This window comes from Moschus berezovskii, chromosome Y (assembly GCF_049115385.1).
Source record: "Moschus berezovskii isolate FMDL1 chromosome Y, NW_MosBer_1.0, whole genome shotgun sequence".
Taxonomy (NCBI): Eukaryota; Metazoa; Chordata; class Mammalia; order Artiodactyla; family Moschidae; genus Moschus; species Moschus berezovskii.
This window is the reverse complement of record NC_142489.1, coordinates 41,189,080-41,261,168: the sequence shown is the minus strand read 5'-3', so window position 1 is coordinate 41,261,168 and position 72,089 is coordinate 41,189,080. Positions and strand designations below refer to the sequence as shown.

At 39.9% G+C, this 72,089-nt stretch overlaps 1 protein-coding gene across 1 annotated transcript; it reads right to left on the bottom strand.

Annotated features, from left to right (window-relative positions):
* Positions 1–25,908: 25,908 nt before the first annotated feature.
* On the bottom strand, positions 25,909–49,048 carry LOC129557955 (uncharacterized). Its single transcript, XM_088834507.1, has 17 exons — positions 48,991–49,048; positions 48,468–48,630; positions 47,887–48,134; positions 47,337–47,473; positions 43,235–45,052; positions 39,671–43,174; positions 37,105–37,309; positions 35,292–35,904; positions 33,265–35,225; positions 32,593–32,761; positions 31,796–32,055; positions 31,500–31,633; positions 31,103–31,391; positions 29,487–29,622; positions 28,883–29,130; positions 26,717–26,850; positions 25,909–26,181 (listed from the first exon to the last, which is right to left on the bottom strand). The coding sequence occupies exons 1-17, from the start codon at positions 49,046–49,048 to the stop codon at positions 25,909–25,911; spliced, it is 10,350 nt and encodes a 3,449-aa protein (XP_088690633.1).
* Positions 49,049–72,089: the final 23,041 nt, after the last annotated feature.

The window sequence follows — 72,089 nt, the reverse complement described above, 5'->3', positions numbered from 1 at the left end:
TGACCTATGTTCTTATATGCAATATAGGGAATTAAATATTTCATATAAAAACCTGCACCATGCACATATGGCATATAGAGAATTCCAAATTTCTTGTAGGAAAACATGGGCACAAAATATCAAAAGTAAAATATCAAGCGTTATGTATCTCAGGTGGCACTAGGTGTAAAGAACCCACTTGCCAATGCAGGTTAGACATAAGAGATGTTGGTTCTATCCCTGGGTCATGGAGATTCCCTGGATGAGTGGATAGCAACCTATTTCAATAGTTTTACCTGAAGAATCCCACATACAGAGGAGACTGTCTGTTTTTAGTCCATGGGTTTGCACAGAGCTGGACATGACTGAAGGAAGTTAGCACACATCATGTCTCATGCAGGAATATCTATGCTTAGATTTTCATATAAAAAATATAAAAATTCCAATTTCATATTTGAATACTGCATACAAATATTCATATGCAAAATATTGAGAAGTCTATATTTCTTGTTGGAAAATTTAGTCCCTGATTTTCAAATGTGAAATATAGAGTATCGAATATATCGTATAATAATTTCAGGTCAGTTCAGTTCAGTCACTCAGTCGTGTTTGATTTTTTTCGACCCCATGAACCACAGCACTCCAGGCCTCCCTGTCAATCACCAGCTCCCAGAGTTTACCCAAACTCATGTCCATTCAGTCAGTGATGCCATCCAACCATTTCATCCTCTGTCGTCCCTTTCTCCTCCCACCTTCAATCTTTTCCAGCATCACATTCTTCTCAAATTAGTCGGCTCTTTTCATCATGTGACCAAAGTATTGGAGTTTCAGCTTCAAAATCAGTCATTCCAGTGAATGCAGACACCCAGATTTTCATATGTGAACTATAGGAAATTCCACACATATGGAATAATTGTTGGTCAGATGTTTATATGTGAAATATAGATAGTTAAATGTTTCATATAAAAATAATCTGAGACATTGTGCACATATGTGAAATAGATAAGATCCTAATTTCACGTGGGCATATTTACACTGAGATTTACAAAAATGACATATAGAGAATTCCATATTGAATATAGGAAAATCTGTGTCCAGATTTACATGTTTGAATAATTGAAAATTCTATATTTCATGTAGGAAAATCTGAATCCAGAATTCCAGAAAAATACTGAGAATTTCACATTTCACTTGGAAAGTCAGTACTCAAATTTTCTTATGTGAAATGTAGGGAATTTGTATTTCATGTAGGAAAATCAACACCCAGATTTTCATATGTGAAATACAGTAAATTCCAAATGTTAATGTTTGAAAATCTATGACCAGATTTTCTTCTATGAAATATGGATAATATAAAAGTTCATGATGATAATTCTGTGCTCGTGTGTTTATAAAACATAATAATCCCATCAGTTCAGTTCAGTTCAGTCGCTCAGTCATGTCCGACTCTTTGCGACCCCATGAATCACAGCACGCCAGTCCTCCCTGTCCATCACCAACCCCCCGAGTTCACTCAAACTCATGTCCATAGAGTCGGCGATGCCATCCAGCCATCTCATTCTCGGTCGTCCCCTTCTCCTCCTGCCCCCAATCCCTCCCAGCATCAGACTCTTTTCCAGTGAGTCAACTCTTTGCATCAGGTGGCCAAAGTGTTGGAGTTTCAGCTTTAGCATCAGTCCTTCCAATGAACACCCAGGATTGATCTCCTTTAGAATTGACTGGTTGGATCTCCTTGCCGTCCAAGGGACTCTCAAGAGTCTTCTCCAACACCACAGTTCAAAAGCATCAATTCTTCAGCCATCAGCTTTCTTCACAACCCAACTCTCACATCTATACAAGATCACTGGGAAAATCATAGACTTGACCAAATGGACCTTTGTTGGCAAAGTAATGTTTAATGTAAAAATTCTGCACCATGTTCTCCACATGTGAAATATTTAAATTCATATTTCAGACAGAAAGATCTCTTCCCTAATTTTCATATATGAAATAAGAATTTTATCATTCGAGTCATAGAACCTGCACCCATATAATCACTTGTGAACAATGTATATTTCCACATTTCATTTTAGACAATCTGCATCTGAGATTTCACATGTGAAATATAGAGAATTTCACATGTGAAATGTTGTGTACGAAAATTTGTGCTCAAACATTTTAGGTTAAACAAAGAGAATTCCATACTATATAACAGAAGCTATGCCTAGGTTTTCATAAGTGAAATATAGATAATTGCAGAGTTTATGTCAAAAAGTTTGTATCCAGATTTGAACATGAAAGTATACAAAATTTAGATCTCATAATGGGAAATCTGCATTAGATTTTCACATGTGAAACACCGAGGATTCTATCCAAATTTCATGTAGGAAAATTCACCTAGATTTCAATTTGTGAATTATAAAGAATTCTATAGTTCACAGTGAAAAATCTCCAGCCAGGTTTTTTAAATGAAAATTTTAAAAAAGATTATATCTAACTTAAGTTAACCTATACCCTGATAATCATATATGAGTTACAGAATACTTCACTTTTCAGGTATGAAAATATGCTACCAGCTTTTCGTATTCTACATATAGGAAAATCCATATTGCTTGCATGAAAATCTCCTTCAAAATATTCATATATGATATGGAAAATTCCACATTTCACATGAGAAAACCAGTGCACATATACTCATGTATGAAAAATAGTAAATTACATATTTCACATCGGAAAATCTGTACCCATGTGCACATATATGAAATATAGGGAAATCCAAATCTCATATAGGAAATACTATATGCAGATTTTGCAAATGATATATAGAGAAATGGACATTTCATGTAGTATAATCTAGGCGCAGGTAATCAAATGTAAAATATAGAGTCTCCATATTTCAGCTAGGAACATTTGTGTCAGATTATCATATACAAAATAGAGAATACTGTATTTCAAGTTTGAAATATGCACTGAAATAGACATCTATAAAATATTGAGAATTCCAACTAACATATATGAAAATCTGCTCCCAATTTTTCATATGTGATATATAGTGTATTTGTAATATTTCATATAGAAAAATATACATCAAGATTTTAAATATATAAGCATAGAAAAATCTGTGCTTCATTTTGGAATATCGGTGCCCATAATTTACTACAGGAAAGGCAGAAAATTCATTATTTCTTATTCATAATTAATAAATTTATTTTAATTAGGGAAAAGGAGTACGTCAAGGCTGTATATTGTCACCTTGCTTATTTAACTTATATGCAGAGAACATCATGAGGAACGCTAGGCTGGAAGAAGCACAAGCTGGAATCAAGAAAGTGGGAGAAATATCAATAACCTCAGATATGCAGATGACACTACCCTTATGGCAGAAAGTGAAGAGGAACTCAAAAGCCTCTTGATGAAAGTGAAAGAGGAGAGTGAAAAGGTTGGCTTGAAGCTCAACATTCAGAAAACAAAGATCATGGCATCTGGTCCCATCACTTCATGGGAAATAGATGGAAAAACAGTGGAAACAGTGTCAGACTTTATTTTGGGGGGCTCCAAAATCACTGCAGATGCTGATTGCAGCCATGAAATTAAAAAATGCTTACTCCTTGGAAGGAAAGTTATGACCAAGCTTGATAGTATATTAAAAAGCAGAGACATTACTTTGCCAACAAAGGTCCGTCTAGTCAAGGCTATGGTTTTTCCCGTGGTCATGTATGGATGTGAGTGTTGGACTGTGAAGAAAGATGATCGCCGAAGAATAGTTGCTTTTGACCTGTGGTGTTGGAGAAGACTTTTGAGAGTCCCTTGTACCACAAGGAGATCCAACCAGTTCATTCTAAGGGAGATCGATCCTGGGTGTTAATTGGAAGGACTGATGCTAAAGCTGAAACTCCAATACTTTGGCCACCTCATGCGACGAGTTGACTCACCGGAAAAGACTCTGAAGCTGGGAAAGGTTGGGGGCAGGAGGAGAAGGGGACGACAGAGAATGAGATGGCTGGATGGCATCACCGACTCTGTGGACATGAGTTTGAGTGACCTCCGGGAGTTGGTGATGGACAGGGAGGCCTGGCGTGCTGTGATTCATGGGGTCGCAAAGAGTCGGACAGGACTGAGCGACTGAACTGAACTGAACTGAACTGAATTAGAGAATATTGCTTCACAAATTGGATGGGTTTTGCCATACATAAATATGAATTTGCCACGGGTGTATAAATGTCCCACCCTATACTGAGACCCCCTCCCTTCCCACCCTGTCCGCCTGGATTGTCCCTGAGCACTGGCATTATGTGCCCTGCTTCATGCTTCAAACATTCACTTGTCATTTACTCTACATACCTTTTTTCATCTCTATTTCATTGGTTTCACTGATGTTTCATCAGTTCCTTGCATCTTCACCTCCTCCTGCTGAGTCCAAAAGTTTTTCTTTAAATTTCTTTCTCCTTTGCTGCTGTGTATGTCGGATTGTTGGTGCAGTCTTTCTGAATTTCATATGTGTGCATTAATATACAGTATTTGTCTTTCTCTTTCTTAATACTTTACTCAGTAAGATAGGCTCCAATTTCATCCACCTCAATAGTGAAAGTCACTCAATTGTGTATGACTCTTTGTGTTCCCATGGGCTTTATAGGCCTGGAATTCTCCAGGCCAGATTACAGGAGAGTGTAGCCATTCCCTTCTCTAGGGGTTTGCCCAACCCGATGATTGAAACAGGTCTCCTGCACTGCAGGTGGATTCTTTACCAGCTGAGTCACCAGGGAAGCCGAAGGGACTAAAATGCATTCCTTTTTATAGCTGAGTAATATACTGTTGTGTTTATGTACCACAACTTCTTTTATCCATTAATCTGCTATTGGGCATCTATGTTGCTTCCATATCCTAGCTATTGGTAACAGTATGGCAATGAACACTGGGGTAGAAGTGTCTCTTTAAATACTTTCCTTGGAGTGTATTCACAGCACTGGGATTCCTCATCATATGACAGTCCTATTCCCAGTTTTTAAAGAAATCTCCACATTGTTCTCCATTGTGACTGCACCAATTTGCATTCCAACAAACAGCATAGAAGCATTCCCTCTTCTCCACGCCCTCTCCATCATTTATTGCTTTAGACTTTTCGAGGAATGCCATTCTTACTGGTGTGAGATAATTCCACACTGTGCTTTTGATTTGCATTTCTTTATATACAGAGTACATCATGAGGAACGCTGGGCTGGAAGAAGCACAAGTTGGAATCAAGATTGCCAGGAGAAATATCAACAACGTCAGATATGCAGATGACACCATACTTATGGCAGAAAGTGAAGAGGAACTAAAATGTTTCTGGATAAAATTGAAAGAAGAGAGTGAGAAAGTTGGCTTGAAGCTCAACATTCAGAAAACGAAGATCATGGTATCTGGTTCCATCACTTGATGGCAAATAGATGGGGAAACAGTGGAAACAGTGTAAGATTTTATTTTTGGGGGCTCCAAAATCACTGCAGATGGTAATTGCGGCCATGAAATTAAAAGACGTTTACTCCTTGGAAGGAAAGTTATGACCAACCTAGATAGCATATTAAAAAGCAGAGACATTACTTTACCAACAAAGGTCCATCTAGTCAAGGCTATGGTTTTTCCCGTGGTCATGTATGGATGTGAGAGTTGGAATGTGAAGATGTGTGATCACCGAAGAATTGATACTTTTGAACTGTGGTGTTGGAGAAGACTCTTGAGAGCCCCTTGGACTGCGAGGGGATCCAAGCAGTCCATTCTAAAGGAGATCAGTCCTGGGTGTTTATTGGAAGGATTGATGTTAAAGCTGAAACTCCAATACTTTGGACACCTCATGTGAAGAGCTGACGCATTGGAAAAGACACTGATGCTGAGAGGGTTTGGGGCAGGAGAAGAAGGGGATGACAGAGAATGAGATAGCTGGATGGTATCACTGACTCATCATTGGATGGCATCACTGGATGGACATGAGTTTGAGTGAACTCCGGGAGTTTGTGATTGACAGGGAGGCCTGGCATGCTGCGATTCATGGGGTCGCAAAGAGTCGGACACGTCTGAATGACTGAACTAGACTGAACTGAATAATGAGTGATGTTCATCATGTTTTCATGTGTTTGTTAGTCATCTGTATGTTTTCTTTGCAGACATGCCTGTTTAGATTTTTGCCCAAATTTTGACTGGGATGGTCGTTTTTCTAATATTGAGCTGCATGAGCTGATTTATATTTTGGAGAATATTTGTCAGTTGGTTCATTTGTGTCTTTTTTCTCTCATTCTGAGGGCTATTTTTTTCACCTTCTTAAAATTTCCTTCATTGTATATAATTGTTTAAGTTTAATTAGGTCTAATTGGCCCAGTATTTCTTCTCTTATTTCCAGTTCTCTGGGAAGTAGTTCATAGAGAATATTGCTGTGGTTTATGTCGGAGTGTGTTTTGCCCAAATTTTCCTCCAAGTGTTTTATAGTTTTGGTGTTACATTTAGGTCTTTAACCCATTTTGAGTTTATTTTTGGATATAGTGTTGGAGGGTGTTCCAGTTTCATTCTTTCACCCATAGTTGACCAATTTTCCCAGCACCTCTTTTTGAAGAGACTATCTTTTCTCTGTTGCATGTTTGCCTACTTTGTCAATGATAAGGTGCCTATAGGTGTGTGGATATATCTTTGGACTTTCTATTTTGTTCCATTGATCTACATTTCTGTATTTGTACAAGTGCCATGCCTGACTCTGTGTTTTGATGACTTGATGACTATGTCTTGACTACAGATTTGTAATACAGACTGAGATAGGAACTTGATTCTTACAGTTCCGTTTTTCTTTCTCGTGATTTCTTTTTCTATTCAGAGTCTTTTGTGTTTCTACATGAATTGTGAAATTATTTATTCTAGCTCTGTGAAAAGTACAGTTGGCAATTTGATAGGGATTATGTTGAATCTGATGCTAGGAGGGATTGGGGGTGGGAGGAGATGGGGAAGACAGAGAATGAGATGGCTGGATGTCATCACTGACTCGATGGACATGAGTCTGACTGAACTCTGGGAGTTGGTGATGGACAGGGAGGCCTGGCGTGCTGCGATTCATGGGGTCGCAAAGAGTCAGACATGACTGAGCGACTGAACTGAACTGAACTGAATGCTGAATCTATTGGAGAAGGAAATGGCGACCCACTCCAGTGTTCTCGCCTGGAGAATCCCAGGGACAGGGGAGCTTGGTGGGCTGCTGTCTATGGGGTCGCACAGAGTCGGACATGACTGAGATGACTTAGAAGCAGCAGCAACATCAGTATGTTGAATCTATAGATTGCTTTGGGTAGTTTTCCCATTTTAACCATATTGATGTTTTCAAGCCAACAGCATGGTATATTTCTCCATGTTTTTGTTTCATCTTTGATATCTTTCATCACTCTTTCATAGTTCTCTATATATAGGTCTTTTGTTTCTTTAGGTAAATTTATTCTTAAGTATTTTATAATTTTCATTGCAATGGTGTATGGTATTATTTCCTTAATTTCTCTTTTTTTTCCTTGTTAGCATATAGAAATACATGGCATTTCTATGTGTTAATTTTATATCCTTCAAATTTACTGTCTTAATTGAGCAACTCTAGTAATATCGGTGGCTTCTTTAGAGTTCCATATATAAAGAGTCACGTCATTTGCAAACACTGAGAGTTTACCTTCTTCTTTTCCAATCTCGATCTCTTATATTTCATATCTATTTGATATGGATAGGACTTCCAAAACTATGTTGATTAGCAGTGGTGAAAGTGGGCGCCCTTGTCTTGTTCATGGTTTTAAAGAAATGCTCTCAATAGTTTTCCATTGAGGATAATAATTGCTGTGTATGTGGCACACATGATTTTTATATGTTGAGGTACATTCCTTCTATGACTGCTTTCTGAAGAGTTTTTTTTTTTTTTCTTTATCATAAGTGTGTGCTGAATTTTGTCCCTCTGCGTTTTTTGAAATAGTCATATGGCTTTTATTTTTTGTTACTGTGGTGTATCACACTGATTTGCAAATAATGAAAAATCCTTACATCCCTGGAAAGAGGCCAACTTGATCATGATGTATGATCTTTTTATCATATTGTTGGATTCTGTTTGCTAGAATTTTGTAGAAGATTCTTGCATTGGAGAAGGAAATGGCAACCCAACCAAGTGTTCTTGCCTGGAGAATTCCAGGAACGGGGGAGCCTGGTAGGCTTCTGTCTATGGGGTCACACAGAGTCGGACACGACTGAAGTGACAGCAGCAGCAACAGCAGCAGCAGCAGTGATTTTGGCCTGCAGTTTTCTTTTTTTGTGGCATCCTTGTCTGATTTTGGTGTCAGGATAATTGGGACCTTATACAATGAGTTTTGGAGTTTCGCTTCCTCTGCAATTTTCTAGAAGAGTTTGCATAGGATATTGGCTAGCTCTTCTCTGAATTTTTTAGTAGAAGTCTGTGAAGCCATCTATCTTATCCTGGGCTTTGGTTTGTTGGAAGATTTTTTAATCACAATTTCAATTTTCTTGTTTGTGATTGTTATGTTCAAATTTTCTACTTTTTCTGGTTCACTTTTGGAAGATTACACTTTTGTAAGAATTTGTGCATTTCTTCCAAGTTGTCCATTTTATTTGCAGGGATAGAGGAGGCTGGTGGGCTGCCATCTATGGGGTTGCACGGAGTCAGACACGACTGAAGTGACTTAGCAGCAGTAGCAGCAGTTACTCATAGTTGTCTCTTATGATCATCTGGACTTTTCTATTGTCATGATTTAACCATTTCCATTTCTGATTTTATAGATTTGAGACTTTTTTCTCAATGTGTCTGGCTAAAGGTTTGTTGTTTTGTTTCTCTTCTCAATGAACGAGTTTTCAGTTTTAGTGATCTTTGCTACAGTCTTCTTCCTTCTTTTTATTTCTGTTCCAAGTTTATGATTTATTTCCTTCTAACTTTCATTTTTGTTGTTTTTGTTCTTGTTCTTCCTTTTTCTAGTAGCTTTAGGTCTAAACACGTTGTTTGATGTTTCTTTTCTCTTTTTTTATTTAATTAATTTATTTATTAATTTTTATTGGAGGCTAATTATTTTACAATATTATATTGGTTGGCTTTGCCATACATTGACATGAATCCGCCCCAGGTGTATATGAGTTCCCCCTCCCGAACCCCCCTCCCACATCCCTCCTCACCTTATCCTCTCTCTGGGTCATCCCCGAATAAAATGAGCTTGTATCTCTATAGTCTTCTCTCTTAATGTTGCTTTTACTGAATCTCATAGGTATTGGGCTGATGTGTTTTCATTATCATTTTTTCTATGCATATTTTAATTTCCTTTTTTATTTCTTCACTGACCTCTTTGTAGTTGAGAAGTTTGTTGTTCAGCCTCCAAACATTTCTGTTTTTTTTTTTTTTTTTTACTATTTTTTTTGCTGTAGTTGATATGTAATCTTACTGCATTTATAGCAGAAAAGACACTTGAGATGATTTTCATTTTTTAAAATTTACCAAAGCTAGGTCTGTGGTTCAGAAATGTGATCTATCCTGAAGAATGTTCCATGTGCCTTTGAAAAAAAAAAAAATGAAATCCATTGTTTTGGGGTCAAATGCCCTGTAGATATTAATTATGTCTCGTTTGTCCAATGTATCACTTAAAACTTCTGTTTCCTTTTTAATTTTCTGTCTGGTTGATCTGTTCATTGGTGTAAGTGGAGTATTAAATTCTCCAACGTTACTCTGTTACTGTCAAATTCCTCTTCAACAGTTGTTAGCATTCTTATGCATTGAGGCCCTCCTATGTTGGGTGCATATACATTCATAATTGTTGCATTTTCTTGGATTGGTTCCTTGATTGTTATGCAGTGTCCTTCTTTGTCTTTTATGACAGTCTTTAAAGTCTATTTTATCTGATATGAGTAGCTATTCCTTTTTTCCTTTTGGTATCTATTTCCATGGAATATCTTTCTTGAGCCCCTTATTTTCAGTTTGTGTGTGTCCCTAGATTTGAGGCAGATCTCTTGTAGACAGGATATAGAGGGGTCTTATTTTTACATCCATTTGGCTTGTATTTGTCTTTTTTTCATTTCACATATGATATTTTACATGTTTCAATGCCATTCTCCCACATCATCCCACCCTCGCCCTCTCCCACAGAGTCCAAAAGACTGTTCAATACATTTGTGTCTCTTTTGTACTTGTCTTTGGATTGGACTATTTTGCCCATTTACGTTTAAGGTAATTACTGAAAAGTACAATCCTGCTACTATCTGCTATATTGTTTAGGATTTGTTATTACAAAACTTTTCTGTTTCCTCTCTATAAATGTTCCTTTAGCATACTGAAGTGCTGGTTTGCTGATACTGAAAGCTCTTGATTTCACCTTGAAATACAAATAAAACCTTGTTGTTTGGAGTAATCTTGGATATAGGTTTTTTCATCACCTGAAGTATATCCTGCCATTCCCTCTGGCTACAGAGTTTCTGATGAAAAGCCAGTGGTTTTCGTTTGGGGGATCTACTTGTATGTTATTTGTTGGTTTTTCACTGGTGTTTTTAATATTTGTGTTAAATTTTTGTTAGGTTGATAATTGAATCTTGAGGTGATTCAACTTACAGTTATACTGTATGGGACTATCTGTACTTCTTGGAGTTGTGTGGATTTTTCTTTCCTCAATTTAGGGAACTTTTTGGCTATTGTATCCTCAAATATTTTTTCATGCTCTGTCCTTTTTTTATCTTCTTCTGAAATACCTATGATTTGAATGTTGAGATGTTTAACATGGTCTCAGAGGTCTACGAGGTTGCTCTCTCTTATTTCTTTTTATTATTTCTTCTGCTCTGCTTTATTTATTTATACTATTCCATCTTCCAGGTCACATCATTTATTCTGCCTCAGTTACTCTACTGTTGGTTCCCTCTAGAGTGTTTTCGATCTCAGTTCTTGATTGCTTATTATTTTGACTGTTATTTATTTATTCTGGCTTCTTGTTATTTATTTATTCTGGCTTCTTCTTTGCTTACAACTTCTCAATCTGTGTCTCTAACATGCTTCTGGAACTCCACTTGGTTTTCAAGATTTTGGATCATCTTTACTATCATTTTTCTGAAATCATTTTCAGGAAGACTCCCTATCTCCTCTCTTTTGTCTAACTTGGTGGGTTTTTATTATGTTCCTTCACCTGCTGGATATTTCTATGTCTTCTCATTTTGTTTAACCTGCTGTGTTTGAGATCTCCTTTCTGCAAGCTGAAGGGGGTATATTATCTTCTATTTGTGGATACGGTTGGATCTATTTTATTGGACATTTTATTTGTGGTGGGTTTGAATCGGTTGTTTCTGAAAATCTCCTGCTTGGGGAAACATGTATCTGTGTACTGGTGGATGGACCTGGATCTCGAGAGTGTCTCTGAAGGGTAATGCATTTTCCAGTAGTGAGTTTGGGTGTGTCTAGGGGTTTGGTATGGATTTGGGGTACCTGCCTTTTAATTTTCATGGTAGTGTTCCTGTTTTGCTGGAGGATTAATGTGAGGTGTCTTTTACTGGAATTTTCTGGGTCTTGGGTAGAGTTTGGTCTCAGTGTAGATATGGAGGCTTTAATGTGGGCTCTCATCTATTAATGTTTCTAGGGACCGGGTTTCTATGATGGTCTAAAACTGTAGAGATGAGCTTCCTGCCTCTGGGTTTTGGTCCCTCTCTTACAGTAACACCAAGATTTCCCCATCCACAGAGCACAAAATACAGAACCCTGAGGTTAATGGTGAAACGAGTCTACACAGCCAGGGAGAGATTCATAGAGTTACATAGAAAAGAGGAGGAAGAAGTGGTTTGATGTTACCCGGAAGAGAAAGGGGGGAAGAGGTCCATTAAGCCACTAATCAAATCTCTAAGTGAAAATGGATAGTAAAAATTAGATTCTTCAAAGGTACAGATTTAGAAACATATAATAAAAAGCAAAAAGTGATGCCCTAAAGTAAATATTAGAGTCTCAAAAGTATAATATTTTAAAAAATGAACCCCAAAATTAAAATATTGTAGTGTCAGTCCTGTGTCATTAATCCTTTGTTCTGGCTTTCACTTGTACTCAGTCTACCGTTGCTCCCTTCAAATCTGCAGTCTCAGCTTAACTGTAGGATTTTAATCTGTTGCACCTGCCACATCTAGGGTGGTCTCCCTGACAATTTTTTTTCTTTTCTTAGGCTGGCCTTTGCTTTCAAACCTCTTCTGTGTCTAATACCACCATAACAGGAGGGGGCAAAATTGGCCCCTTCACTTATATTGACTCACTTCTTCAGTTGGGCTGTGGAGAGGGAGGCACACTGCAAATGAACCCTGCTGGCATATATGGGGAGCGCTCACAGTTGATGGACTATATGAGGTTTGGCACAGCCCAAGGTGGTGTGGGCTTCAAAGTTCAAAGTCACTCAGGATCCTCTGTGTGCTGTGAACATGAGGTCCCAGATGGGAGATATTTCTCATGCCCCTCCCAGATGTAAGCCACTCCGATTCTTGGATGTGTCATAAGGCACAGACCCAGATGGGCCATTCAGCTCCTCAGGGGATCTGGTCTCAGGTTGTGGCCCTCCTGACAGATATGAACCATCCAGTATCCCAGGAAGATGTAGTAGTAACTGGTTTATTGCTTGGTGGGAGATGCAGTGTCTGGAGCTGAGAATTCATTGGCTCCTAGCCTTCTGCCTGTGATTGTGGTGCCCCTGTTTCTTTTCCTCTAAGGAAAGCACCTTAAATGGCAGCTTGCTTGCTCTTCTTTAGTGCTAAGGAAGGCACTAGTGTGGTGGCTGCACTGAAGCAGTGGCTATGTGGTTTTGGAGCAATTTTGAGGATATTTCCAATGCTTAAGGGCAAATGAAAAGCCCCAGAAAGATGGTAGGTGGGGACATATCACATTTATAATCGAACCCAATACCCGCCAGAGATGCCAGAGGGCTCAAATATAACTTGTGCTCACCAGGACACACAGACCCCTTAGAGACTGAGACAGAACTGCTCTTGGGTGACTCCTGAGGAGATATAGGTAAGCAGTGGACTGCTGCAGAGGCAGAGGCTCTGGGTGCAGTAGACCTGGGTGTGACAAACCCTCTTGGGGGAGGTCGCCATTAACGCCCCACTGAACTTACATGGCAACCCATTCCAGTATTCTTGCGTGGAGAATCCCAGAGGTGGAGGAGCCTGGTGGCTGCCATCTATGGGGACGCACAAAATTGGACATGACTGATGCGAGTTAACAGCAGCCAAACTTACACAGATCTGGGGAAACAAACTCTGGGAGGGCACAAACAGAACCTTGCGTGCACCAGGACCCAGAAGAAAGGAGCAGTGACCGTATAAGACACTGACCCAAATTTGCCCATGAGTGTCCAGGAGTCTCTGGCGGAGGCATGGGATGGTGATGGCCTGCTGCAGGATTGAGGGCGCTGAGTGTAGCAGTGCCTCCACGGAACCATTTGAAGGAGGTCTCCATTCACTGCATTACCTCCACCGTAGTTTGGCACAGATCAAATAACTGGGAGGGAACACAGCCTCACCCTCCAACAACTGTCACTGCTGCTGACACTAAGTCGCTTCAGTGCTGTCTGGCTCTGTGCAACTCCATAAATGGCACCCTACCAGGCTCCTCCACCCCTGGGATTCTCCAGGTAAGAACACTGGAGTGGGTTGCCATTTCCTTCTCCAAAGCATGAAAGTGAAAGTGAAGCTCAGTCGTGTCCTACTCTTCCTGAAATCAAGAACTGCAGCCTACCAGGCTCCTCTGTCCATGGGATTTTACAGGTAAGAGTACTGGACTGGGGTGCCATTGCCTTATCCAACCCTTCAACAGAAAATTGGATTAAAGATATACTGAGCATGGCCCGGTCCATCAGAAGAAGGCCCAGTTTCCCCCTAAGTGAATGTTTACCATCAGGAAGCTTCCATAAGCCTCTTACCTTTCTCCATCAGAGGGCAGACAGACTGAAAGTCACAAACACAGAAAAGGAACCCATCTGATAACATGGACCACAGCCTTATCTAACTCAGCAAAACTATGAGCTGTCCTGTGTATGGCCCTCCAAGATGTATGGGTCATAGTTGAGAATTCTGACAAAATCTGGTCTAATGGAGAAGGGAATGGCAAAAGAGTTCAGTATTCTTGCCTTGAGAAACTCATGAAAAGTATGAAAAGGCAAAAAATACGACTGAAAGATGAACTCCCAGGTTGGTAAGTGCCCAATATGCTACTGGAGATATCAGTGGACTACTAAAAACAGAATGAAGAGACGGAGAAAAAGCAAAAACTACATCCAGTTATGGATGTGACTGGTGATGGGAGTAATGTCTGATAATGTAAAGAGCAATACTTCATAGGAACCTAGAATGTTAGGTCCAAGAATCAAGGCAAATTCAGTTCAGTTCAGTCACTCAGTCGTGTCCAACTCTCCGCGACCCCATGAATCACAGCACGCCAGGCCTCCCTTTCTGTCACCAACTCCTGGAGTTCACTCAAACTCATGTCCACAGAGTCGGTGATGCCATCCAGCCATCTTATTTTCTGTCCTCTCCTTCTCCTCCTGCCCCCAACCTTTCCCAGCATCAGAGTCTTTTCCACTGAGTCAACTCATCTCATGATGTGGCAAAAGTATTGGAGTTTCAGCTTTAGCATCAGTCCTTCCAATGAACACCCAGGATTGATCTCCTTTAGAATGGACTGGTTGGATCTCCTTGCAGTACAAGGGGCTCTCAAGAGTCTTCTCCAGCACCACAGTTCAAAAGCATCAATTCTTCGGCGATCAGCTTTCTTCACAGTCCAACTCTCATATCCATACATGATCATGGGAAAAATCATAGCCTTGACTAGACGGATCTTTTTTGGCAAAGTAATGTCTCTGCTTTTTAATATACTATCTAGGTTGCAATCAGCATCTGCAGTGATTTAGAAGAGGTCAAACAGGAGATGACAAGAGTGAATGTAGACATTCTAGGAATGAATTAACTAAAATGGACTGGAATGGGTGAATTTAACTCAGATGACCATTGTATCTTCTACTGTGGGCAGGAATCCCTTAGAAGAAATGGAGTAGCCATCATGGTCAACAAAAGAGTCTGAAAGGCAGAACTTAGATGCAATCTTAAAAACGACAGAATGATCTCTGTTCGTTTCCAAGGCAAACCATTCAATATTACAATAATCCAAGCCTATGCCCCAACCAGTAACACTGAAGAAGCCGAAGTTGAATGATTCTATGAAGACGTACAAGACATTTCCGAACGAACACTCACAAAAGATGTCCTTTTCATTATAGGGGACTGGAATGAAAAAGTAGGAAGTCAAGAAACACCTGGAGTAACAGGCAAATTTGGCCTTGGAGCACGGAATGAAGCAGGGCAAAGGCTAATAGAGTTTTGCCAAGAGAACGCACTGGTCACAGCAAACACCCTTTTTCAACAATACAAGGAAGACTCTACACATGTACATCACCAGATGGTCAACACCAAAATCAGATTGATTATATTCTTTGTAGCTAAAGACGAGGAAGCTCTACACAGTTAGCAAAAACAGACCAGGAGCTGACTGTGGCTCAGATCATGAACTCCTCATTGCCAAATTCAGAATGAAATTGAAGAAAGTAGGGAAAACCACTAGACCATTCAGATACAACCTGGATCAAATCCCTTATGATTGCACAGTGGAAGTGAGAAATAGATTTAAGGGACTAGATCTGATTTAAAGAATGGCTGATGAACTATGGACAGAGGTTCGTGACATTGTACAGGAGACGGGGATCAAGACCATCCCCATGGAAAAGAAATGCAAAAAAGTAAATGGCTGTCTGAGCAGACCTTACAAATAGCTGAGAAAAGAAGAGAAGTGAAAAGAAACGGAAAAAAAGGATAGATACCAGAATCTGAATGCAGAGTTCCAAAGAATAGCAAGGAGAGATAAGAAAGCCTTCCTCAGTGATCAATGCAAAGAAATAGAGGAAAACAAGAGAATAGGAAAGACAAGAAATCTCTTCAAGAAAATTAGAGATACCAAGGGAAAATTTCATGAAAAGATTGGTTCGATAAAGGACAGAAATGGTATGGACCTAACAGAAGCAGAAGATATTAAGAAGAGGTGGCAAGAAAGCACACAAGAACTGTACAAAAAAGATCTTCATGACACGGATAATCACAACGGTGTGATCACTCACCTAGAGCCAGACATTTTCTAATGTAAAGTCAATTGCGCCTTAGAAAGAATCACTACGAACAAAGCTAGTGGAGGTGATGGAATTCCACTTGAGCTGTTTCAAATCCGGAAAGATGATGCTGTGAAAGTGCTGCACTCAATATGCTGGCAAATTTGGAAAATTCAGCAGTGACCATAGGACTGGAAAATGTCAGTCTTCATTCCAACCCCAAAGAAAGGGAATGCCAAAGAATGCTCAAACTACCACACAATTGCACTCGTTTCACATGCTAGTAAAGTCATGCTCAAAATTCTCCAAGCCAGTCTTCAGCAATATGTGAACCATGAACTTCCAGATGTTCCAGCTGATTTTAGAGAAGGCAGAGGAACGAGAGATCAAATTGCCAACATCCGCTGGATCATGGAAAAAGCAAGAAAATTCCAGAAAAACATCTATTTCTGCTTAATTGACTATGCCAAAGCCTTTGACTTTGTGGATCACAATAAACTGTGGAACATTCTGAAAGAGATGGGAATACCAGACCACCTGACCTGCCTCTTTAAAAACCTGTATGCAGGACAGGAAGCAACAGTTAGAACTGGACATGGAACAGCATACTAGTTCCAAATAGGAAAAGGAGTACGTCAAGGTTGTATATTGTCACCCTGTTTATTTAACTTATATGCAGAGTACCTCAAGAAGAACGGTGGGCTGGTAAAAGCACAAGCTGGAATCAAGATTTCTGGGAGAAATATCAATAACCTCAGATATGCAGATGACACCACCTTTATGGCAGAAAGTGAAGAGAAACTCAAAGGCCTATTGATGAAAGTGAAAGAGGAGGGTGAGAAGGTTGGCTTGAATCTCTACATTCAGAAAACTAAGATCATGGCATCTAGTCTCATCACTTCATGGGAAATAGATGGGGAAACAGTGGAAATAGTGTCAGACTTTATATTTGGGGGCTGCAAAATCACTGCAGATACTTATTGAAACCATGAAGTTAAAGATGCTTACTCCTGGAAGGAAAGTTATGACCAACCTAGATATCATATTAAAAAGCAGAGACATTACTTTGCCAACAAAATTCCTTCTAGTCAAGACTATGATTTTTCTAGTGGTCATATAGGTATGTGAGAGTTGGACTGTGAAGAAAGGTGATCACCGAAGAACTGATACTTTTGAACTGTGGTGTTGGAGAAGACTCTTGGACTCTTTCCTTCGACTGCAAGGAAATCCAACCAGCCAATTCTAGAGATCAGTCCTGGGTGTTCACTGGAAGGACTGATGCTAAAGCTGAAGCTCTAATACTTTGGCCTTCTTATGCGAAGAGTTGACTCAATGGAAAAGACCCTGATGCTGGGAGGGATTGGGGGTGGAAGGAGAAAGGGACGACAGAGAATGAGATGGCTGGATGGCATCACCGACTCAATGGACATGAGTTTGAGTGAACTCAGGGAGTTGGTGATGGACAGGGAGGCCTGGCATGCTGATTCATGGGGTGGCAAATCATAGGACACCACTTAGCGACTGAACTGAACTAATACTTTTAAACTGTCTGATGATATCCAACAAATAGGATGCTTGTAATACACCATCCAATAAAACTGAGCTCCACAATTTCGATTTCTGTCCCTTGTTCACAAGGTACTGTGAACTTCCACATGGAAGTGAACTTACACATGCCCTTGTAAAATTGATAGACCCACTCTTAACTGTCCCTTTTCTTATTTCTCCTTCCTCCCCAACCCCCACCCCAAAAGAAGAACTGTGTCCTCTGTCACAATCCCAAAGTGTGATTTAACTTACTCTATAACTCTCCATGGACAGGTAATTCCCACACAGTAAACTGAGAAGCCTACATGGAGATGATATATTTATCCTGAGTCTGTGCCCAAACAATCGAGAAACACACAGTTGATGTTGTTTATTTATCTTTCCGTATTATTCCAGGTTTACTGGAGTCTCTCTATATATACGTCTCACTTCCAGACAACTCTTTGTTACTTTCTTGTGCATGAGAACTATGCTGACCATTGATCTTCCTGTGATGCAGCTTCTTAGGTTTTCTATTTTAGGTAAAAAGTGATGTTTTTCAAAATCAGGAAATTCCTTTGAAAACAGAAGCAGCTATAAAAACCTATCCTCTAAACAACACTGAAGGCTGTTTTAGTTTTTCAAGTCAATTCCAAGGAAAGAGAGTCTGTGATCTCTTAAATTTCCTCTAAGCACATACTTAAAACAATGTTCACTGTAGCACAATTTATAATAGATGGGACACGGAAGCAACCTTGATTTCCATCAGAGAAAAATGGATACAGAAGTTGTGGTACATACACACAATGGTATCTAACAGGTACAAAAAGAAATGCATTTGAGTCAGTTCTAATGAGATGGATGAACATAGATCCTATTATACAGAGTGAAATCAGTCAGAAAGAGAAAGAGAAATATTCATTTTCTGTCATCCCCTTCTCCTCCAGCCCCCAATCCCTCCCAATGTCAGAGCCTTTTCCAGCGAGTCAACTCTTTGTATGAGGTGGGCAAAGTATTGGAGTTTCAGCTTTAGCTGAAACTACCAATGAACATCCAGGACTGATCTCCTTTGAAATGGACTGTTTGGATCTCCTTGCAGTCCAAGGGACTGTCAAGAGTCTTCTCCAACATCACAGTTCAAAAGCATCAGTTCTTCAGTGATCAGTTTTCTTCACAGTCCAACTCTTACATCCATACATCTGCTGGATGGCATCACTGACTCGATGGACATGAGTTTGAGTGAACTCCGGGAGTTGGTGGTGACAGGGAGGCCTGGCATACTGTGATTCATGGGGTCACAAAGAGTTGGACACGACTAAGTGACTGAACTGAACTGAACTGAATGTGTATATATGGAATTTAAAAAGATGGTACTGATGATCCTACATGCAGGGTGGTAAATAAGATACAGACGTGAAGAATAGACGTTTGGACTCAGTGGGAGAAGGCAAGGATGGGATGATTTGAGAGAATAGCACTGAAGCATACACATTACCATATGTAAAACAGATAACCAGTGTGAATTCAATGCATGAGGCAAGGTACATAAAGTCAGTGCTCTGATACAACCTAGGTGGGGAAGGAGGTGGGAGCAGAGTTCAGGATGCAGGGGGACACTTGTATACCTATGGTTGATTCATGTTCATCGATATATGGCAAAAACCATCCAATATTGTAAAGTACTTATCTTCCTACTAAAATAAATTAATTCATAAAAATACTATCTTACCATATGTAAAATAGATATAAAATGCCATATGTAAAATAGATCTTACCATAGGTAAAATAGATGACAAGTGTAATTTCCATGCATGAAGTGAGGCACCAAAAGTTAGTATCTGTAACAACCTAGGTCTAGAGGGAGGTGGGAGTGGGGTTCAGGATGGAGAGGGGTGAGGGACCTGTGTATACCTGTGTGTATGTATTTATGGTAAAAATATCACCCATGGCAGATTCTAGTCAATGTATGGCAAAACCAATACAATAATATAAAGTTAAATAAACAGAAAAAAAAATCATGATATTGTAAAGTAATTATCCTCCAATTAAAATTAATTAATTAATTAATAAAAACCTACTTTTCATAATATCTCACAATGACCAGTATTCTCAAAATGATTGTGGTAGTTGAAAAGGATGCAAAAAAGAAAGTTAAGTGTCATAATAAAAAAAGAAGCAAATGCTGGACAGTGGGTTACAGTTTTGCAGAAAGGAGACTCACAGGCTTTAGTCATGAGCAATAGCATGCTATTTGGCATGACATGTCAGAGAGTAAGACACGACTGAGAGACTGAACTGAACTAAATATAAATATAAATTAACATAACTAAATATAAGCAACACAGTTAGTGAGTCTTAAGAGTGTACAAACAAAAATACATGCAACATTTTCCGCATGCCTTAATATATTAGAAACCATCACCTTTTCCACACCACATTTCAACATCACTTGTATGCCTATCAACAAAAATAAAATCTTAACTGTTTCACACTCTCTTCTTGCTCAGAATAGGAAACATCTCACATAATTCAACTGAGTCACTTGCTTAAGCCATACACTAAATCTACGCCTGAAAAGAAGCAACCTTTCTCCGAAGAAATCAGTTCTGTTCCATGGGAGTTTTTTCCACCTTTCTGATTTCATTTAACAAAAACGAGTCGGATCTTTGTGGTGTTTTTGTTTGTTGTTTGTTTGTTTGTTTTTACCCTCCTGATTTTGCGTAATAAAAACTATGGAAAACAGCCCAAGCAAGTCAACACCTGCCCAATGGGGTCTACTCTAACAAGAAAGCAAGCATAATGGCCAATGACCATAAGCCTCCAAAGGCTCAAAACAGAAAATTTTTTCCCTGAAATGTGAATGATGGCTCTCACACCACTCTTCAGAAGCATCCTGGGTAAGACAGACACCCTGAACACACAGTTTCTGACCCTGGAAGTGCTCTCTAGGAGGGGAGGAGGAGATGGGATAAGGGGGAGAAGGGAGGGGAAGGGGAGAGGAAGTAGGGGGGAGGGAGGGGGATAAGGATGAGGAGGGGGAGAGGAGAAGGGAGGGAAAGGGAGAAGAGGGATTATGTGAGGGGGAAAGAGAGAAGGGGAAGGGAGGGGTGTAGCAGGAAGGGAGAAGGGGGAGGGAGAGAAGGAGGGAAGCATCACCAGTCAGACAGATATCCCCCTGAACACACAGAGTTTCTGTCCCAGGAAGAGCTCTTGAGGAGGGGAGGGGGTGGGAAGGGAGGGGGAGAAGGGGTAAGGAAAGAAGGGGGAGAGGGAGAAGGGGAGGGAAGTAGGGAGGGGGAGGAGGGAGGGAAAGAATAGAGGGAAGGGGGAGAAGATATAGGAATTTAAGAAGAGGTTGAAGTTGGGGTTGTTGGCCTTGGAATGACAGTTCAGAGATGTGCAGCTGAGACAGCTTTAAATCTGAGTGACTTTGGAAACAGTCAGGCTGCTTCATCTACCTTAAGATTTCCTAGTTTGAACCTCTTTTTCACTACAGTTTTCCACACTTACTGTTTCATGGTGATACCCTCATGTTACTCTGTAGTCCACGGATTCTTAATTTCTTAAGTGAAATGTATAAATTACTAAGGTTCCTAGAAACACTATGTCAGTACCCAGGCCCTAGTCTCCTCACCTGTCCTCCTCCCAGTTACCTCTCAAGCCTTCCGCCTCACATAATACTGTAAAGGATTGGTACAAAGATCTTTAAAGATGATCTGCCAGGAAAGGGAGCAAGGTAAATACAGATCTGGCTAGACCTCAAACCTTTCCATGTGGCTCCAAGAACTCAAATATCAATGTTGCAGAGGCCCAGTGGGACCCCACCTGAGCAGTCCTGCTAGATCCTGCAAGTTGTTGTCAGAGAAGCAGTTTAAGATGTTAATGCTCCTGTTGTGGTACCTGTGGCTGTATGCCTCATGTTCAAATATCTGGTACAACCGAACTGAAGTGGAATAAGATGCTTTAATCTACAGGAAAATAAGTATGGGAGAAGAGCCTAAACACATTCCAAGTTAACTTTACCCTTTCTGCCCCTACTCCCCAAATGAGATACTTCTTAACAATCACATCCTTCTGGAAATATCTGCTATTCCAAAAGAAAATGATCTTCTACTGGGATGCCTGAGTTCTTCCACCTGCCAGGACAAAGTGGAGCAGGGGGAAATGAAACCTCTTTACAGGAAAGCTGTCCTTTCCTGTTTTCAGGTGTAAATCATTTCCCCTCCCCTCCCCAGTCACCTCCCTTCACAATATCAGTGTCCCCAGCCTTACCTTCAATTTGGTCATGTAGATTAGCATGTCTGCATTTTGGTCATTCATCGTGGTTGACATTTGGTGGTTGTTCAGAAACTGCTTTAAGTCAATGAGGCTCTAGATGCTTCAGGTGAAGGGGCTTGGAGAACAAAGCTGTCCTAAAGAGCAGGCTGTCATTATCTGACTTCAAATTGCTATTAGTAATTAGTTATGTTGCATCAATGTAGACTATATGAAGGCCCGATAAGCTCCAAGCCTGTTCATATTAATGGACTAACACAAGGGAGTTCTATTCCTAACAGGTAGGACCTAAATTCTATCTCAGCCTCCTAAAACATAGCTTTCTCCTGGAAAACAAACTCTTCTAGTTACAACTAGCATGAGCACTTAGAAATTCCAACTTAATCCCCAAATTCATTCAGTGTTTTGGAGACTTGTGTAGTATCTGACAACCATTTTCTTTGAAGAGTCCCTGGTGCTAATGAAAATTCTGATTAGCACCCCTGTCATCTCACACGCTAGTAAAGTCATGCTCAAAATTCTCCAAGCCAGGCTTCAGCAGTATGTAAACCGTGAACTCCCAGATGTTCAAGCAGGTTTTAGAAAAGGCAGAGGCACCAGAGATCAAATTGCCAATATCCGCTGGATCATGGAGAAAGCAAGAGAGTTCCAGAAAACCATCTATTTCTGCTTCATTGACTATGCCAAAGCCTTTGAATGTGTGGATCACAATAAACTGTGGAACATTCTGAAAGAGATGGGAATCCCAGACCACCTGACCTGCCTCTTGAGAAACCTGTATGCAGGTCAGGAAGCAACAGTTACAACTGGACATGGAACAACAGAATGGTTCCAAATAGGAAAAGGTGTACGTCAAGGCTGTATATTGTCACCTTGCTTATTTAACTTATATGCAGAGTACATCATGAGGAACAAGCTGGAATCAAGATTGCTGGGAGAAATATCAATAACCTCAGATATGCAGATGACATTACCCTTATGGCAGAAAGTGAAAAGGAACTCAAAAGCCTCTTGATGAAAGTGAAAGAGGAGAGTGAAAAGGTTGGCTTGAAGCTCAACATTCAGAAAACAAAGATCATGGCATCTGGTCCCATCACTTCATGGGAAATAGATGGAAAAACAGTGGAAACAGTGTCAGACTTTGTTTTTTTGGGCTCCAAAATCACTGCAGATGCTGATTGCAGCCATGAAATTAAAAGACGCTTGCTCCTTGGAAGGAAAGTTATGACCAACCTTGATAGTATATTAAAAAGCAGAGACATTACTTTGCCAACCAAGGTCCGTCTAGTCAAGGCAATGGTTTTTCCCGTGGTCATGTATGGATGTGAGAGTTGGACTGTGAAGAAAGCTGATCGCCGAAGAATCGATGCTTTTGAACTGTGGTGTTGGAGAAGACTCTTGAGAGTCCCTTATACTGCAAGGAGATCCAACCAGTCCATTCTAAAGGAGATCAGTCCTGGATGTTCATTGGAGGGACTGATGCTAAAGCTGAAACTGCAATACTTTGGCCACCTCATGCGACGAGTTGACTCACTGGAAAAGACTCTGATGCTGGGAAAGGTTGGGGGTGGGAGGAGAAGGGGACGACGGAGAATGAGATGGCTGGATGGCATCACCGACTCTGTGGACATGAGTTTGAGTGTACTCCGGGAGTTGGTGATGGACAGGGAGGCCTGGCGTGCTGTGATTCGTGGGGTCGTGGAGAGTCGGACACGACTGAGCGACTGAACTGAACTGAACTGAACTGAACTGAACTGAAGTAAATCCCAAGCATCAGTTTGTGCTAATGAGAATAGCAAGGGCATCAGCCATAATATCAGGAACAGATTTGCAGGACTGTAGCCAATACCCATAATCAAACAAACAGACCCTGTACCAAAACGTCCAGATCTGTTAAACTGCTTTTATAATAGCCCAGATAAAACAAATTTCACAAACACCACAGGAGGGATACAGTTTTGACCCAGAAGCTATGGATTCCTCAGATGATGCCACTTCCGTATTCTAAATGGAGGGTCCACCTCTGACAGATCCTGTGTTTCACTGGAGGGTAGGCCCCTTGGACTTTCTTATTCACAGAATTAAGATCCACTTCCAGTCACTCAGGAATCCAGGCCTTGGATGTTCTTGGCCCTGCTCCTCCAGCTTCTCTTCTTGCTCCTTTTAAGACATCTGCTCCTGCTCCTTGACCATCACCACCTCCACTTCCTCCATGATGTCTTCCACCAGCAGCTGGAACTCCTGCCCAATCATCCCACAATTTCTATGTCCTCCAGGACCAACCTTCCCCCACTGTCTCCATCCTGAAGAGGAAAATCTTCTCACCTGGCATTCCACTTAGGGCCTGCATTGTTGCCACTGCTCACACTGTGCTGGCAGGCCCCAGGGCCCCTGCCCCCTGAAAACCTGGGCTCATAACTAAGAAGATCCGGTGTCCCAGGTCATTCCCACCTTCCTCTAGCCTCATCTCACTCTCCATATTGCCCTGACCATGGCCTCCAGCTGCGAAGGTGCTGGACACAAAAATATAGCAGGTGACTCACAGGTTGCAGTCACTCTGCACCGACTACTAGTTACTTGTCTATAGCCCATAAGCAGGGAAGGTGAGACATGCAGGCGCAGAGCCTTGTGATACCACACATACTTAATAGGTTGGCAGGAAGGGGCTGACTTCTATACCCTGATGTCTACAGCCCACCACTGAACCAATCAAATGGACTCCAAAACCATTTCACCATGGGACACACCCCTTGGCATTTTGACAGCAGTGAGCCAGCTGTCAGTCTTAGCTCAACATAAAGCATGTGACCACAGAAGCCATTTGCATGACCAACAGTTAAAAAGTGCCTTACCTGCAACTGGGAAAGCCATGACAGTTGTGAGGTGAAGGCAAGGAACCTAAACTTAATGCTATAACCCTCCTCAAGCTTGAAATCGCCCCTGGGGCATCAGGCAACCTGGAGAAGGAAATGGCAACCCCACTCCGGTATGCTGGCCTAGAGAGTCCTGTGGATGGAGGAGCCTGGTGGGCTGCCATCTATGGGGTCCCACAGTTGGACATGACTGAAGCGACTTAGCAGCAGCAGCAGCAGCAGTAGGCAACCACCTGTTCTCAGGAGTCCACACAGGAGAGATAGGGTTACTGGGATCATCAGGGATAAAGAGGCTCAGATCCAACCTGCAAGCCTTGGGGAGGGTGTGGGGTCACATATTGACCTCACTGTAGCTCAGCTGCTTCAGAGTCCATCCCTAAACTTGTGTCGAAGGCTACAACAGTGTCGGGAATGCAGCCATCCTTGAGGAAGGAGCACACTTCCCTATGCTCTCTATCTGGCCCCCACACTGCAATTGCAAACCAAAACATCCTGGAGCCCCCGGCCCAAGGTCTGTTAGCCCCAGGCCTTTTACCTTTACCAGGCCATGTACACCATGTCCTTAGAGGGGCAGATCACATAGTATTTTTCTGATTATATGTTCATTAATAAGTTAGTTTTTATATAATATGTAAATGTCACCTTTTTGTTGTAAAGAATTTTACTGTTTTATTTTCTTAAGTGAATTTTAATTTTTGTAAACTGTATATTATATATATATTCAATTTTCATGGAATAATGTCTGGTTTTTTATGAAATGTCTTATTTTATAAGCATTAATTTTCTTAATGCAGGTATCAGGAATTATCTTTTTTTTTTTTCAATTGAATTGCATTTACTGGTTTAGAGAGCATGCTAGTTTTTTGTGTGTTTCATAGTTTTTATTTTCCAAATTTTGTGTTTACTTTTTTATTGATGGTATATGCTTGAGTCCTCTTACAGTTTCAATATTTAGCAAAATAAAATTAATTTTTAAAAATAATACAAAGGCTAGGAATTATCTTAAAACTTATTTTATTCATGACATATATTCCTAGGTTGCATAGGGTCTCAATTTTCTTTAACGCTGCTTTAACATTTTTATTATAAATAGTTTGAATAGATTAGCCCTGCCTTATATTTGCAGTGATTTATGAAAGTCTTTGTAGTATAACAATTATTATTGAATAAAATGGCATGGTGGTTGGCTGTTTTATGGGACTAGAGGACTTAGGCTTTTCCATCCAAGGCATGAGTGCATGGCTTAATGGATGCCCTGCCTTTGCTGAAGTGGATAATATCCATGAGAAGTGGGGGCTCACAATGGTAGCCAGCGCATTCAGACTAGTGAGGCCTATCTGTCTCCAGCTTCCATTCCTAGACATTGGTCTGCACATGACAGCACTGCCTGGACTTACTGGTTCCTGTGAAATTAAGGTAGAATTTAGACTCAAATCACCATCTCAGATTCTTCATTCTACATTTTCAAGCTGGTATTCAGAGAAATAACAAGACTTTAAATAGGTACATAGGCAAATCAATTTTATAACCAAACACATTAATATTACAGGTGACACTAGAAGTAAAAAATCACTGTATAATGGACCATAAAGATTTAATTTGTAAATAAAAAAATTTAAAAAGGGTTTCTTGTATGATGGACTCTTAGAAACAATGATTTTATAATTAAAAATACATAAATTAAATGAGATGTCAATTTGCCTGGAAAGCACCAACTCAGTTATTAAGTTTGAATAGAGAAGAATGATAAATGTGAGATAAGCCAGAGATTAGTCATGTAGTCTTTGAACAATTTTTATAGTTAAAGATATTTTGCTTTCCCCAAATGTCAAAAACTCAGTTTCTTATTTTTATCTTTTATGGATGATTTGGTTTACATAAGTATATATGGGAAAGGTGTAGTTTCTGTAGAATTTTAAAGGAAAAAACCCTGCTCACCACACTTGTGTCAGAGTCTTTGTCTTGTGTAATGAAGCACACAATAGAACTGCCTATATCAGGGTAAAGGTGGGCACAACTTGAAGCTCCTATCACCTGCATCTGTAATATTTCTGGATTTTCATCTGTCTCTCCTAGAAGAGTTGAAAAAACGTCTCAATGGAATAGTTTTTCTTGAAACACCAGCTTTGGAGGAAAGACCACAATCTCTATCATCACTTTATTTCTAAGTTTTTATGCTAAGATGTTTTATCACTGTCATCATTAGCAATTTATTCCACAAATGTTTATGTCCCAATCTTTTCACTCATCTTTCAAATGCCACTGTTGTTAGTTAACAAGTACCATTTTACTTGTAAGTTCAGAAATTTCAACTTAAGTCCATTTTCATTTTCTTAAAAAGAATAAATTAAAGGACACAAAAACATCTTTCTATGTTCTAAAGATACAAAGCTGTTTGCATATTTTCTCTATCTTATTTACAAAAATTGGCTGTACACAGAAAGATATCCCCTGTATTATCTTTCATCTTTAAAATTTTATGCATTCATCATAAAGCCATCATTTTATGAAATAAAAATTAATTTCATATAAAATGATAAAAGTCTTAAAAGGAGTAGTAATGGAAACAGTAGGGATTACAGTTCATCCTTGAGGAGTAGTATCTGTGCTCCCATGTTTTCTGTAGCATTACTCACAATAACCAAGATCATGAAACAACTTGAATTTATATATACAAACAAGTAAAAAGCTGAGGTATATATATGCAATGGTAAGTATTCAGTCTTTATACAAAAGAAAATTTTCTTAATTATAATGGATGAAGCTGGAGAACATTATGCTAACTGAAATAATCCAGTTATAGGAAGATAAATACTCTATGATTCCACTTATATATCTCATATAAGTAACTGAACAACAACTAGGTATCACAAGTATTCAAATTCATAGAAATGGAAAGAAAAATCATGGTTTTCACGGACTGGGAGCACAAAGAAATGGGGTGTTGTTTGAAAGTTATGAAGTTTCTCTTCAGCAAGATGATTAAGTGCTAGAGAACTTCAAAATCTCTTCAGGTACAAAAGTGCCCCTAAATTTAAGAATATTGTATTATGCACCTAAAGTTTTTTTATTACAAAGTAGTTCTCATATCAAGTGTTCCTATCATATACCCACATAAAGGGGTGCACAAGGCACCTTTTGAAAATGATGTGTATGTTTATTAGCTTAATTAAATGGTTTCACATTTGTATTGCTGTTGTTTAGTCACTCCGTCGTGTATGACTCTGTGACATCATTGACCATAGACTACTGCCCAGTTTTTTGTCCCTGGGCTTCTTCAGGCAAGAATATTGGACTGGGTGTCATTTCCTCATCCAGGAGATCTTTCTGACCCAGGGATCAAACTATGCATTATAGCTGGATTCTGTACCAGTGTACATTTGGAAGCTGCCTCATATTTATATGTATAATTCCAAATTCTTGAAATTGTGCAGATTAAATATGCACAGGTTTTTATATGTTTTATATCTTAATAAAGTTATTAACTCTAAAAAGAAATACTTCTTCCTTAAATTTTTATCATCAAAATATGGACCAAGAGTGGGACTGCTGGCTCATATAATAGCTTCATTTTTAGTTTTCTGAGGAATCTCCATACTAACCTCCACAGTGACTGTGACAATTTACAATACCAGCACAGCGTATTGGTATTTTCTTCACAGCATCTTCAGCATTTATCTGTTGTTTTCTTGATGACAGTCATTCTAACATGTGTTATTTAATTTTGTTTTTGCTTTGCATGTCTCTGATGATTTTTGATGAACAAGCCAAAGCAAAGAGACAGAACAATGTAGATACAGAGAACATAGAGTGGCTACCAGAGGAGGATAGACTGGGGAGAAGGAAAGGGGTAAATGGAGGTTTAAGTATATGGTGTTGGATGAAAACTAAATTTATGGTGTTAAGCAGTGGTAGTGTATACAAGGTAGAAATATAATGTTTTACAGTGGTCCAATATTCTTCCCTGGCGAATTCTGTGGACAGAAGAGCCTGGTGGGCTATGGTCCATGGGGTTGCAGAGTCAGATGCAGACTTAATGACTAAGCCACCACCACCACTGTCTTATTTACAAACAGGGCCCTAACAAACAAAGTGACTACTAACCTGGCTTAAGAATTAGTGGCCCAGAGAGCCAGCATTCTGAGCTATTCAGGTTCTTCAGATGACCCAACGGTGCTAGAAGCTGAATGGGAGTCTGGACCTCTTGAAGAAGCAGCAATGCTAGATCGTTTCTTGCTGCTCCACTCACCAATCGGAATCTTTCATGCAGAAGAATAGTAGAGACCTTAACAACTCTCAGAGGTGCCCCAGGGTGCCTCAGGCCCAATATTACAGCTGTGTCTTCAGGATTCCTATGTGAGTAGTTAGAGAATAATTAGAATAGACTCTCTTGGAAACTTGAGTCCTTTAAATCTACCACGTTAGCTTTTCTCATGTATTCCTTAGCCCTGATACACCAAGTTCATACTTCACTTCAAGGAAAATAAAGCTGGGTTCACAGATAACAGGTTTACAGAAACATTAACTGACAGAAATAATGATCAGCCAAACACAGAGGCATGTTTGTTTAGCCTGAAACAAAGATTTTATGAAGGATAAAAGAGATGATTCAGGCATAACATGAAGGGAATTTGTTCAAAGACTGCTTCAACAAAGCAATTTGGAGATACTAGGTTATAGTATATTGGAATTCACGAGGCCAACTTACATATTCCTGACACAGTGGGCTGCAGTGAGTACCCAAGAGCTGCTAACAATAGAACCACTGCAAATTTGACTGCCACAACTGATGATCATGGCCTGCCAAGGCATGGCATATCTCAGAGAAATTCGATCGGCTAAAGCTGAGAAAAAACAGTAAAAGTGAATTCAGAAGAATTCTTATCAATTTCCCATCTATAAATTTTTCACTTCTTACAGCTCTGCAAATCGTGTTTATTATTAAAATTGACTTGCAAACACAAACATAACATTTTTGTGTACACGTTACCTCCCTGGAAATAAGTCTCCCCTTATTATTTTTTCAAATGTGTAATTTTTAATGGTCCCGGTTCAGGTTCCTCCAGCTCTCCCACTGAGTTACAACAATATAAGAAAATAAACTAGAAAGCAATAAAAGACAATACTTTGATTTGAAAATATTACAAAAATAAAAAAAATTGTAGTTTAAGTGAACTGGAGGGGTGAGCTGACTAAATTTAAAACTTAGCGACATGGCAAATAGACACACTAAATTGGGAACTTCAGCAAAATGCTTATATTAAAAAAAAATAGGAACTCAAAAAGTGGGAGTTGAAGCTAAGTATGTGTGTGTGTTTATGAGTGTGAGTGTGAAATGGTAGAGCTAAGTTATTTAAAAAAAAAATGGTAAGGGCATAAGTGAAGATAAAAATTTGATCCTTCACTGATGCATACTCTGAGACCCATGTGTGAATAAACTTTGAAGAATTTGACCATAAAATGAGATGATCTCTCCATGTTTTAATAGCATAATTCAATGTGGATATGGCAAAGTGAGCCAGGACAAGTGGCTTTAGGTAAAAAATGTAGGAATATTACTCAAAATAGATCTAATTTACTTTGATGAGTGTAATTGGTTTCATAAGCGTCAAGGAAAGTAGAAATGATCATCATCAAATTATATCATTGTTGGGTACACAGTAAAAGAAAATAAAGCAAAGTTGCTCAGTCATTTGTGACCCCAAGGACTGTAGCCTACCAGACTTATCTGTCCATGGGATTTTCCTGGCAAGGGTACTGGAGTGGGTTGCCATTTCTTTCTCTAGGGGATCTTCCTGACCCAGGAATTGAACCCGGGTCTCTCACATTGCAGGCAGACGATTTACCATTTGAGCCACCAGGGAAGCTGGGTACATGGTACCCTCCAGAAATAATTAGATATTGTCAATGAAACCAACATATTTAACTTAAAATTACTTTTATAAAGCAATAAGTAATAGTAAAGAAGTTTGTATTAGGAAAATAAGAAATCTGAATTTCTGTGCTATCCTTATTCCCACTTTGATCTTTAACAAATGATGAATCAGTGTACTTCTCTAGGTTTCAGAATAATATATTAAGATGAATATAATGGTCATGTCATTATATCATATGGGTACATAAGAAAGTTAAATAATGTGTCAAGGATGAAATGTATTTTTAAGTCATAGGCAAATAATTCCTATCACTTCATTGGCATAAAAATTCATGCATTACCAGGAAAAAGAAAAAAAGCATTCTCTATGCCCCCTTTTCTACTTTCATTTTCTTCTTCTCTTACTTTCCTTCTAATACATCAATCACTACAATTTTCTTGGGCCTTACTCTGAGGTTGTGGCAGAGAGATGAAATGTGGCTGGACAGAAGCAGGTGTGGAGGTAAAAACTGAGGCATTCAGAGAGGTAGAGATGGAAGATGAGGTGGTCATGGGCCCTTGCTTGGACCAGGGTGCTTGGCTGGGTCGTGTAACTCCCTGGAGCCAGAAAAGGAAAGGGCTCACTTGACTGAAGACGTAGGGCTTTGTGCAGTGTTCATCAAAGTGAGTCAAGATTCCCACCTGCACCCATGTGTCTTTTTGTTGTAGATGACACACAAGAGGTGCCCCCAGGTCACCCTGAAAGAAACAAGGAAAATGAATATTTTAATGGAGGTAAGAAAATAACTTCTTATACTGAGGGATATTCCTCTCTTTCCCCTGCCTTTTGTGCCCTCAACTCATCACCTTACAGCCAGCTTCCCCCATAGCTTTCTTGGCTTCCACACAGAAAGTAAATTCATTCAGTTTGGGCCAAAACTGGGCACATGTGATGACTTGCAGGATGCTCAGATGCCTTTTTTGCAAAATTCCAGGACTTCCTAGTGGAAAACAGAAGATAGAGAGTTTATGCATTATTCCAGAGTAGAAGAAGAAATGTGGCTAAAGAAAAAAAACAAAAAAATCCATTATTACACATTACAAAATATTGCCCTTTCCAAATGTGTCAGTGTCCTCCAATCTTAGTTTTCTGCATTACTCACCTCTCATGAGGGACCAACTGGGTAGCCAGCAGTCATACAGTTGCATATTTTTTTCTTGCTCTAGATTCTCCTCCAGGCAGATAGGAAGAACCAGGGGTTGAAAATGTAATGGTTGCTTCAAGAAGATTAGACCAGGTCCCAAAGGTCCTCTAGGGCCCAGGTAGGGCAAGGCACGATGAATGCCTACAGTTTGAGCTTGAGCAGGGTCTTGAAGATCAATAAGCCCCACCTGAACATGGGCCACTGCTTCTGAATTTTTTCTGGGAGGAAAATTTAGCAGACATTTTATTGTCACATATTTCAATGTGAAAAAAATTGTTTAGAGATCATACGAATCAAAGGAAATCTAGGTGAACACTAAATTACTAGTTTTATTCTCTTCTCTACTTGTTGCCAATTTACAATATCTTATTAGGCACAATATGTTCGGACACTTTAAATATTTTACATTCCACTCTTTATAGTATTTAACATTGACTGATACAGACTTGGAAAGTACCAGTTGAGCTACAAGGGAAGCCCAAGAATACTGGTGTGGATAGCCTATCCCTTCTTCAGCAGATCATCCCGACCTAGGAATTGAACCAGGACCTCCTGCATTGCAGGCAGAAAACCAACTGAGCTATTAGGAAAATCTTGCAAAGTTAGGAGTTAAAATATCCCATTTCATATATACTAGATCCACTCTCTAACTAAGGAAGAATAGCTTCTTTGAAGGAATATACCATTAATGAACTCAAAATCTTCATATTTTGCAATTATACTTTAACCTTTTGAAATGACTGGTTCATACTCACATGAAATTTGCACATCTAGCTGTAGTGAGAATCCACTGTTCATTCAGTATAGAACCAGCACAGAAATGGGAGAAAGAGAGTTGCACAGAAACCATCCAAGGGAATTCACCAACTTCAGTCTCCCAGCAGTTGGGACAGTGTGGAACAAGGCCAGGGCGTAATCCACACTCTGTAGAAGGAATCCATTGGTGGGACAGAGTGAAGTTAATGGTACCACCCTTATTTCCCTGAACATGTTGACTTCCTACATTTAAATTTTAAGAAAATGCCTGTAACTCTTCAATTTTTCAGGAATGCTTGGAAATATATGTACATTTTAACCCTATAAAGTTAGGTATTATAACAGTTTGTCTACACACTCCGTGAAAAAAACAAAGTATCTCTATTCATTTCCCAAGTGGAATAGTAAACTATTTCTAATCACTAATGCTTTTATACTACTGTTCTCTGTATAAAATTTAAATCTTAAACTATTACTGGCAAAATAAGATATTTTCTTAATTATGTGGATATATCTTAAGATTATATTATTTATTACTTTTTTTATATAGGCTATAATTTTAATTTGGTTCTACCAAAATTTGACATGATCGCTGGTCTATCCAGAAACTGGTTTTATGTTCCAACAAAAACATAGTCCCAAATACAGTAACTCAAATAAACTGAACTTGCCTGTGATCTCATGAGATATAACAGCTGTCTTGAAGATCGAGAAAGCCTGGAAACTCTCTTTCCAGACCACACCCAGGCGACACTCAGCAAGGGAAATATTGAGTTCAGAATACTGAAGAAGATCTTGTTCAGGCTGATTAGACTTGGTTCCAGGTTGAGATCCAGGTATCAGAGATGGTTGCTTTGTTAAAAGAGTGGCTGGAGCATTATGTAAGGGTGAAAAATTATGGGAAAGAATGGTGTTTTCAGTAACTTTTGAGGAAGATGGTTTCTGCAGAGAACTATCAGAAGCAGCTAAGGGAAGAACAGGAGAGAAGGCCACAAGAAAAAGAACTGAGCAAGAAGGAAAAGTACAGGGTGAAGAAAATGTGCAAGAAGAAAATACTGAACAGGTAAGGGAAAAAGAACATGAAGATGGGAAAAAACAAGGAACAGAAAAGGAAAAAGTTGGGAAAAGTGCGTTGAGAGAACTAGATGGGACATCAGGGTTTCCATTTGTTTTGGTAATTTGTAATTTATTGCCAAAGTTCAGGTAACCAACTCCTCCAGGAAGTTGTGTGGTTGAAAGTGTAAGAAAGACAATATTTGTGATCTCACTGGGTTGGACAGAATTTATTTGATCTTGGCTTTCTACTGCAGCTATTTCAGTTGACAAAGTTACAAAATACTCATTTTGGGAAGGAACAGTTTCTATCGGTAAATATATTACATGGTTAGACCAGGAACCAAAGTTACTAATTGTTTCACCTGGTTCAATTTCAGGAGAAGAAAATGATGTGATTATATCAGCTTTATAAATGATGCCAGGCCTTATTTCTCTTTCAGGCTGGATCCACATTCTGACTCTTTCAGGCTTAGGAATAGCCAGGGATGCAACATTACCAGTTTTAGGGTGAGCCCCAGGATTGACTGCCTGAATTTCTGGTGGGATCCAAGCATTAACTCTACCAATGTCAGACTGCATCCAGAAACTCAGTGTTTGATACTCAGAAGGAATCCCTAGTCTGACTTTTTTCATTTGAACATGAAACCAAGATTTGATTGTATTGACTTCCACCTTGATCCAGGGTCTGATTGCTTGTGTTTGAACATATGTCCAGGGTTGATTTACAGCTTCACTTGGCTGAGACCAGGGGTTAACTATACCAAACCTAGTCTGGGTCCAAGGACGGACTGACTGAAAGTCAGGTTGAATCCAGGGTCTACTTACATAAGTTTCAGTCTCTAACCAAGTTGTGACTATACTAACTTCAGATAAATTGGGAGGTTTAACTACTTGACTTCCAATCTGGGTGCAAATTGGAATTGTTTCTGTTTCAACCTGGGTCCAGAATCTGATGCTATCTACTTCAGGCTGATTCCAAATATTAATTGGATCACTTTGGGGCTGGAACCAATGCCTTAATTCTCTATCAGTCTCAGGTTGAGCTGAATGGTAGATCTCTAAAATTTCATATTGGGTCCATGGTGTGATTGTAGAAGATTCAATAGGGAGCCAGGGTTGACAGGTACTAGTTTCATACTTGATCCAGGATCCAACAGAGCTAGTTTCATATAGATTCCAAGGACTGATTATATCAAATTCATTTTGGATCCAGGAACATGTCATCTGAGATTCAAAGTGAAGTGGGGTCCTAACTGAATTTTGACTCAGTGACCAAAATGTGACTGACTGAGATTCAGATGAGGTCCATGATTTTCTTATATTAATTTCATAATAGAGTCTGATTGTGTGCGTTTCAGCTTGGATCCAAGTCTGGGTCCAAAATATGATTGAATCACTTTTAGGCTGAATCCAGGAGTGAACTATTTGGAACTGTGTTTGGATCCAAGTAGTAACAATTTGAGATTGAGTTTGGGTCCCTTCTCTCACAGCATTAATTTGAGTTTGGAACCAAGGTTTGATAGTATTAACCTGGGTCAAAAGTGTGATTGCGTTAGTTTTAGATTGTGTCCAGGGTCTGACTAGTTCAGATTCAGCTTGGGGCCAAGCTCTGATTATACTACTTCTCGGTTGAGTCCAAGACTTGACCATACCGGCTCCAGTTTGGATCCATTTTCTTACATCCTCAGTTTCAGAAAGAGGCCAGAACCTCACTGTGTCTCCCTCAGGCTGGTTCCAAGGGTGGAATATACCAGTTTCAATCTGAAGCCATGGCATGACTATAGCAGTTTCATGTTGGGCCAAGGGCTTCACTCTATCCACTCCAAAATGGGTTGAGGTACTCATTCTTTGAGACTCTGATTGGGCCCAGGAATTTATTCTTTCAGAGGATACAAACCAAGTTTTGCTAATATCAGCTTCAGTTTGGGTCCAGAGTATAGCTGCTTGGAGCAAAGGTACCACCTGTGATATGAGTGTTCCAGATTCAAGAAAGGTCATTGTATTGACATTATCAATTTCAGGATGTGTCCAGAGAGGAGATTCTTGATTTTCAATTTGGTTCAAGGATCCAAAAGTATCAATTTGAGGATTTAGTGAAAATATGAGTGTACCAGTTTGAGGCAGATTCCAGCTTTTCTTAGACTCAGTTTTAAGCATTGGCCAAAATTCGATTGTATCAATAATATTTTGTGTGAAAGAACTTAATGTTTGAGATTCGGCAGATGTCCAAGGTGTGATTACGGCTCCTCCAGATTCTGTCAAAGTGTTTATTGGAAACTGACACTGGGTCAATGGTGTGACTATGTAAATGACCTTAGTCTCTGTCCAATATTTTGGTGTTGAATATTCAGCCTGAATCCACAGTGTGACTGTGGAAACTATTGGCTCTGTCCAAATACTTAAAACTTGCTTTACTGTGTGAGTCCATGATGTGATTCTAAAACTTTCAGTTGATGTCCAAGGGTTTGCTGGTGCAGAGTCAGACTGAGTCCATGGTGGGACTCTGTAATGCACATTCACTTTCCAGGTATTTGTAGCTGGATTTTCAGCCTGAGTCCATGGAGCAGCTGTGAAAAGCATAGCCTCTGTCCAGGTATTTACAGTGCGTGACCACAGTGGAACTGTAAAAGGGGCATTCCATATCCAGTCATTTACAGCTGGACTTTCAGCCTGTGACCATGGTCGGGCTGGGAAAGTCAAAATCTGTCTCCAACTATTTACAGCTGGACCTTTATACTGAGTACATGATGGGTCTGTGAAAGGCATAGCCTCTCTCCAGGTGTTTACGGCTGGACTTTCAGCCTGAGTCCATGGTTGAGCTGAGAAAGGCACAGTCTCTCCCCAGTTATTTATATCTGGACGTTCAGCCTGAGTCCATGGTGGTGCTGTGAAAGTCATGGTCTCTTTCCACGTATTTACAGCTGGACCTTCAACCTGTGCCCAGGTTGGGGCTGTTAAAGGCATGTTCTCTTTCCAGGTATTTAGAGTTGGATTTTCAGCCTGAGTCCAAGGTGAGGCTGTTAAATGTACAGTCTCCATCCAGGTATTTAAGGCTGGACCTTTAGTCTGTACCAATGGTGGTGCTGTGAAACTCAACATCTCACTCCAGCTATTTACATCTGGGTCTTTATCTTGAGTCCATTGTGGGGTTGTGAAAGACACTGAATCTCTCCCAGTATGCACAGCTGTACTTTCAGCCTGAGTCCAAGGTAGACCTGTAAAAGTCACAGTATTTCTCTGGGTATATACACGTGGACCTTCAGCCTGTGTCCATGGTAGTGCTGTGAAAGGCACAGTGTCTCTCCAGGTGTTTACATCTCGACTTTCAACTTGTGTCCTTGGTGGGGCTCTGAAAGGGGTAGTCTCTCCCCAGGTAATTACACCTGGACTTTCATCCTGAGTCAATGGTGGGACTGTAAAAGGCATAATTTCTCTCCAGGAATTTAAATCTGGACCTTCAGCCTGTGTCCATTGTAGCGCTGTGTAAGGCACAATCTGTCTCCAGGTGTTTATATCTGCATTTTCAATCTGTGTCCTTGGTGTGGCTCTGAAAGGGACAGTCTCTCCCCAGGTAATTACACCTGGGCTTTCATCCTGAATCCATGGTGGGACTGTAAAAGCCATAGTCTCTCTCCAGGAATTTACAGCTGGACCTTCAGCCTGTTTCCATGGTAGGTCTGTGACAGTCAACATCTCTCTCCAGTTATTTACAGCTTTACCTAGAGCCCATAGTGCAGCTGTGAAAGGTACAGTCTCTCTCCAACTATTTATAGCTGTACTTTCAGCTTGAGTCCAGGGTAGGCCTGTGAAAGGCAGAGTTTCTCTCCAGGTATTTACAGGTGGACCTTCAGCCAGTGTCCATGGTGGGATTGTGAAAGGCACATTCTCTCTCCAGGATTTTACAGCTGGTCTTTCAGCCAAAGTCCATGTTGGGACTGTGAAAGTGGCAGTCTCTCTCCAGGTGTTTACATCTAGACTTTCAATCTCTGTTCTTGGTGGGGCTCTGAATGGGACAGTCTCTCCCCAGGTAATTACACCTGGACTTTCATCCTGAGTCCATGATAGGACTGTAAAAGGCACAGTCTCTCTCCAGGAATTTACAACTGGTCTTTCAGGCAGAGTCCATTTTGGGACTGCAAAAGGTACAGTTTCTCTCCAGGTGTTTACATCTGGACTTTCAGCCTGTGTCCATGCTGGGGCCATGAAAGGCACAGTCTCTCTCCAGGTATTTACTGCTGTGTTTCCAACCTGAGTCCAAGGTGGGCCTGTGAGAGGCACAGTCTCCCTCCAGTTATTTGAAGCTGATCCTTCAGCCTGTATCCAAGGTGGGACTGTGAAAGACACAGTGTCTCTTAAAGCATTTATAGCTGTACGTTCAGCCTGAGTCCAAGGTGGGCCTGTTAAAAGCACAGTCACCCTCCAGGTATTTACACCTGGACCCTCAGCCTGTGTCCATGGTGGGGCTGTGAAAGTCAACATCTCTGTCTGTTTGTTTATAGCGTTTATAGCTGGACCTTTAACTTGAGTCCACTGGGGGAATGTGAAAGACACAGTCTCTCTCCAGATATTTACATCTGTACCTTTAACCTGTGTCCACAGTGGGGCTGTGAAAGGCACAGCTTCTATCCAGGTATTTACAGCTGCACTTCCAACCTGAGTCCAAGGTGGGCCTATTAAAGGAACACTTTCCTTCCAAATAGTCACAGGTGGACTTGTACTCTGTGTCCACCGTGGGGCTGTGAAAGTCAATATCTCTCTCCATTTATTAACAGTTAGACCTTTATCTTTAGTCCATGATGGAGCTGTGAAAGGCACAGTCTCTCTCCAAATATGCAGAGCAGTACTTTCTGCCTGTGTCCAAAGTTGTTCAGTTAAAGGCAAAGTATTTCTCCAGGTATTTATCTCTGAACCTTCAGCCTGTGTCCATGGTGGGGCTGTGAAAGGCACAGTCTCTCTCCAAGTATGTACAGCTGTATTTTCTGCCTGAGCCCAAAGTGAACCTGTTAAAGTTACATTATATATCCAGGTATGTGCAACTGGACTTGCAGCCTGAGTCCATGATAGGGCTGTGAAAGGAACATTCTCTTTCCAGGTAATTACAGGTAGACTTTCCATCTGAGTCCATGGTTTGTTTGTTAAAAGCTCAGTCTTTCTCCAGGTGTTTACAGCTGAACTTTCAGCCTCTGACCATTGTGGGCCTGTGAAAGGCAGTTCCTGTATCCAGGTATTTATAGCTGGTCTTTCAGCCTGAGTCCATGGTGAGGTTGTGAAAGGCACATTCTCTCTCCAGGTATTTACAGCTGGACTTTCAGCCTGTGTCCATGATTGGTCTGTTAAAAGCACAATCTCTCTCCAGTCATATGCAGCTGAACTTTCAGCCTGTGTCCGTGTTGGGCCTATTAAAAGGACAGTCTCTTTCCAGGAATTTATAGCTGGATTTACAGCCTGAGTCAATGTTGGTAATGTTAAAGACTTGGTCTCTCTCCATGTACTTGCAGTTGAACTTTCAGCCTTTATCCATGATGGAGTTGTGAAAGACACAGTCCCTGTCAAATGAATTATGGAAAACTGAGATTTGGTCCATTTTCTTCTTCCTAAATGTACAGACTCTGGCCTGAAAGTCACTTCATTTGGTTCAATTTGGAGCATTGTTATGACCCTATAATATTCTATATGTGTCCCATGTTTATTTGTTGAAGATTCTACTTGTGTTGATGGTGGAAATGGTTCAAAATTAGAATGCATCCCAGGATTTATCCTTGATGTTCCATATTTGATGCCAAATGGGGTTGTGTGGGCTAATAGTTGTGTCTGGTAATTTGATACTGGAGATGTACTCATAGCCCACTTTGTGACTGTATCTACTGTAGACTTTGTCCAGGAATACAATGCTGGAGATTCATTTTCGGTCCACTGTGTGACTTCATTTGCTACTGTCCACATCAGTGGATACACTGCTGAATATGTAGCCTGTGTCCATGGTGTGACTGTGGAAGATACAAGTTTTATCCAGTGATTTACCAATGGAGAGTCAACCTGACTCCATAATGTGACTGTAGTAGTCTCAGACTGTATTGATAGATTTACACCTAGAGTTTTGGATTTTGTCAAAATATTTATTTGTAGTGACTTAGACTGTGTCCAGGGATTTACTGCTGAAAACTGAGGCTGAGTCCACAAATTTACTAATGGATATTTAGTCTGTATCTGCTTTGTGACTGAATCAGCTGCAGGTTGTGTCCAGGGAATTCCTGCTAGAGATTCAGACTGAGTCCATGGTTCAATGGTACCTGTCTCTGACAATATCCTAAGTTTTACTTTTGAAAAACTGTACTTGGTTCCTGGTGTTACTATGTCAGATACAGTCTCTATCCAGGCTTTAACTGCTGTAGAAAATCCTGTGGTAAATGGTGTAAGTGTTTCAGAAACTGCCACTTTCCAGGCCTTTTCCTTTGGAGATTTAACCTGGATCCATGGTGTGACTGTATCAGCTTTAGGTCTTAACCAGGGATTTACTTCTGGAGTTAAAACCTGAGTAGACAATGTGGTTACATCAGTTATAGGTTGTGTGAAGTTACATACCAGGGGAAACTCATTTTGGATCCAATGTGTGTATGTTTCTGTCACAGACTGTGGCCAAGGCTTTAGTAATGCAATTTTAGCCATGTTCCACCGAGTGATTGTATCAATTACAGACAATGTTGAGGGAATTACTGCTGGAGTTATATTCTGGATCAATAGTGGGGCTATGACGTATTTAGATATTGTCCAGGGATTTACTGCAGGAGATATAGACTTGATCCATGGTGCGATTTCACCAGATACAGCTGTTGTTAAATGACCTGTTGCAGGAGATTCAGCCTGGATCCATGGTTTGACTGACCTAGATAAAGTTATATTTATTGCTGGAGACTCAGACTGGGTCCATGATGTGAATGTGTCATGGGTCCATGTTATAATTGGATTGGTTTCAGACTGAGTCCAGGGGTTTACTGAAGCAAATTGATCTTGGATCCGTTGTGTGACTCTGTCAGACTGTGACAAGGGAATTATTGCAACAGACACAGTCTCAGTCAAGGGTATGAGTTTATGAACTATAGACTGTGTCAAAAGGTTGATGATGGAAGAATTTGCCTGGGTCCAAAGTGTAACAATATCAGTTGCAAGTGTTGCCCAGGTATTTACTGAAGGATATTCAATCTGATTCAATGGTATTACTGTATCTGAAACACCCTCTGTCCAGGAATTTACTGCAGGAGGTTCAGCCTGAGTCCAATGTCTGATTGTGTCAGTTACAGCTTGTATCCAAGGATTTATTTTTTCATATTCAGTCTGAGTCCACTGTGTGATTACATCAGTTTCATGTTGTGTCCAGGAATTTACTATAGGTGATTCTGTTTGGTTCAAATGTGTGGTTGTACCAGATACGGACACTCTCTGAGGTTTTACAGCTGGGTATTTAGCCAGAGTAATCTGTGTGACTGTGGAAGCTATAGATTTTATCCAGGTATTTAGTGCTGGATATTCAACGTGAGTCCATGGTGTCACTATAGAAAATACAGCTTCTATCCATGGATTTATTATTGGAGATTCTGTCTGATTCCACATTGTTACTGTATCAGCCAGAGGTTCTGTCCACATCTCTACTGCAGGAAATTCAACCTGGGTAATTGATGTTACTATACCAGACATATTCTGAATCCACTGATAGTCTGTTGGAAGTTCAGTTTGAATCCACTGTATAACACGATCAGATGCAGGATCTGTCCAGGGATTTACTGCTAGAGAATCAGTCTGGGTCCATAGTGTATCTACATCAGCTGCAAATTGTATCCATGGATTTACTGCTAGAGATTCAGCCTGGGTCCATGATATGACTGTGGAAGCTACACTGTCTGTCCAAGGATTCACTAAAGGTTCAACCTGAGTCCATAGTGTGATTGTATCACTTTCAACTTCTGTCCAGGGATTTTCAGCTAAAATATCAACCGGAGTCCATGGTGGAGCTGCATCAGCTATAGCTTGTTTCCAAGTATTCACTCCTTGACTTTCTGATTGGTTCCAAACTGTGACTGTATTAGTTTCATAATGTACCCAATTGTTTATTTCTGGATTTATTTTATTGGTCCATGTTGAGATACTGTCAGTTTCAGACTGTCTCCAAGAATTTATGGCTAAAGATTCTGTTCGGGTCCATGTTTTGACTGTATCCATTTCAGACTTTGTCCAGAAATGTAATAATGGGGAATCAGCCTGAGTATACAGTGTGACTACATTAATCACAGGCTGAGTCCATACATTTACTACTGGACATTCACCTTGGGTCCATTGTGTGACTGTCCCAGCTGTACTTTCTGTCCAGGGATTTACTGCTGATGACTCAGCCTGAGACCAAGGTGTTGTATCAGTGACAGCTTTTGTCCAGGGATTTATATCTAAAGGTTCACTTTGAGTCCATTGTGTAATGGCATGAGGCATAGACTGTACCCAAGAATTTACTATGAAAGAGTCAGTCTGTGTCCATGGTATTACTGTATTAATGTCAAATTGCATCCAGGGATTTGCTACTAGAGATTCAGCCTGGGTCCATGACTTGACTCTCTCAACTGTAGATTTTGTCCAGGGATTTGTTTCTGAAAACTCATCTAGAGTCCACTGTGTGACTGTATCAGTTATAGGCTGAGTCCAGAGGTTTGCTACCATAGATTCAGCCTGAGTCCATGGTGCTAATATATTAGATACCAGATGTGTCAAGGGCTTTACTCCTGGAAATTTAGCCTTTTCCTGTGGCATGATGGTATAAGCTATTTCTGTCTGGAGATTTACTGCTGGAATTTTACTCTGGGTTGATGAGACTGTGCCAGTTTCAGATTGTATCCAGAGATTTACTTCTGGATATTCAGCCTGAGTCCAAAGCATTAATGTACCAGTTTCATTTTCTGCTCCAGGGTTGTTGATAGCAATATCTGACTGAATCCATGGTCTCATTGTGCCAGTTTCTGATTGAGTCCAAAATCTATCTTTATCACTTTCAATCTCACTCCAGGGCTTGAGTGTTTTAGTATCTTGTTGTGTCCATGTTTCTACCTTATAAAATTGGTTCCAGGGCTTGACTATTTCCATTTTGGACTGTATCCAATGGTGGGATGTTTTGATTACTGGCTCTGTCCACAATGTGACTGTTACCATTTGAGTCCAGAACCAGGGTTTGACATTTTCAGTTTCAGTCCAAGTCCATGATCTGTCTATATTACCTTCAGATTGGGCCCAGGAATGGGCTGTTTCTATTTCTGTCTCAATCCAAGGTTTAAATGTATTAGTTTGAGTATTCAACACAGGTCTGATTGTAATATCTTCAGGTTCAAACCAAGAAATGATTATTTGAGTTTCAGTTTGGGTCCAAGTTCTGATTATATCAGTTTGTGTTTGCAACCAAAATCTGATAGCATCAGTTTCAGGTCTTGTCCATGGTATAATTGTATTAACTTTAGACTCTGTTGTGAGTGTGAAAGGAGATTCCTCTGGCTTTATCCATTGTAGGATGCTGCCAGCTTCAGACTGAATCCATGGTCTGATTGTGTCAACTTTAGGCTGAGCCCATATCTTGGGTGTTTTAAAGGCTGCCTGAGTGCTCAGTATTATTTGGTCAGATTTTTTCAAGAACAAATATTTGGCAGTACCCGTTTCAGGTTGTTCCAGGGGTTTTAGTGTTTCAGTTTCTGAGTGGGTCCAGAATCTGACTGCATCTGCTTCTGACTGGATCCAAGGTTTATATCTACCTTCTTCAGTCTGAGTTCTGGGTCTGAGAATTTGGAATTTAGGCTGAATCCAGTGTCTTCTTCCCTTAGTCTGTAACCATGGATTGGTGGTATCAGCTTTCAGCAAAGTCAAAGGTCTTCCTGATTGGGTTTCTGATCGGGTCCAAGTTTGGACGTCAGCTTCAGGCTGAGTCCATGCTACAACTGTATCAACTTCAGAGTGAGTTAAAGGATCAATTATTTTAGTAACTGTATGAATCAAAAGCCATGTTGTATCTTCAGTCTGCATCTCGGTTTTGATTGTAAAAGCACCATGCTTACTCAATGGATTCATTCTATCCATTTGACATAAGGATGTGATCTTACTGGCCTTATACTGGGCCTCAGGTCTGTTAGTATTGCTTGGAGATGAAGCCCAATTAAGGAGCACATAAAGAGTTGAGGAAGTCCAAAACTGAGTTGGCTTAGATTCAGGGAAAATCCTGTGTGCATCTGTCTTTTCTATAGGTCCTTGGGATTTAACTATATTTAGGACAGGGTGAAACCAGGGTTCCGAGCTAGGAGTTACTATAGGATCTTGGGATCCCTCTTTATTTAGTATGGAATGAGTCCAGAATCCAATATTATGAACAATTAAAGGAACCCATGGATTCATGTTATAAGTTACCATTTGAACCACAGTATTAATTCTATTAGCAACATGATGTATTTGAGTTCTAAAACTCTTCTCAGCAGGTTGAATCTGAATCACTATTCCTGTTTTATCAGGCATATTATGTGTCCAAGGTCCAACACCATATGTAATATGCAGCCAAGGACTATCTAGAAATTGACCTTTTAAAGGAGTCTTACCATATTGAACTTGAGACTGAACAGTATTTATCTCAGAATGAACTTGGGATTCATCTACATCACTTGAAAACAGAATATGTGATCCATCAGCATTATCTAATGGTGGAGTATAAAACCCAATTATATCACCTAAAGGTTTAACCCAGTATCTTAATGAATCTTTCATATTTCTATACTTATATTTCATTACATCTCTCTGAGGAAGGTTCCAGGGTGTAGATATATCTGGTATTGGATGGTTTTGAGGTTGATGAAGAACTGAAGGATCAGAAATATCAGTTACTGCAGTATTCCAGGACACAGATGTATGAAAAGGATCCCATGATTTAACAGGAGGAGAGGTCCAAGATTGTACCATTAGGGAATTGACAGCTGAGGAGATCTGACGGTTTTGAAGGTATAATTGTGAACTTCCAGGCAAAGAGTCTCTATTATTTGAACCAAAAAATGCTGGAGGAGGATTCTGGCGCTGTCTATTCAGTGGGAAAGTGCCAAAATTTCCCCTCCATGACTGTATAGAGAATCCATGGGAGGACAAATCTGCAGAAGTACTTTTTGGGCTAAGCCTGTCTTGATTATCATGTTCTACCCTAGAAGAAAAACTGCAGGGTAGATGAAAAATAGGATCCGGTGACTTCTGGGATGCCTTGATAAGTCGTCTCATCCAAGGTAGGTAGGGGGCTGTCTTGATGACAAGAATTGGGTCATAACAGGCCATGGAGGACTCACTGACCAGGCCTACCAGTTCCCAGTGGTTTCCAAAGAGAGAGAAAACAGGACTACCCTGCTGTACCTGAATAAGGAAACAAAGATAACTCATATATATACACACACACATATATATGTATACACACTGTGTATATATATATATATATACATATATATACACACATATGCATATATATATATGACACATATATATAACACACATATATAATATATAAATACATAATATAGAAAATAATTATAAAATATAATTATGTTTTTATATGTTTAACATAATTTAGAAATGCATTAAAATATATATAATTTATATATTTTTGTACAACATATACATTCCAACATAACATGATAAACAACAACAAATGGTATATGGTGCCTACTTCAAAGAGGTCTATGAAATGACACATGTAAATATAACTCTTTTTAAAAGAGAAAAGTCACATAGTAGGGGAAAATGTAGAGAAAACTTCTTTGTTGCACTATCATTTGTTATCCCTTTAGCTGAGTATGTCTAGGAAGATTACCTCTACTTATATTAGTCTGGTTCAAGCTATCATTTCTGTTTTCACCTCACCCAACTTTATCCAGCATTAATTCTCATCCCAACAAGCAAAAGGAACTCAATGTAAAATCCAAAGGCTTTATGTTGTTGGTCCATGATTTCAACATTATTCTCCCCTTTTGTTCATTTTTCTACAATCTGAGAATCTTAACCACACATTCTTTCCATAGTTTCAAAGATTATTTCTAGTAAGTTCTGTATTATTCAAATTTCTCCAGGAAAATATTCTATCTTTCTTTGTGATCTTAAGAATCAAAGTCCCTATTCATTTTTACATAATCTTGATGCATGTTTTCATATACGTGTATGATTATGTGATCCTCATAAACATTACATGTATGTATTGCAGTGGATGGATGAAGTACAAACTGGAATCAAGATTGCCAGAAGTATCAATAACCTCAGATATGCAGATGACATAACCATGACGGCAGAAAGCAAAGAAGAACTAAAGAGCCTCTTGATGAACGTGAATGAGGAGAGTAATAAAGTTGACTTAAAACTCAACTTTCAGAAAGCTAAGATCATGACATCCAGTCCCATCACTTTTTTTCAAATAGATGGGGAAACAATGGAAAAAGTGACAGACTTCATGGTGGGTGAGGGGGGTTGAGCTCCAAAATCACTGCATGTGGTGATTGCAGCCATGGAATTAAAAGATGATTGCTCCTTGGAAGTAAAGCTATGACCAACCTAGACAACATATTAAAAAGCAGAGACATTACTTTACACATTACTGTGTGGCCTTTTTCTTCTCCAGGGGATTTTCCCAACCCAGGGACCAAATCCAAGTCTCCTGCATTGTAAGTGGATTCTTTACCAGCTAAGCCTCAAGTGAAGCTCAAGAATACTGGAGTGGGTAGCCTAACCCTTCTCCAGTGGATCTTCCTGATACAGGAATGGAACCAGTGTCTCCTGCATTGCAGGCATATTCTTTACCACTTTAACTGTTAGGGAAGCCCCATGACTTTATTTGGGGTTGTTCCAAATTCCTGCCTATGGTGACTGCAGCCATGAAATTAAAAGATGCTTGCTCCTTGGAAGGAAATCTATGACCAACCTAGACACAATATTAAAAACTGAGACATTATTTTGCTGACAAAGTAGTCTAGTCAAAGCATGGTTTTACTCTCTGTCATGTATGCATGTGAGAGTTGGACCACAAAGAAAGATAAGTGCTGAAGAATTGATGTTTTTAAGCTGTGGTATTGAAGAATACTCTTGAGAGTAACTTGGTCTGCAAAGAGATCCCACCAGTCAATCCTAAAGGAAATCAGTCCCTAATATACATTGCAAGGACTAACGCTGAAGCTGAAACTCTAATATTTTGGCCACCTAATACAAAAAATTGACTAATTGGAAAAGACCCTGATGCTGGGAAAGATTGAAACCAGAAGGAGAAGGAAACAACAGAGGTTGAGTTGTTTTGATGGTGTCACAAACTCGATGGCCTTGAGTTTGAGTAAGCTTCAGGAGTTGGAGATAGGCAGGGAGGCCTGGTGTGCTGCAGTGCATAGGGTTGCAAAGAGGTGGACACGATTGAGTGGCTGAACTGAACTGATTGCATTGGAAGTAAAGAACCTTTAATTCTTTTCTTTTTTTATTATTTAACATGGTATCTACCCTGTTAAATATTTATACTCTATATTTGTTTGTCTGTATATAGTATATTATAAAACAGATTTGCAGAATTTACTTATCTTGCATAAAAGAACTTTTATGTCTATTTCATAGAATCTTAATACATTATATTCCCCCCCCCCAAAGGTAACTGCCTTTATACAGAAAGTACCCAGCAGTCTTCTTCTGTCTGACTCCAGATGCATAAATTGTTACTTTTAGTCAGGTGAATATGTTGTTGATGGCAGAATGAGAGGTCCAGAATCTTTACTGATAATTTCTTGATATTGCTTTCAAAGTTACCATGATCTGAAGGAACAGATATGGGAAAGATTGTGAGTAGAGGCTATCATGTCTGTTAAACATTTTACAGAATAGCTTCTTAATATTTGTACATACATATTTCAATTTTTAATTACAGAAAATTCCAGAAATACTCTATTTCTTTTATGCCATGTAATTTCATACACACTTATACACTCTTGGATTTTTTAACTGCTCCCAGATCCTTCCTAAATAAAATGCAGAATAATCGTATCCCGTGATTTTGTTACTTTACTTCCTTAAGAACTCCATCCCCCCTGCCCCGTAAAGTGCACTAACGTGTATTTAATTATTGTTTTTTAAACGTTCCGTTTATTTTCTCATTAATTTGCTTTGTTTTTAATATCAATTTTTGAACTACATTTATGGTACAGCCCAACATAACGTTTGTGGCTTACTCTGATATTGGTACACCCTACAGTGTCTGTATTGGCAGTTATAGCAGATCTTCCAGAAGATGTTATAAGTGTGAAGAAGTGGTATGTCTTTCTTCCTGATAGGATATTGAAGTAATATTACCCCTACATCTGATTTGCCTCGATCTTTTCCAGTTTCTGGATCAAAACTAGGGAGGAGGCATATTTTGTGGCCTTGTAAGACATCTTCTTGGTCAAAGACTCCTGAAATGTCAGAGTTTAACTGTTTCCTAAGGGAATATGAAAATAAACAACATAAGCCAATCAGAGTAAGAAAAATATTTCATTAAACTTCCGTTTAAGCCAAGATGTCTGCTAGTATAAGATCTTTTACTTACAATTCAACAAATTTCTACTTTATATCATGATAAACTGAATTTCTGCCTACACCTTAATAGTATTTGAGTATTAGAGCTTCAAGTTTCATTTTTACTATTGTGCAAAGAAGATAAAGTTTCTTTTAATGCACAAGATCCAAAGCAAGTACAGCTAACTATAAATGAAGCTAATATGCAAACTAAACATAAGTATGATCATTTTCTTATGCCTTTAAATATACTCACAGTTTTTTCAGACAACTGGCTGTGGAGAGGATCCACCACCGACTCAGAATAATGCCCTGGCAGGTCTCAGCCATGGACACTAGCCATGGTATGCTGTTGGACGCTGACAATGGGGCAATCGTTGGAGTCAATGAGGTTAACCACTGCTTTTGAGAATTGGGTACTAAAGGGGTCAGATAGGGGAGGGAAGACGTAAACATAATATGAAAAACAATGTCTTGTTAAATGATTAATGAGATTTCTCATCCTAAAATTTTTTTTGATGAAGATGGAAAAGGAGAGAATACAGAAAACAATGAGAAGGGATAAAAGATGGGAAAATGTATCATTAAGCTAAAGAGAAGTGTAAGAAACAGGAAATGAGATAAAAGTAACAAGGAAAATAACAGATAATGTTTCAAGGGAATTTAAGGAAAAACAAAAGTATTTTACACAGTACTAAGACAAATGAGTGAAATATTCTATGTATCTATAACTTACCACTGAGCGACTGAACTGAACTGAACTGAACTGAATAACTTACCACGATAGCAGTGAAAAAACAACCCCCAAAACTGATAGAGGCAAAGTGGACCTTTCATCTTAGTCCACATAGATGTGAACACAAGAATAGGATTCTAGTAGAGTAGCTCTCAAGGTTGAGCCTAAGATTATAGAGTCTAGAATGTCTGACATCATAATAAGCACTTGTTACATAGATGCATCCATTTTATCGTGACTAACCAACTAGAAATGTTGTGCATAAAATTACTTAATAGTTCAGTTCAGTTCAGTCTCTCAGTTGTGTCCGACTCTTTGTGACCCCATGAATCACGGCACGCCAGGCCTCCCTGTCCATCACCAACTCCCGGAGTTCACGCAAACTCATGTCCATCGAGTTGGTGATGCCATCGAGCCATCTCATTCTCTGTGGTTCCTGTCTTCTCCTGCCCCCAATCCTTCCCAGCACCAGAGTCTTTTCCAGTGAGTCAACTCTTCGCATGAAGTGGCCAAAGTATTAGCATCAGTCCTTCCAATGAACACCCAGGATTGATCTCCTTTAGGATGGACTTGTTGGATCTCCTTGTAGTTCAAGGGATTCTCAAGAGTCTCATATCTAAAAATTAAAAGTTTTATCTACTTCAATATTAACTTTCATTTTTGGAATATTACAATCAGTATCGCAGTTCCACACCTTGTAAAACATTATGATCTATTTGGTATTAGTAGTTAAAATATTGTTAGTTACTCAGTCATATCTGACTCTTTGAAACCCCATGGACTATAGCCCACCAGCCTCCTCTATTCACAAGGCTTCTCCAAGCAAAAATACTGGAGTAGGTTGCTATTCCTTTTTCCAGGGAATGTTTTTTAGCTCATGGATTTAACATGGGCCTCCTGCCATGCTGGAAGACTTTTTACTGTCTGAGCCACCAGGGAAGCCCATTTGAAATTACCATATGTTTTTATTAACCTACTATATACTGCTTAGTCCATTGCCTTCTCCAATTAAAAGAATTAGATCAACGTATATGACCTTAGATAGAAAGAAGTTATTGAAATAGTGATTTATTATAGTTTAAAATAATTTGCAAATCAATATACAAAGGATAGCATTATATACTAAACATGTAATGCAAGGAAAGAAGCTTTTACCCTAACTGAGTTTTCAGTTTACTGGAAGATTATTATTCGTTGTGGTTAGATTCTGCTGGACAGAATAGAAAATATAAAATTGTTACAAAAGTTACATTTATAATTTGTGTAATATGAATCATAAGAAAGCAGCTAATACAGTTTCATGATTTTATTGGAAATCTGAGCCAATTCTATCAACTACTTGGCAATTTAATCCCTTGTTTACATACTCAAGATGATGGAACTATGCCATCTCTATTCCAGAGAAGAAAGGAAAATTCTTATACCTTTAAGCTGAGTCAGATATGTAAGAGGCTCAATAAGTAGCCTTTTCTAATACTTCCAAGAGTCCCCATTGTATTTCTTTCTCCTTTTCATGCAAATCACTACTTTTATGAATTCAAGTTTATAAGACTGAAAAGCATTTTAAAATAACAAATTTATAAAAATGATCAAAGGGAAGAAGATGGACCTGGTGTATATCTCTCTCCATAGATACATCAGGAATACAACCTCAGACACATTAGATCTCACAAAACACCAGCTGAGAGAGGGCAGACGCCCTTGGCCACTAGAAAAGAGTATATAGACCCACACAAAACTCAGTATGAAGAAAGGAGTTGGAGGGGTGTGGGGAAGAGGAAAGTGAACAGGACTGAACCCATGGAGTGAGGGAGTTGAATTAGGGCTTATATCCCACATCAGGGCCAATGTTTGGGACAGAGCAGAATATTTTTGCAGTGTGGGAGAGTGAAGCAGCTGATCAGTTATAGTCTGGATTGTTTTTGGTAGTAAAAATGCTTAATTTGATCCTGGTCTAGATAGAGTTAATACATGGGCCACCTTGTTTATAAGAATGGAGCCATTTGACATATTCATATACACTCTGAATTTAGTGGTTTTTAGGTTTAAGGAAAGTTATGACCAACCTTGATAGTATATTAAAAAGCAGAGACATTACTTTGCCAACCAAGGTCCGTCTAGTCAAGGCAATGGTTTTTCCCGTGGTCATGTATGGATGTGAGAGTTGGACTGTGAAGAAAGCTGATCGCCGAAGAATCGATGCTTTTGAACTGTGGTGTTGGAGAAGACTCTTGAGAGTCCCTTATACTGCAAGGAGATCCAACCAGTCCATTCTAAAGGAGATCAATCCTGGATGTTCATTGGAGGGACTGATGCTAAAGCTGAAACTCCAATACTTTGGCCACCTCATGCGACGATTTGACTCACTGGAAAAGACTCTGATGCTGGGAAAGGTTGGGGGCGGGAGGAGAAGGGGGCGACGGAGAATGAGATGGCTGGATGGCATCACGGACTCGGTGGACATGAGTTTGAGTGTACTCCAGGAGTTGGTGATGGACAGGGAGGCCTGGCGTGCTGTAATTCATGGGGTCGCGGAGAGTCAGACACGACTGAGCGACTGAACTGAACTGAACTGAGGTTTAGATGTAACAGTCCCAGCTAAAAGTTGTTGAGAGAGTGACAACCTGAACTTTAAAAGAGAAAATACAATTCACATCTTTTTTTTTTTTTTTTTTTGGAGAATGAGTCTGTAACCCAGTGTGGACAGATGACTTAGAGAGACTTATAGTCAAGCAGCCAGTTGTCTAAGTTGGTCCAAGTAGGCTTGTTTCTTACTTTTATATTGAGACAGTTAATTCCTAGTTAATAGAGTCCTAGGTCCTTGAGGAGGAGAAAATAGTTAACAGCCTTCAAAGAGGAGAAATGGACAATTGAGGTGTGTACGTGCGTGCGTGTGTTCTATATTCCTTCATGTTAGTCACGTAAGACTTTAGTCTTAAGCTCTAAGTTGTAACAGCTACATTCAATTTCTTCTAAAACTTTCTTTAAACAAAGATCTAATGATTATACAAGACAACTCACCTTCTTCAAGTATATGCTTTCCCTTAAACTCAGTACAGATGATTATGTCAAAACAGTGTCCCTTGTTCAAGGATATATTTCGCCTTCTCAAGGACCTTCAGAGTAATCCTGTTATCTTGAGATGTGTGTTGTGGGAACCTGTCTAGTCAATTCAGTTCAGTCATTCAGTTGTGTCAGACTCTGTGATCCCATGAACTGCTATATTCCAGGCTTCCCTGTCCATCACTAACTCACAGAGTTTTGGTCAAATTTATTTCCATCAAGTCGCTGAGGGCCTCCAACTATCTCATCTTCTGTCATCCCCTTCTTCTCCTGTTTTCAAAGTTTCCTAGCATCAGTTTTTGTTTTTTTTCCCAATGAGTCAGTTCTTCACAACAGGTGTCCAAGGGATTGGAGCTTCAGCTTCAGCATCAGTCCTTTTAATGAATGTTCAGACTGATTTCCTTTAGGATTGACTGATTTGATCTCCTTGCAGTTCTAGAGACTCTCAAGTCATTCCAGCATCACAGTTCAAAAGCACCAATTCTTTGGTGCTAATCTTTCTTTATGGTCCAATTCTCAGATCCATATATGACCACTGGAAAAACCATAGATTTGACCAAACACACATTCATTGGCAAAGTAATATATCTACTTTTTAATTTTTAATATAAATTTACTTATTTTAATTGAGGCTAATTACTTCACAATATTGTAGTCGTTTTGTCATACATTGTCATGGATCCGCCCCGGGTGTACATGTGTTCCCCATCCTGAACCCCCCTCCCACCTCTCTCCCCATCCCATTCCTCTGTGTCATTCCAGTGCACCAGCCCCGATTGCCAATCCAGGTTCGACGCATGTCTCTGTGTTTTAATATGCTGTCTAGGTTGGTCATAGCTTTTCTTCCAAGGAGCAAGAATCTTTAAATTTCATGGCTGCAGTTACCATCTGCAGTGACTTTGGACCCCAAGAAAATAAAGTCTGTCACTGTTCCTTTGTTTCCCCGTCTATTTGCCATGAAGTGATGTGATCAGATGCCATGATCTTAGTTTATTGAATGTTGAATTTTAAGCCTACTTTTTCACTGTCTTCTTTGACTTTCATCACGAAGTTCTTCACTTTCTGCTATAAGGGTGGTGTCACGTGCATGTCTTAGGTTATTGACAATTCTCCTGCCAGTCTTCATTCCAGCTTGTGCTTCATCCAGTCCGTCATTTCATATGATGTACTCTGCAATGAGTTACACAAACTGGTTGACAATATACAGCCTTGACCTACTCTTTTCCCAATGTGGAACCATTCCATTGTTCTATGTCAAGGTCTAACTGTTGTTTCTTGACCTGCATACAGATTTCTCTGAAGACAGGTAAGGTGCTCTGATATTCCCATCCCTTTAAGAAATTTCTACAGTTTGTATTGATTGACACAGTCAAAAACTTTGGCGTAGCCAATAAGGCAGAAGAAGATGTTTCTCTGGAGCTCTCTTTCTTTTTTGATAATCTACCAGCTGTTGACAATTTGACCTCTGATTCCTCTGCTTGAACATCTGGAAGTACTGTTGATGTCTTTCTTGGAGAATTTTGAGCATTATTTGGATAGCATGTGAGATAAGTGCAATTGTGTAATAGTTTGAACATTATTTTGACTGGAATGAAAACTGAACTTTCCCATTCCTGTGGTCACTGATGAGTTTCCCGTTTGCTGGCATGTTGAGTGCAGCATTGTAACAGCATCATCTTTTAGAATTTGAAATATCTCAACTGGAATTCCATGACCTCCTTTAGCTTTGTTCCTGGAGAACCTTCCGAAGGCCCACTTGAATTCACATACTAGGTTGTTTGGTTCTAGGTGAGGGATTATACAATCGTAATTATATGGGTATGATAAGAGCTTTTTATTGTTAATAATCAATTGAAAAATTTTATAAGACCTTAAAAAGACTAGAGAGTAGGGCACACCCTGCCCAGTTCTGATACATATGTCAGAAGCTTCTTCTATCCATTTTTTCTTTTTTTTTTTAAATTTATCTATTTTAATTGGAGGCTAATTACATTACTGTATTGGTTTAGCCATACATTGACATGAATGTGCCCAGGGTGTACATGTGTTCCTCATCTTGAACCCCCTCCGACCCCCATCCCCAACCCATCCCTCTGGTTCATCCCAGTGCACCAGCCCTGAGCATCCTGTATCATTCATTGAACCTGGACTGTCAATTCATGTCACATATGACAATATACATGTTTCAATGCCATTTTCCCAAATCATCCCACCTTCACCCTCTCCTACAGAGTTCAAAAGACTGTTTTATACATCTGTGTCTCTTTTGCTCTCTCGTATACAGGGTTATCGTTATCATCTTTCTAAATTCCATATATATGTGTTAGTATACTGTATTGGGGTTTTTCTTTCTGGCTTACTTCTTTCTCTATAGTAGGCTCCGGTTTCACCCACCTCATTAGAACTGATTCAAATGTATTCTTTTAATTGCTGAGTAATACTCCATTGTATATATGTGCCACAGCTTTCTTATCCATTCATCTGCTGATGTACATCTATGTTTATGCCATGTCCTGGTTATTATAAACAGTGCTGTGATGAACATTGGAGTACATGTGTCTCTTTCAATTCTGGTTTCCTCAGTGTGTATGCCCAGGAATGCAATTGTTGGGTCATATGGCAGTTCTATTTCCAGTTTTTTGAGGAATCTCCACACTGTTCTCCATAGTGGTTGTACTAGTCTGCATTCCCACCAACAGTGTAAGAGAGTCCCCTTTTATCCACACGCTCTCCAGCATTTATTGCTTGTAGACTTTTGGATAGCAGCCACTCTGATTGCCGTGAAATGGTACCTCATTGTGGTTTTCATTTGCATTTTTCTGATTATGAGTGATGTTGAGCATCTTTTAGCATCTTTTCATGTGTTTGTTAGCTATCTGTATGTCTTCTTTGGAGAAATGTATGTTTAGTTCTTTGGCCCATTTTTTGATTAGGTCTTTTATTTTTCTGGAATTGAGCTGCAGGTGTTGCATGTATATTTTTCAGAAGAATTCGTTGACAGTTGCTTCTTTTGCTATTATTTTCTCCCATTCTGAATGTTGTATTTTTCACCTTTCTTATAGTTTCCGTTGTTGTGCAGAAGCTTTTAATTTTAATTAGGTCCCATTTGTTTATTTTTGCTTTTATTTCCAATATACTAAGAGGTGGGTCATGGAAGATCATGCTGTGATTTATGTCGGAGAGTGTTTTGAATATGTTCTCCTCTAGGAGTTTTATAGTTTCTGGTCTTACATTTAGATATTCATTTTGAGTTTATTTTTTGTACTGTCTTAGGGAGTGTTCTAGTTTCATGCTTTTACAAGTGGTTGACCAGTTTTCCCAGCACCACTTGTTAAAGAGATTGTCTTTTCTCCATTGAATATTCTTTCCCCCTTTGTCAAAGATAAGGTGTCCATAGGTGCATGGATTTATCTCTGGGCTTTCTATTTCATTCCATTTATCTATATTTCTGTCTTTATGCTGGTACCACACTGTTTTGATGACTGGCTTTGTAGCAGAGTCTTAAGTCCGGCAGGTTGATTCCCCCAGTTTCATTATTCTTTGTCAAGATTGCTTTGGCTCTTCGAGATTTTTGTATTTCCATACAATTTGTGAAATTATTTGTTCTAGCTCTGTGAAAAACACTGTTGGTAGCTTGATAGGGATTGCAATGAACTTATAAATTACTTTGGGTAATAGATTCATTTTCACAATATTTATTCTTCCAATCCATGAATACGGTATATTTCTCCATCTATCAGTGTCCTCTCTGATTTCTTTCACCAGTGTTTTATAGTTTTCTATAAATAGATTTTTTGTTTCTTTAGGTAGATATATTCCTAAGTATTTTATTCTTTTTGTTGCAACGATGAATGGAATTGCTTCCATAATTTCTCTATTTTCTCATTATTAGTGTATAGGAATGCAAGGGATTTCTGTGTGTTAATTTTATGTCCTACAACTTTCCTATATTACTTGATTACTACTATTAATTTCATGGTAGAGTCTTTAGGGTTTTCTGTGTAGAGGATTATGTCATCTGCAAACAGTGAGCGTTTTACTTCTTTTCCAATTTGGATTCCTTTTATATCTTTTTCTGCTCTGACTGCTGTGGCCAAAACTTTCAAAACTATGTTGAATAGTAGTGGTGAGAGTGGGCACCCTTGTCTTGTCCCTGACTTTAGGGGAAACACTTTCAATTTTCACCATTGAGGATAATGTTTGCTGTGGGTTTGTCATATATAGCTTTTATTATGCTGAGGAATGTTCCTTCTATTCCCGCCTTCTGGAGGGTTTTGATCATAAACGGATGTTGAATTTTGTCGAAGGCTTTCTCTGTATCTATTGAGATAATCATATGATTTTTATTTTTCATTTTGTTATTGTGGTGTATTACATTGATTGATTTCCGGATATTGAAGAATTCTTGCATCCCTGGGATAAAGCCCACTTGGTCATGATGTATGATCTTTTTAATGTGTTGTTGGATTCTGATTGCTACAATTTTGTTAAGGATTTTTGCATCTATGTTCATCAGTTATATTGGCCTGTGGGTCTCTTTTTGTGTGGCATCTTTGTCAGGTTTTGGGATTAGAGTGATGGTGGCCTCATCGAATGAGTTTGGAAGTTTCCCTTCCTCTGCAATTTTCTGGAAGAGTTTGAGTAGGATAGGTATTAGCTCTTCTCTAAATTTTTGGTAGAATTCAGTGATGAAGCCGTCTGGACCTGGGCTTTTGTTTGCTGGGAGATTTTTTATTACAGTTTCAATTTCCGTGCTTGTGATGTGTCTGTTAAGATTTTTTTTTTTTTTTCCTGGTTCAGTTTTGAAAAGTTGTACTTTTCTAAGAATTTGTCCATTTCTTCCAAGTTGTCCATTTTATTAGCATATAATTGTTGATAGTAGTCTCTTATGATACTTTGTATTTCTGTGTTACCTGTTGTGATCTCTCCCTTCTCGTTTCTAATTGTATTGATTTGGTTTTTCTCCTTTTGTTTCTTGATGAGTCTGGCTAGTGGCTTGTCAATTTTATTTACCCTCTCAAAGAACCAGGTTTTGGCTTTGCTGATATTTGCTGTGGTCTCCTTTGTTTCTTTTGCATTTACTTCTGCCTAAATTTTAAGATTTCTTTCTTTCTACTAACCCTGGGGTTCTTCATTTCTTCTTTTTCTAGTTGCAGTACATGTAGAGTTAGGTATTTAGTTGATTTTGTTATTGTTTCTTGAGGTATGCCTTTTTTGTTATGAACCTTCCCCTTAGCACTGCTTTTACATTGTCCCACAGGTTTTGGGTTTATTGTGCTTTCATTTTCATTCGTCTCTAATCATATTTTTATTTCCTTTTGATTTCTTCTGTGATTTGTTGGTTATTCAGCAGCGTGTTTTTTCAGCCTTATATGTTGGAATTTTTAATAGTTTTTCTCCTGTAATTGAGAACTAGTCTTACTTCATTGTGGTCAGAAAAGATGCTTGGAAAGATTTCCATTTTTAAAAAATTTTTCATGGCTAGATTTATGGCCCAGGATGTGATCTATCCTGGAGAAGGTTCCCTGGGCGCTTGAGAGAAATGTGAAATTCATTGTTTTGGGGTGAAATGACCTATAGATATCTATTATTTATAACTGGTATTGTATCATTTAACGTTTGTGTTTCTTTGTTAATTTTCTGTTTAGTTGATATATTCATAGGTGTGAGTGGGGTATTAAAGTCCCCCACTATTGTGTTATTGTTAATTTACCCTTTCATACTTGTTAGCATTTGTCTTACATTTTGTTGTGCTCCTATGTTGGGTGCATATACATTTATAATTGTTATATCTTCCTCTTGGATTGATCCTTTGATCATTATGTAGTTTCCTTCTTTGTCTCTTTTCACAGCCTTTGTTTAAAAGTTTATTTTATCTGATATGAGTATTGCTACTCCTGCTTTCTGTTAGTCTCTATTTGAGTGGTATAACTTTTTCCAGGCCTTCACTTTCAATCTGTATGTGTCCCTCATTTTGAGGTGGGTCTCTTGTAGACAACATATATGGGGGTCTTACTTTCGTTTCCATTCAGCTAGTCTTTGTCTTTTGGTTGGGGCATTCAACCCATTTACATTTAAGGTAATTATTGAAAAGCATGATGCTGGGAGGGATTGGTGGCAGGAGGAAAACGGAACGACAGAGAATGAGATGGCTGGATGGTATCACTGACTCTATGGAGGTGAGTTTGCGTGAACTCCGGGAGTTGGGTGATAGACAGGGAGGCCTGGCGTGTTGTGATTCATGGGGTCACAAAGAATCGGATACGACTGAGCGACTGAGCTGTACTGAACTGAATTGATGATCTCGTTGCCATTTATTTTCTTGTTTTGGGTTTGAGTTTATACACTCTTTCTTTGTTTCCGGTCTAGAGAAGGTCTTTTCGCATTTGTTGGAGAGCTGGTTTAGTAATGCTGAATTCTCTCAACTTTTCATGTCTGTACAGATTTTGATTTCTCTTTCATATTTGAATGAGATCCTTGCTGGGTACAGTAATCTGGGCTGTAGGTTATTTTCTTTCAACACTTTAAGTATGCCTTGCCATTCCCTCCTGGCCTGAAGAGTTTCTATTGGAAGATCAACCGTTATCCTTACGGTGATCCCCTTGTGTGTTATTTGTTGCTTTTCCCTTGCTGCTTTTAATATTTGTTCTTTGCGTTTGATCTTTGTTAATTTGATTGATATGTGTCTTGGGATATTTCGCCTTGGGTTTATCCTATTAGGGATTCTCTGGGATTCTTGGACTTGGATGATTATTTCCTTCCCCATTTTAGGGAAATTGTTAACTATTATCTCCTCAAGTATTTTCTCGTGGTCTTTCTTCTTGTCTTCTTCTTCTGGGACTCCTATGAATCAGATGTTGGGTCGTTTGACATTGTCTTAGAAGTCTCTGAGATTGTCCTCATTTCTTTAAATTCATTTTTCTTTTTTCCACTCCGCTTCATTTATTTCTACGATTCTATCTTCTAACTCACTTATTCTGTCTTCTGCCTCTGTTATTCTACTGTTGGTTCCCTCCAGAGTGTTTTTTTATCTCATCTATTGCATTGTTCATTGTATACTGACTCTATTTTATTTCTTCTAGATCCTTGTGAAACCTTTCTTGCATCTTCTCAATCCTTGTCTGCAGGTTATTTATCTATAACGCCAATTTATTTTCAAGATTTTGGATCATTTTCACTATCAATATTGGAATTCTTTATCAGGTAGGTTCCCTATCTCTTCCTCTTTTGTTTGGATTAGTGGATATTTATCCTGTTCCTTTATTTGTTGGGTATTTCTCTGTCTCTTCATCTTGCTTATATTGCTGTGTTTGGGGTGGACTTTCCGTTTTCTGGCAGTTTATGGAGTTGACTTTATTGTGGAGTCTCCTCGCTGTGGGTGAGTTTGGACGGGTGGCTTGTCAAGGTTCTCTGTTTAGGGAAGTTTGCATCGGTGTTCTGGTGGGTGGAGCTGGATTTCTTCTCTTTGGAGTGCAATGAAGTGTCCCATAATGAGTTATGAGATGTCAGTGGGTTTGGAGTACTTTGCACAGCCTGTATATTGAAGCTCAGGGCTATTTTCCTGTGTTCCTGGAGAATTTGCATGATATGTCTTGCTCTGGATCTTGTTGACCCTTGGGTGGTGCTTTGTTTCAGTAGGTATGGAGGCGTTTGATGAGCTCCTATTGATTAATGTTCCCTGGAGTCAGGGGTTTTCTGCTGTTCTCAGGATTTGGGTTTAAGCCTCCTGCCTCTGATTTTCAGTCTCATTCTTGCAGTTGCCTCAAGACTTCTCCATCTGTCACTTCCAAGGTGGTTCCCCCTGTTTTAGCTTCTGTTTGCTGGTCTCTTCAGTGTCTAATTTCCTCCCTGACACTAGGGGGCAGTGGTGGCCACTTTTTAAGACTCACTTGTTTTGTCGTGCTGTGGGAAGTGAGGAGTGCTGCAGACAAGTATCTCTGGCATCTGTAGGGAGTGTTCACATGGTCTTGGCCACACTGGGTCTGCCCCTGCTCACCACGCATGTGCTGTATCAGTCTACCCTGCACAGGCTCTAGGTTGCTCTGCCGGGAACTGTCTGAGGCTGGCACTGGGTTGTATGAACATCCCAGGTCTAAGCTGCTGAGTTTCAGGTACTCAAGTACTCCACAAAGGTGAAGATTGGTTGGGCCTGCGTTTTGTTCCCTTCCCCGGTCTGAACAGCTCAGGTGTTGGGCGAGCGTGGTTGCTGCGACTTATCTCCTCTCCAGTCCCTGCTGCTTGGTTTTATGGGTGTACACCTGGCACACCTTCTCAGGCAGATGTCGACAGACCAGAAACCTACGAAGTCTTGGTTAGCAAGGAAACCTGTTTGCAGTTTGGTATCGGATACCTCTCTGGGGCCGCAATTGCCCCATTCTGGCTCTGGCTGCCCTCCCCTGTCTGTCTAGGTGGGGATGGGCTGTCCGCAGCCGGCTAACTCTGCTCAGTCATTTGTTCTGTGAGCAGGTCTGGTGGAGACATCAGTTCAGTTCAGTTCAGTCGTTCAGTCGTGTCCGACTCTTTGCGACTGATTACCAAAGAATTGATGCTTTTGAACTGTGGTGCTGGAGAAGACTCTTGAGAGTCAATTGGACTGCAAGGAGATCCAACCAGTTCATTCTAAAGGAGATCAGTCCTGGGTGGAGACTTATGTTAGGGCTTTTGCCTTTTTTGCGGGTTAGCTATCCCACAGTTTGCTTTGCTATCACCAGTTAGCGCTCTCAGATTGCTCTGGTGACATTCGGGCCCAATCTTCTCTCTAAGCAATGCAGTCCACGCTTCCCTGCCCAGCCGCCGCTAGCTAATGGCAGATGTGGGCGTCTGCGCTGCTTCTCTGCTGGGAGTTACTGTTGGGCACGTAAGCTGTGGGTTTTTATTATTTCTTTTTCCTCCCGGTTATGTTGCCCTCTGGGGTTAAAAGGCTCATCACAGATTCAAGAGTAAGAGTGCTTCCTGGTGTTTGGAAACTTCTTTCCTTTTTAAGCCTCCCTTCCCAGGAGCGAGCTCCATCCTTACCTCTTTTGTCCTTCTATTTATCTTTTTTTTTTTCCTACCCCATTTTGAAGATAATGGGCTGCTTTTCTGGGTGCCTGATGTCATCTACTGGCCTTCGGAAGTTGTTTTGTGGAATTTCTCAGTGTTCAAATGTTCTTTTGATGAAATTGTTGGGGGAGAAAGTGGTCTCTCCATCCTATTCCTCCACCATCTTGTTCCAGATTCTCTGATCTGAATATCTATGTTGATTACCTAATGTTTTCTATATCTCAGCTTGCAGGAGCTCCTTCTATTCCTGGAGGTATATTTTGTCTTTTGTAAACTTGCCCAGAGCCCTTATAATGGAAACTTCTGCACTCGCCTCAGGGAAAAGCGATGGTGTCCTCAGGCAATCCCTCCTACCCGGGACTGAGCAGTTCTTGAAATGTCTCTACCAGGTCCTTGGGACTCGTGGTCTCCCGCTGCTTGGATGGGCTGAGGGCCACAGGGACGCCGCAACTGGGGTCCTATAGATGCTGCTGCTCCACTGCTGCTGCCCCATCCCCAAAGGCAGCAACAGTTCGCCACCGCCTAAGCCTCCTCATGCTCCATTCTCTTGGTCACCCCTCTCCAGAATCCGCCTGCAGGATTGGCAGCACCTGCGGTGCAGCGGGGTGGGAAGTAGTGGAGGTGGTGGTTCCCATGCGGGCATGCCCAGATGCACCGGCTAGAGCAGCTGCAGCGGCAGCTGGAGCACACGAGCCCAGCTGCACTTCCCCAGCAAAGGCTCTCCTTTTTTTCACTCTAATAAAAGTGCAAATCTCTGAGTGTCTGAAGCTGAGACTTTTGTATCAAGGCAAAATTCTCTCCTTTGGAAATCAACAATCTGACATCACTCACCATAAGTTATAAGTATTGCCATTTCAAAGTAGTTGTCACCAATAACAACTTTAGTGTTCTTCTGGCTATAAGAAGATGCAAGGATTTGGGCTCAAGAAAAATTTTACATGAATATCTAACTATGCGAAGGTCTGTTTTGTCCATTTTTCCCAGAGCAGAGAGTGAGTGATTAGTTTCTGATTTCCATCCTGAACTCAGGTTGTTAAAGGTCAGCAGCAGTAGTGTCCATGATTTAATCTTTGTAAAGGCATTTGGTAAGTGTCAGGTTCCAGTAAGCAGGACTACTTTATTGCCATGAGTTTGACCATGGCTTGGGACATTTCATTGCCAATTTGTCCCACCATACTCTCTGAAAGCTCATTCCCAGGTCTTTTGAAGATTTCATGGATATGCCACTCAGAGTGATGTTTCTGGATAAACCCTGTGAGTAACAAAAATCTCTGGACCACTCTGTCTTACTAGTCTTATGGTCCAGGAAAATATTCCCTATTGTCTCTTCTCATATACAGAGTCAAATTATTATAATTATGGATTATATATGGAACTATACACCATCATTGTATCAGTGGCGAAGCCTCATCCTTGATGATGTAAGAGAATATTTTTGAAGCAGGAAATATAGAAAACCATGGAGTTAGCAATAGTAGTGAATCATAGGTAAGAACTTAAATCAAGAACTTCCATTAAGTTTAGCCCAATGATATCTCCAGTTAATGTGACTTAGTTTGTTAAATGACAACAGCCTACTGCTTATTTCCTGGTTGTAGATCTTGAAGCATCTGACATTTAGTTAAATATTGCAAAATGACATAAGCTTTCAAAACGAACTTAGAGTGTTCTTTTTAATACCTTAATTAAACCTCTTAGCAATATTACTTAACCACAAGGAACTATCTCAGAAGTGAGTCTTAGTAAATGCAGAACTTAACTAAAAAAATAGAACTTAATGTTCAGTGAAATAAAGCATTTTCCAAAAATTATCGCCATTTTTATTAACACAGTTAAGACTAATTTATTTTATTTTTGTTAAGGTGGATTTTTCTTTTAAAGCTCCCCAGTATACTTTGAGATTTCTGTATATGTTGAGAGTCAGTGTTTTTATTTATCTGATAAGGCTGTTCAGAACACAAGTTCATCCAATTTCTGGAGGGACAAGGCAGAGAGAAAAAAGTTATAATTTTATCCACAGGTGTAAATTACTGAATCATGTTAAACCATCAGTAATTTTAGGAGAAGAGCCTCTTTTTATCTGAAAAAAAAAAAAAAAATATATATATATATATATATATATATATGTATATATAAGCCAACAATATGTCAGACAAAAAGGCATTAAAATTGTAATGTTTCTATGATTTAACCAGTACAGTAGGTGCCTTGATCTTGGAGATTGTAGAAAACACATTTTTACCAGTTTCCCCCTCCATTGTGAGACACTAACTCTGCAATCAAAAGGGTCTACCTTGTCAAACAAAAGTGAGGATTGTCAGGGATTTGGGAAAAAGCCAAGCAGCAATTTTAAACTACCCATAGCTCTGGCTATTTGATTTATAGCCACTGTTTACCCATTTTATATTCCCTGATGCTTAGGATGATTTTTGTAAAAGCAGAATGAGCTTTGTATGTCATAGTATTCATAGATCATTGTGAAATAGCACATTTATTTTATCAAAATAATAAAAGACTTTAAAAGCAAATATGAATCACTTAAAGACAAATAAATTTACATAGTCTGTATTCAAAAACCACTTCAAGAAATATTGTTCTTTTAATTAGGGAGAGAAAAACAGATTCTGGTTTGGTACTAGCTGATAGTCACTGAAAATTAACAGTTATTCACTGATAGGGAAGGTTTAACAGTAGGATTCCTGTGTGCTGTTTCCTATCTCTCTTGAGCCCTCTGTTCCTTATCAATTCCTGACAGGAATGAGGAGAGCGGCAAAGCACTCCCAGGACTGACATCAAAGAGATGGTATGCTTGCATAGTTCAGTTCAGTTCAGTCGCTCAGTCGTGTCGGACTCTCCGCCACCCATTGAATCACAGCAGGCCAGGCCTCCCTGTCCATCACCAACTACCGGAGTACACTCAAACTCATGTCCATAGAGTCCGTGATGCCATCCAGCCATCTCATTTTCCGTCGCCCACTTCTCCTCCCGCCCCCAACATTTCCCAGCATCAGAGTCTTTTCCAGTGAGTCAACTCGTCGCATGAGGTGGCCAAAGTATTGCAGTTTCAGCTTTAGCATCACTCCCTCCAAAGAACACCCAGGATTGATCTACTTTAGAATGGACTGGTTGGATCTTGCAGTATAAGGGACTCTCAAGAATCTTCTCCAACACCACAGTTCACAAGTATCGATTCTTCGGCTATCAGTTTTCTTCACAGTCCAACTCTCACATCCATACATGACCACGGGAAAAATCATTGCCTTGACTAGATGGACCTTGGTTGGCAAAGTAATGTCTCTGCTTTTTAATATACTATCAAGGTTGGTCATAACTTTCCTTCCAAGGAGCAAGCGTCTTTTAATTTCATGGCTGCAATCAGCATCTGCAGTGATTTTGGAGCCCCCCAAAAAAAGTCTGACAGTGTTTCCACTGTTCCCCCACCTATTTCCCAGGAAGTGATGGGACCAGATGCCATGATCTTGATTTTCTAAATGTTGAGCTTCAAGCCAACTTTTTCACTCTCCTCTTTCACTTTCATCAAGAGGCTTCTGAGTTCCTCTTCACTTTCTGCCATAAGGGTGGTCTCATCTGCATATCTGAGGTTATTGATATTTCTCCCAGCAATCTTGATTCCAGCTTGTGCTTCTTCCAGCCCAGCGTTCCTCATGATGTACTCTGCATATAAGTTAAATAAGCAAGGTGACAATATACAGCCTTGACGTACACCTTTTCCTATTTGGAACCAGTCTGTTTTTCCATGTCCAGTTCTAACTGTTGCTTCCTGACCTGCATACAGGTTTCTCAAGAGGTAGGTCATGTGGTCTGGGATTCCCATCTCTTTCAGAATTTTCGACAGTTTATTGTGATCGACACAGTCAAAGGCTTTGGCATAGTCAATAAAGCAGAAATAGATGTTTTTCTGAAACTCTCTTGCTTTCTCCATGATCCAGTGGATGTTGGCGATTTGATCTCTGGTGCCTCTGCCTTTTCTAAAACCTGCTTGAACATCTGGGACTTCACGGTTTACATACTGCTGAAGCCTGGCTTGGAGAATTTTGAGCATGACTTTACTAGCGTGTGAGATGAGTGCAATTGTGCGGTAGTTTGAGCATTCTTTGGCATTGCCTTTCTTTGGGATTGGAATGAAGACTGACCTCTTCCAGTCCTGTGGCCAGCGCTGAGTTTTCCAAATCTGCTGGCATATTGAGTGCAGCGCTTTCACAGCATCATCTTTCAAGACTTGAAATAGCTCAACTGGAATTCCATCACCTCCACTAGCTTTGTTCGTAGTGATGCTTTCTAAGGCCCACTTGACTTCCCATTCCAAGATGTCTGGCTCTAGGTCAGTGATCACGTTATCGTGACTATCTTGGTCGTGAAGATCTCTTTGGTACAGTTCTTCTGTGTATTCTTGCCACCTCTTCTTAATATCTTCTGCTTCTGTTAGGTCCATACCATTTCTTTCCTTTATCGAGCCCATCTTTGCATTAAATGTTCCCTTGGAATCTCTAATTTTCTTGAAGTGGTCTCTTGTTTTTCCTATTCTGTTGGTTTCCTCTCTTTCTTTGCATTGATCACTGAGGAAGTCTTTCGTATCTCTCCTTGCTATTCTTTGGAACTCTGCATTCAGATGCTTATATCTTTCCTTTTCCCCTTTGCTTTTCGCCTCTCTTCTTTTCACAGCTATTTGTAAGGCCTCCTCAGACAGCCATTTCGCTCTTTTGCATTTCTTTTCCATGGGGATTGTCTTGGCCCCTGTCTCCTGTACAATGTCACGAACCTCCGTCCAGAGTTCATCAGGCACTCTATCAATCAGATCTAGTCCCTTAAATCTATTTCTCATTTCCACTGTATAATCATAAGGGATTTGATTGAGGTCATATCTGAATGGTCTAGTGGTTTCCCCTACTTTCTTCAATTTAAGTCTGAATTTGGCAATAAGGAGTTCATGACCTGAGCCACAGTCAGCTCCTGGTCTTGTTTTCGCTAACTTTATACAGCTTCTCCATCTTTGGTTGCAAAGAATATAATCAATCTGATTTCGGTGTTGACCAACTGGTGATGTCCATGTGTAGAGTCTTCTCTTGTCTTGTTGGAAGAGTGTGTTTGCTATGACCAATGCGTTCTCTTGACAAAACTCTATTAGCCTTTTCCCTGCTTCATTTCGTGCTCCAAGGCCAAATTTGCCTGTTACACCGGGTGTTTCTTGACTTCCTACTTTTGCATCCCAGTCCCCTATAATGAAAAGGATATCTTTTTTGGGTGTTATTTCTAAAAGGTCTTGTAGGTCTTCATAGAACCGATTAACTTCGGCTTCTTCAGCATTACTGGTTGGGGCATAGGCCTGGAGCTGGTGAAAAAGCAGAGGCTTAAAAGAAAAAGAAAGCAGATTCCCTTGGAATCTCTAATTATCTTGAAGAGGTCTCTTGTTTTTCCTATTCTGTTGTTTTCCTCTCTTTCTTTGCATTGATCACTGAAGAAGTCTTTCTTATCTCTCCTATAGCATTCCCTTTATTAGCTTTTCCGTATGGTGAAAGAGATTATTTACGACCCTCTTTTGATACAGATTGTATTTTGACTTTATGGCTTCTATTGCTCCTTGTTTACTTGGTAACTTGTAAAGTCTCGTCTTTCGATCTTTATCTGAAGAAGCTATCATGTAATACGGTATATATACTCACACAAAGTTCAATGAAGCACCCTTGTTTCACTAGAGACTTGGGTCCCCGTGTCCTTCTTTCTCTCTCTCTCTCTATCTCTCTTTCTGGTTGATTCCTTGGAGCACAGAAGCCTGTGGAGTTCATTTTCCTGCCATGGCTTTCAAGACCTCTCAAGACTTCTTGAGAGGATGGCCTGTGCCTACGTGAGTGGTACAAGCTCTGTCCAAGGGCTTTAATTTGTTTTCTGTGTAACCCAGGGAATATTAGCCTCTTTCTTTCTTTCACTTTCTTATCATCGACTCTAGACCACCAGGTTCTGGTCCATTAAAGGACTTCAACAATTCACTTAGTTAAAGTAATAATAAAAGATTTCAAAGGCAGTTTAATGTCTTAAGAAACTAGTACTATGCATAAAACACTCTTCTCAGGGTCTACTTCCAAGAAACATCTTTAACTTTGTGTATTTATAACTACATTTGCCTATTCAGAGAATGATCTGAACAAAAGGAAGTTCAGACTTACTTCCTCTTCCCTTAAAAAAAAATGTAGTTCCATTCCTCATACTTTTTTTTACTGAAAACGCACATCCTACTTTCCTTAAGCAACCATGGACTATACCTTATATCATCATTCTGTAGATTGGCAAACATAAATCACTGAAAGGCATGTCACTTGCAAAAGAATCTTCACAGTGTCTATGTTAATCAGACCAATTAACAAACATCAGTGCCAGGTATCAATACAATAGTGAATATTTCCCAGTTCCCCAAGCTGAAATTCACTTTGTTTCATTTTCTTGATTTAGAATTGTTTTGTTTGTAAGGGTTTACTTCTCCTTAGGCCAATTAAATAGAGCTCTTTGACAAATTAACCTATTAATCTTAACAATATTATCTGAAGACAAAGACACACACTGACGTACACATAAATCTGGACAGAAGAGATCTCACAGTTATCCACTGGATATTTAAAACGTCCTTTTGCATTTTTGTTTTTGTTTAGTTTTTCTTGGCTTGAAGTTCTACTAATTTATTCACAGGAGAATCTCAGTGTAGACTGTGTATATAAAGGACACAATAAGCATAAACATCAGGTTTTTTTCTAGGTATGTTTCTGTTTCTCAGGATTGAAGATCAAAAAAAAAATTGTCTTAACAAGGTAACTTTTTCTTTATTGCATGTATAAAAAGAACAAATTTTGCAATTTCAAAAATATTTCATTTTAACCAGTTTTCTCTGGAATCTAAAGAATATCATGGCCATCCAGTGTCAAACATGCAATTTCTCCTTTTTGTAGTCATAGTTTATAGCTAAATTTTAAGCCAGAGTGTCTTCAAATTGGCTCTGATGACAGGAGCAGAATGACTGATATAATGTCCTAGCAGGGATTGTCTCTCTGGGAAGGTGAGGTCTTCTCTTAAAGCAAAGAAAGCCTGTATACAAGGTTCTGGGCATCAAACATCCGAGTTTTTCCAACAGTAATCTAAAGGGATAGGGACTGAAGTCACACAAATTTCCCATCTGTAACAGACAAAAAAGAGGGGTATCTATCACACTTGTTTTTCTACCAGAAGAGTCCCTCCCTGGTCTAGATGGTGGTGGAGACAAGTTTCCAACTGTTTTTCTTTCCTTGTCAGATTTAACTTATCTGTTACTAACACAGATACCTTATTCATTAATCCTCCTCTTTCTACCGTCTAGTCAGGATGTAGATGCACCAGGGTAGAACTGGCAGCAACCCAAATTCTTTCCAGTCCCTTACCATCAAAACTTTCATTCATTTCCACTTTCCCCACCCTGTGTGCAACAGGGTGGTCCTCTATAATGTTTCCCATGTCAAAACCACAAGGAGGAAGCATGTGAATGTATGTGTCTGTGCCTTACTACATTAAAAGTGGCAAGTTAAAAAGGATGAATGTGAAAGCCAAAATGTTCCTGCTGAGAAAGCCATACCAATATATGTAATAGCAAAGGAGGTGATGGAGAGTTGGTCAAGAGAAACAGACTCTATCATTTCTGTGGGGCCTCAAGGTCAACATTTCTATTTCTGTCACACAGATTGTTCAAAAAGAATAAGTAAGGAATTGAGATAAGAGCCAAAAGAGGGCTCTATCTGGTCTGTTAGGAGTTACAACTATCTAGGAAAAAAGCCTGCTGTATTTCCAATCTGCCCAAATCTGGGGCTCATGGATTGGATCTGTGTCCTCTGAAATCTCGTGACAGTGAGCAATGCCTCCGTCCAAATAGTCTGGAGGTATAGCCATGACAAAGACTCGCATCTGGGTCTCCGGGCTCTTTCTTATTCAAGCTATCACAAGGGTGATTTCCAGCCAGGGAAATGTCCCTGGAGCTAGAGCTCCACTAGCTCCCTAATGTGTTCCTAGTGCAGTGTCCTCTTGAACTTGGAATGAGGATCTGGCTGGAAAAACACAATAATAGCCAGGATTGCAATCCCCCTCCCCCCCCCACACTGCACAAAGTCTATAATCTGACATACTAGGTTCAGTTCAGTTCAGTCGCTCAGTCGTGTCCGACTCTCCGCGACCCCATGAATCACAGCACGCCAGGCCTCCCTGTCCATCACCAACTCCCGGAGTTCACTCAAACTCATGTCCACAGAGTCGGTGATGCCATCCAGCCATCTCATTCTCCGTCGTCCCCTTCTCCTCCCGCCCCCAACCTTTCCCAGCATCAGAGTCTTTTCCCGTGAGTCAACTCGTCGCATGAGGTGGCCAAAGTATTGGAGTTTCAGCTTTAGCATCAGTCCCTCCAATGAACATCCAGGATTGATCTCCTCTAGAATGGACTGGTTGGATCTCCTTGCAGTATAAGGGACTCTCAAGAATCTTCTCCAGCACCACAGTTCAAAAGCATCGATTCTTCGGCGGTAAGCCTTCTTCACAGTCCAACTCTCACATCCATACATGACCACGGGAAAAACCATTGCCTTGACTAGACGGACCTTGGTTGGCAAAGTAATGTCTCTGCTTTTTAATATACTATCAAGGTTGGTCATAACTTTCCTTCCAAGGAGCAAGCGTCTTTTAATTTCATGGCTGCAATCAGCATCTGCAGTGATTTTGGAGCCCAAAAAAACAAAGTCTGACACTGTTTCCACTGTTTTTCCATCTATTTCCCATGAAGTGATGGGACCAGATGCCATGATCTTGGTTTTCTAAATGTTGAGCTTCAGCCCAACCTTTTTACTCTCCTCTTTCACTTTCATCAAGAGGCTTTTGAGTTCCTCTTCACTTTCTGCCATAAGGGTGGTCTCATCTGCATATCTGAGGTTATTGATATTTCTCCCAGCAATCTTGATTCCAGCTTGTGCTTCTTCCAGCCCAGCGTTCCCATGATGTACTTTGCATATTATTTAAATAAGCAAGGTGACAATATACAACCTTGACGTACACCTTTTCCTATCTGGAACCAGTCTGTTGTTCCATGTCCAGTTCTAACTGTTGCTTCCTGACCTGCATACAGGTTTCTCAAGAGGCAGGTCAGGTGGTCTGGGATTCCCATCTCTTTCAGAATGTTCCACAGTTTATTGTGATCGACACAGTCAAAGGCTTTGGCATAGTCAATAAAGCAGAAATAGATGTTTTTCTGAAACTCTCTTGCTTTCTCCATGATCCAGCGGATGTTGGCGATTTGATCTCTGGTGCCTCTGCCTTTTCTAAAACCTGCTTGAACATCTGGGACTTCACGGTTTACATACTGCTGAAGCCTGGCTTGGAGAATTTTGAGCATGACTTTACTAGCGTGTGAGATGAGTGCAATTGTGCGGTAGTTTGAGCATTCTTTGGCATTGCCTTTCTTTGGGATTGGAATGAAGACTGACCTCTTCCAGTCCTGTGGCCAGCGCTGAGTTTTCCAAATCTGCTGGCATATTGAGTGCAGCGCTTTCACAGCATCATCTTTCAAGACTTGAAATAGCTCAACTGGAATTCCATCACTTCCACTAGCTTTGTTCGTAGTGATGCTTTCTAAGGCCCACTTGACTTCCCATTCCAAGATGTCTGGCTCTAGGTCAGTGATCACGTTATCGTGACTATCTTGGTCGTGAAGATCTCTTTGGTACAGTTCTTCTGTGTATTCTTGCCACCTCTTCTTAATATCTTCTGTTTCTGTTAGGTCTATACCATTTCTTTCCTTTATCGAGCCCACCTTTGCATTAAATGTTCCCTTGGAATCTCTAATTTTCTTGAAGTGGTCTCTTGTTTTTCCTATTCTGTTGGTTTCCTCTCTTTCTTTGCATTGATCACTGAGGAAGTCTTTCGTATCTCTCCTTGCTATTCTTTGGAACTCTGCATTCAGATGCTTATATCTTTCCTTTTCTCCTTTGCTTTTCGCCTCTCTTCTTTTCACAGCTATTTGTAAGGCCTCCTCAGACAGCCATTTCGCTCTTTTGCATTTCTTTTCCATGGGGATGGTCTTGGTCCCTGTCTCCTGTACAATGTCACGAACCTCCGTCCAGAGTTCATCAGGCACTCTATCAATCAGATCTAGTCCCTTAAATCTATTTCTCATTTCCACTGTATAATCATAAGGGATTTGATTGAGGTCATATCTGAATGGTCTAGTGGTTTCCCCTACTTTCTTCAATTTAAGTCTGAATTTGGCAATAAGGAGTTCATGACCTGAGCCACAGTCAGCTCCTGGTCTTGTTTTCGCTAACTTTATACAGCTTCTCCATCTTTGGTTGCAAAGAATATAATCAATCTGATTTCGGTGTTTACCATCTGGTGATGTCCATGTGTAGAGTCTTCTCTTGTGTTGTTGGAAGAGGGTGTTTGCTATGACCAGTGCATTCTCTTGACAAAACTCTATTAGCCTTTTCCCTGCTTCATTCCGTGCTCCAAGCCAAATTTACCAGTTACTCCAGGTGTTTTTTGACTTCCTACTTTTGCATTCCAGTCCCCTATAATGAAAAGGACATCTTTTTTGGGTGTTATTTCTAAAAGGTCTTGTAGGTCTTCATAGAACCGATTAACTTTGGCTTCTTCAGCATTACTGGTTGGGGCATAGGCCTGGATTACTGTAATATTGAATGGTTTGCTTGGAAACGAACAGAAATCATCCTGTCATTTTTAAGATTGCATCCAAGTACTGCATTTCGGACTCTTTTGTTGACCATGATGGCTACTCCATTTCTTCTAAGGGATTCCTGCCCACAGTAGTAGATATAATAATCATCTGAGTTAAATTCACCCATTCCAGTCCATTTTAATTCACTGATTCCTAGAATGTCAACGTTCACTCTTGCCATCTCCTATTTGACCACTTCCAATTTGCCTTGATTCATGGACCTAACATTCTAGGTTCCTATGCAATACTGCTCTTTACAGCACCGGACTTTGCTTCTATCACTGGTCACA

Bases quoted from the DNA above. Each gene is read 5' to 3' on its own strand.
- LOC129557955 (XM_088834507.1), bottom strand. From the start codon at position 49,048: ATGAAAGGTCCACTTTGCCTCTATCAGTTTTGGGGGTTGTTTTTTCAC. The intron at 35,905-37,104 runs GTCCAGATTTAA...ACACTTTGACAG, and splicing joins ACAATGGACACAGGCTGAAG to AATCTGGAGGAGCCGTAATC. The intron at 26,182-26,716 runs GTGAGCAGGGTT...TTAATTTCACAG, and splicing joins AAGACTCTGACACAAGTGTG to GAACCAGTAAGTCCAGGCAG.